This window comes from Myotis myotis, unplaced genomic scaffold (assembly GCF_014108235.1).
Source record: "Myotis myotis isolate mMyoMyo1 unplaced genomic scaffold, mMyoMyo1.p scaffold_m19_p_14, whole genome shotgun sequence".
NCBI classification, from domain to species: Eukaryota; Metazoa; Chordata; class Mammalia; order Chiroptera; family Vespertilionidae; genus Myotis; species Myotis myotis.
The window spans coordinates 50,897,582-50,958,529 of record NW_023416318.1 but is presented as its reverse complement, the minus strand read 5'-3'; the positions used below and the strand labels follow the sequence as shown (position 1 = coordinate 50,958,529).

The following is a 60,948-nucleotide window of genomic DNA, read 5'->3' as shown; positions in this document are numbered from 1 at the left end:
GCCGGATGTTGGGGCTGGAAAAGAAGAGGCAGAAAAGCGATCAAGGTTCAACAGGAAGGTTTCAGGCAGGCTGCGTGGCTGAAGTCCAACTGCTAGCTGGTCTTACTTACACTGACTGTACAGGTAGAGTGAGTTGTCCAAACTGAGAAACTTTTGAGAGTGAAAAAGATGATTTTAATAATGAAAACATACCCATTTTCACAAGAAGTCATCTCATTTTTATAAGCCTTTGATGAGGGGAAGGAAAAAAAAACGGAAAAATGTTCCCATTTTTTTCTATTCTCATAGCATACCAAGTATGCCTCAACGGAACTAAATTTCTACCTGATTATTTCTAATACCTGACATCTTTAAAGATCTTTGTGTGTTTTTTTTTCTCCTGACTCTTGCTCATGGTGGCTTGTTTCTTTATGAGAGAGAGAGAGAGAGAGAGAGAGAGAGAGAGAGAGAATGTGTGTGTGTGTGTACCTTGTTTGCTCATAAGCTTTAAAATCCAACCTGTGAGCATTTTTCAAGCCAAGGGGTTAGAGGGTCCCTTCCCCCCGGAAAACTTGCCTTCACTTTCACAAGTACCTGTGAGACTTGGGTCCACTAAGATTCTAAATTATTTCAAAAGTTACAAATGGTGCTGCGCTAAGTATGGCCCGGGGTGAACCTGAGGGGGCGCAGTGAAGGATTAAAGAATACAAGAGAATAAAGCCTGGGCTAGATGGGACCCTGCTCTCTGATGGAGAGACAGTGCCACCACCTGCAAGCCGAGTCTTTATTTTATAGCCAGATTCCACGAGGCAAAGTAAGGGCGAGATCAAGATCTTTACAATGTTCTTGCGGGTTTCGAATCTACTCAATTACCTGCACCTGATCAAGCTTTGTTTTGGCAGCACTTGCTGCACCTCCCGCAGCCCATATCACTCAGCCACGTGGGACCACAGGTTCAGACCATAAGGTCAAGCTTACAGCCATAGCCTTTGGCCATAATTGTGCTGGGAGGGCTTTGCCTTCCAAGCTGGGACTTGCACGTGGCTTTGCCACGAGAGGACTGTGCCCTCTCATTAGTCCGAGGCTTGAACCTGTCCAAACGCTATAGCCACTCTCCACAACAAATAATGTAAATTCAGGCCCCAAACTTGCAAAAGGACCAGACTGTTTTCACAAATCTTCACAGACTTTTACATCCACTTGGATCCCAGGCTGAGTGGACAAGTCTGGTTGCTGTCTGACTCGGTTTTATGAGGTTTTCTTTTCACTGTGTAGCTCTTCTCAGGCCCGACCTTTATGTGGGGCGGTCAGTGACCCAACACCCTTCCCTTCACAGATCCCTGGCTTTGACCTGGCCTCCCCCTCCCACCCTACCTCAGCCCTGAGATCAAATCTCCACCCCCCTCCCCCAAGCAACTGATGATGTCACTGCTTGCTTCTATGGACTCTTCTGCCTATTGCCTGGAATCAGGGTTTCCTTTACTTTCTGACAAATTCATCCATTCATTTTTTAATATATTTTTCATATATTTTTATTGATTTCAGAGAGGAAGGGAGAGGGAGAGAGAGATAGAAACATCAATGATGAGAGAGAATCGTAGATTGGCTGCCTCTTGCACACCCCCCACTGGGGATTGAGCCCTCAACCTGGACTGTGCTCTGACCAGGAATTGAACTGCGACATCCTGATTCATAGGTCGACACTCAAAACCACTGAGTGTCCACCAGCTGGGCTCATGGGTTCATTTTTAAGGTTGTGGTTTTGTTTTTACGGGTTAGCGAGTCCTCTGGGCGTTTGTGGGAGTCTTTCAGGATGTCCTGTCTGACAGATTTCCAGAAGTGAAACACCCTGAACCTCAGAGAGGGAAGCCCAAGGGGGAAGGCTTTCTTGGAATTTGGCCACAAACAGCCCTGCAGCTCCCAGGTGCGCAGGCCACACCGGCAGGTCCACGAGGCACCACAGCGGCTCCAAAGGGGCGGACTGGCAGCGCCCAGGAGGAATGCACGTGTTTGCCAACACGCACAAGACGCCTCCGGGCTCCCCAGCAGGGTCTGGTAGGGGAGTTTACAAAAGACTGAGGCTCCCGTGTCACCACCTGGAGCAGGACCAGTGACATGACAGTGTTTCCCGTTACAGCGATGACTACCATTCATGTCCACAGTCTGGGGTCGCCTGGGGAGTCTCAGATAACACTGATCCTTCAAAAATCCCATAGGCAGCTACAAAACCAAAATACTGTAATTCTTTGCAGACAGGGACAATGGCTTTTTAAAGCCAGGTTGCAGGTAGGCCCTGAGTACTACAATTGTATTGACTGCATGAATTATTCATGGTTATGTTGAGGCTATTCCAGATTAACCCTTTTGGCTTAAAAAAGAGAGACTGCAGCTTTAAAAAATCATTTATTTCCTCCAGCAAAATAATCGAGATTCAAGAAAATGTTCTCCCCATAAGTGGATCATTCGTGAGCTCTGATTTTTTTCTCCGGTGGTAATGAAATTATGGCCAAGTCCTTCACTTTATCCTTGAGCTTCCTCTAATAAAAAACGACAGGGGAAACATTAACCAACAGAACAAGGACTCAGTGAAGCCGATGAGGAATTAATAATGTGTTTTGATAAGGCCAAGTACTAACTGAACATGTAGAAGCTATTAAAACATTAGGACCCGACCTCTCTGGCAAAGCTAAATTAAACACCAAGGATTACGGACCATTGGCGGTGGAATTATGAAATGTCTCTCCACTTTAATGATGTTCGCTCCTCGGTGGAATTTCATGCCGCAAACTGTTTCCCGTTGAAGTCCTCATCATTTTCGGTTTCTGTCCAGATAAAAATGAATGCCCAATATCAAATTCTTACAGTTTTTAAAGTCTACCTTGTTATTTAAATGCAATTTTAACCCAGGAAAGACATACATTAATGATTTAAAAGGACGCCTGGCAGCCAAATTAAGCCCTGAAGGAATTAACTAACTAAATAAATAAATAAAAGTTAAAGGCATTTAGGGAGAGACAAAAGTCTTTACCAGTCTTAAGTAACCAAGTAAGGCAGTGGTTCTCAACCTTGGCTGCACATTAGAGTCACCTGGGAATCTTTTTAAGATCCTGATTTCTGGGCCTCATCCTCTGGAAATTCCGTTTCTTTGTGATGGGGTGGGGCCACAACATTAGTAACAAAGAAATAACAATTTCCGGAGGATGAGGCCCAGAAATCAGGATTTTAAAAAGATTCCCAGGTGACTCTAATGTGCAGCCAAGGTTGAGAACCACTGAAATAAGAGAAAAGTATGTTGAAGTTAAATGTACCACCGTGCTAGAAATTTCTCTAGAACTGACATTGAACCTCAGGGGTAAAACTCAACAGTGTGGCCATAAGCACACAGGTGTGGAATGTCATTTCTTCTCCCCCCTGATCTTGACCTGTGCAGTCTTCCAGGTCCTCCTCCTGCCTCCGGCGTAGACTCTCGGAAAGGCGTGAACAGACCTTGTTCTGAACCATAGCTCTGTGACGGACTCTTCGATGGCCTGGCACAGATCAATCCGTCTGCGCTTTGGTTCCCTAATCCGCGGAGTTGGGGGGACGTAAGATTCTCTCCCTAACCGAACTCCAGCCAGGCTCCTCCGAGCCCCCTTCTCCCCGAGGTCTCGGTCTGGGCCCATTAGAAACTACAGATTCTCAGCACAAATGATTTTGTCCGCTCCCTGCCCCCTACATGTAAAAGATTTACATCCTGGTTTCTGACAGCTCAGGATGTTAGGCTGGTCCTAACCACAGCCCCCCTCCCCTCCTCCAAGTCCCTGCCTGGGAAGGTTCAAGGCTCCCAAAAGAACTGACTGTTCTTCCTACCCAACACCTGACATAGGCCCCTGAGACCCTTTCTTGGAGCTGTCAATAAAAGGAGCTTACAGTTGTGAATTCTTCTTCCATCCCTTTGAGATGGCTATGGGTCTCCCACACTCAGGAGTGTCTTCCTTGAGGGCCTGGAAGCCATCCCTCTGAATGCCAAGCTCTGGAGAACTCTCAAGCACGGCCACGCCCACGCCCACGTATACCCTGTCCCACCGGCTTTCCTTCCAATGACATATGGACACTCCCCCTTCGGGTGGTGGGATCGATGATCCCCTTGAACCTGAGCAGGGCTCTGTAACTGCCTCGGGAAGAACACGGGAGGAAGTGACACCGCTGGACGTCTGAAGCTTGGTCACATGGAGTACAACCGCCATGCTGTGGGGAAGCCCAGGCCACATGGAGGCGCCCCAGCTAGGGTCTCGGCACAGGATCAGCCATCATCTGAGTGAAGAGACCGTCAAATGAGCCCAACCCCTCGCCTGGGAGTCTTTCAGTTGAGGTGCTAGGAATTGAGGAACAGACATAAGCCATTCCTGCTGTGCCAGGTCCACCCGCCTCCCTCCTCCCCCCACCGACAGAATCTATGAGCATGACACATGGATGGTTTATGCCACTGACATTTGGGGGTAATTTGTTATGTAGCCATAGTAACCGGAACATCGTTGTTCAGAGCTACCCTTGCAGTGCAGCAGCTTTCCCACGTTCCCAGTCTTATTGTAACATCATCGGTACCTAAGCCCAGGCAGTATAAATTTCCATATGGAAATTAGTTTCTCTGGGCATTTTTTAAAATTCTTGACCTGCCCGGCTGGCGTGGCTCAGTGGTTGAGTGTCGACCTATGAACCAGGAGGTCATGGTTTGATTCCTGGTCAGGGCACATGCCCTGGCTGTGGGCTTGATCCCCAGTGTGGGACATGCAGGAGGCAGCAGATCAATCATTCTCTCTCATCATGGATGTTTCTCTCTCTCTCTCTCTCCCTTCCTCTCTGAAATCCACAAAAAATATATGTTTTTTAAATCTTGACCATCTTTACCCCCTCCTCCCATTTTTAAAGTATATCACGTTGTCTTGTTTCGGTCTGCATTAAATAAAAACCCAAGCCTCTGCTAACAGGAAAAGCTGTGATCAGTCTTCACAGACGGGAAGGAGGGAGGGTGAAGCAAGGACGCTGGGCGGAGGCTGAGAAGACAGGCCCGCGGCCTGTGTGTGATGCACAGCGAGTCTCTCCTGCAGGTCACGGGACTCGAGGGTCCTGGCAGAGCTGGGGCGGCTGCATTCAGACCACTTATTCGTCTGGAGCACAGTCTGTTCTTAAACACCGACCACCTCCAGGCCAAGTTCTCCTGTTCAGACTCCGAAGGCAGTACCATTTCCCCAAGAGCCATCAGCATCAGTCACAGGGGCTGAGGAGCGCGCAGGGTGGCGGGGGTGGGACAGGGAGTGACATTCAGGCCCGCCCGCCAGTCAGCACCCCACCGTCAATCACGTCCCTGCCCGGCTGGCTTCTAATGAGCCCGCCACCGTGAGTGAGGTCTCTCTTTCTGTTTTACGGCCCCGCTGAAACTCATCGCGGGCTGTCCTTTGTCTCTCTCTCCCCATATATCTGGAGTGATGGGCTTTATGGCCACTTCTTCGGGGAGAGAGAATTATAGAGCTCCGGATTTATGTCTGTTTGCCGGGCCCCCTCCGGCCCACGCACTGCAAGGTGAAAGCTGGGGCAGCGCAAACAATGGCGCCCTCTCATAGATCTGGCCCAGTTGCTGACAGCTTATTTTGACAAAGGCATAAAATTCAATGACTCTGGCTCAGCCGAGAAGCTGGAGGAAATTCAGAGGGGAAAAAGAGGATGTTTAAACGTGAGCCATCTCCAAACTGCTCTCTGAATCAGGTAAATTGTGAAAAATAGGCTAAGTAAGCTGAGCCAACAAATTTAATGGCAACAATAGCTGGGGTAGAAGGGACGTGATTTATCCCCGAGGCCACTGTACAAAATACCTTTCCCTGATATGGAGGGATTATCACCGGCTACATGAACAGATACCGAGTCGTCAGGGAAGACGTGGGGCGTGGGGGCCTCCAATGAGCCTTGTCTACCTGCCCTCACACCTCTGTGTATTTCCACGCTGAATGGGCACCTGTGACCAATAATATATTGCAGAAGTGACAGTGGGTGGCTTTGATGGCTAGGTCATAAAAGATATCCCTCACTCGGCTTTATTCTCAAGCTCACTTGTTTTGGTGGCCAGGGGGTAGGGCAGGGGTGCCAGCAGCCATCTCCTGAGAACCTTCCAGCAGCCCAGGATGAGGTCCCTGCTGGACGGTCACGAGGGCCAGCTGCCTTTACCAGCTGAGCCGCCCTCAGCAGCCTCAGATGCTTGCAGTCCCGGCCAGGAGCCCAGCCAAGCGGCTCCTGCACTCCCTCGCCATGCAAGTGGCAAGGGATCATGAGTGTTTGCACTCTGAGTCACTAGATTTTGAGGCGATTTGTCCTGTAGCAAGAGATAACTAATGCGGGCATGTAATGAGGATTACCTTCAGCCAAGTGGGGCAGAAACACAGGTAAGAACCCGAAAGCCACAGTTTCGGCTAGCACGGCACTCCTGGGTGCCAGGGACTCAAGACCCTTCTCTTGTTTCGTTCCGCTGTCCTCAGTACATGGGTCTCTTCTCATGGTCCAATATGGCTGCTCCGGCACCAGCCGTCACATCCCTATTCCAGCCAACAGGACGGAGGAAGAGCAAGGAGGACATGCCCTCTCCCTTAAGGACACTTCTGTTTACAGGCCACAGGCAAGAACGCAGGGGGATGGCCGTGCTGAGCTATCAGGGGAGGCTGGGAAAGGAAGTCTTTATTCTGGGCAGCCGTATATCCAGCTGAAAGCCAGAAATTTAAGGAAAAGGAGAAATAATTATTGGGGCAAACTAGCAGTTTGGAGATTGACATTAATCAGGATTTGCTGCAAGGTGCTAGCTGAGCTGAATAGGAATGAGACAGCAAGGGGGAAGGGGACTGTGTGCCTTTGGGATGACTGGGCCACAGAGCCCTTCCCAGGGCCTATCCTCCTTCACTGCCCTGGGCAACTGAAGGGCATATTTCTGAAGTCTGTCCTCAGAGTAGCAAAACCACATGTTCAGCAGCGAGCTATCGATAGCTTACTTGAAAATACAGAGCACAATCTTCTGGGTCCATGGATAACATAGTGAAATTACTGTGATATCCTGGGGTCCAAAAGATCCAACGTGTAAGATGTGGGGTGATTGTGCAGTTACAGAAATACGCTGGGGGAGGGGGTACCAGAGAAGTCCCAAGCTGGGAGTTTTAACACAGGTTCAAATGTCACCTGGCTCAGCTGCACTGTGGCGCCACCTAGTGGCAGTTGTCTTCCCACCTAGCTATGTAGCTGCGTTTCTGGGACCAGGTAAGGGGATTGATTCCAGGCCTGTCTCCAGGTTAGCAGGTGCCCATTTAATCAGCCTGCTCTGGGGAGAGTGGACCAGAAAGATACTGGACTGGGGGTACCCATACTTTATGGTTTGGTGAAAGGGTTGCCTGCTACTTCTCTGCTTGGTCTTGTCCTACCTGCCAAGGAGGATAGCCAATCACATTTTGTCCCAATTCACATTATTGAGGGCGTTAGCACTCTCTCTCTCAATCTCTCTCTCTCTCTCTCTCTCTCTCTCTCTCTCTCATTTATATGTATTAAAGCAGTATATTAAATGAGTTAAACTTGATACATCATAAGCAGAAAACATTTCCCATTACCCTGAAACCCTCTCTCTGGGCTATTTCTTTCCCTGGCCTAGATGGAGCCTCTATGTTCCAGGGCTTTTCTGGTCACTCTCAGATAGTGAAAAGTTGTCTGGTTACACTCACCACCAGTATAGCCACATATCTGCACTTAAACAGTGCAGTGATACAAATCCACAACTTTAACCAAAACTATAGCCTCTCCCCGTCCCTCCCGTCCCCCCCCCCCTCCCGCAGCTTGCAATGAGGTGGAGGGTGTGGTCAGGCTTTCTCTGCCCACCCCTCTCCCACTAGCTGCTGTTTCTGAGCCTGCCTGGGGCGGGGGCGGGGGACAGATGAGGTGGGGGAGATACCCACCTTCACTTGGTGCCATGGTGATGCGCTGCTGTGCTCTCTGGCTCCATCGCACTCAAGGCTGATTCTTCCACTCTGTGGGTACTTTTTGAGATTATCTTGGAGATTCTTCTGCTGGTCTTCTCCAAGGGCCACTTACACGAGGCAGGTGATAGATGCCTGTCCTCCAGTTATAAGATGCACACAGCTGGGTTCTTGGGGGGGGGCTGTCTGTGTGATGCATCATGGAGCTTCTCTAGGCAGCTCTCTTGGGCACATTCTGTGTGCAGAGAGCTGCAGGTCCACTCTCCAAGGCCCAGCTGGCCCTCAGAGGAGAAAGCCACGTGTTCGGAGACGTGGTCTGCTTCCCCAGCAGCCCTCCCCCCTCCCTCTGTCTCTTTTCCCGCCCAGCCACCTCGAAGCTCGCTAGCCATAGCCTCTCGTTGCATGGCTCTGCTTCCCAGACTCCGGACCAAAAGGCCCCTGAGCAGCCCCCTGGCAAACGCTTTCTCCTCTGAGGGAGGAAACACGCCCAGTGCTTCAACGACTCTCTTCAGAAAAGCTTTTCTCTAACTTGCACCTTCAAGCCTTTTATATGTTTAAGACGGGGATTGGCTCAAGGCACAAGAATCAGGTTTCCGATTCCCCTTTTGCCCGTCCCCCACAATCTGTGATCTGTGCCTGTCTTTGGAATGTGGGGTACATGGATCTTTTCAGAACAGATACATTGAATAATTTCAGGGGTTATCACTCATGTAAACTTATATGACATACAAGGAGGATATAAAACACAGTGTGAAGGTGGCCCTGGAGGTGGGAAGCTGCTGGCCTGATGTGTCATCCTCGGCTGTTGGAGTGTCAGGTGAATCCTGTTATATGTAACAAGAGGCCCGGTGCACGAAATTTGTGTGTGTGTGTGGGGGTGGCCTGTCCCTAAGCCTGGCCTGCACCCTCTCCAATCCAGGACCCCTCGGGGCATGTCCGACTGCCTCTCACAATCTGGGACTGCTGGCTCCTAACCACTCACCTATCAGCCTGCCTGATTGCCCCTAACCCCTCTGCCTGCCTTCCTGATCACCCCCTAACCACCTCTGACTGCCTGCCTGATCACCCCTAGATCACCCCTAACCGCCTCTGCCTCATCCCGCACCCAGGACCCAGGATTCCCTCCTCTGTACAGTCGCAGGCACCTGGGACCTGGGCCGGCTTCGCCCAGGCTGGCTGCAGCCACAGGGGACCATGGGCAGGTGGCTTATCCCTCTCCTGGGCCACAGGCGCAGCCACCGGCACCTGGGACCGCAGGGTGTGCAGCTTGTCCCTCTCCCGGGCAGCAGCCTGGCTGGTCCCCATTCCTCTCTCCCCAGCGTTGAGTGTCTGAGCTGTTATGGCCTGACTGCGCGAGGGCATGATGACCATTTGCATATTACTCTTTATTATATAGATTATATAGATAATAACTGTAGAGCTGACACTTACCTATTGTTGGCATGTGCTGCTATGCACTCTTTTAGGGGCTTTGCCTACTTTATTCCATCCACATAACAATCCTACCAGATCGGTACTACTTCTCAAGACTGTTTTACAGATGAGTCAGCTGAAGCCCAGGCACTAAGGTTACTCAGCCAGCGAATGGCAGAGCTGGAATGCAAACCCAGAAGACGGCTCCATCCGATGCCTGGTGCCCGAGGGTAGAACCCGTCTCCGTGCCTTCTGCAGCAGGTGACCGGTCGGTCACACGCAGGGACCTGCAGGCAGGCAGGCAGATGTGGCTCCCTCAGCAGCTGTGCGGCCTTCGCTAAGTCAGGCAACTTTGCTGAATCGCAGTATCCTCATCAAGATACTACCTGGCATAGATGTTGGGGCTGGTCAAACGTGCATGTATTTCTCCTCTCTTTCTGCAAAGGGAAAAGAGTCAAAACTTCCTGAACTTCAAGATTTCAATCAACTTTATCAAACACCCTGGCAAGGAGGCTGGGAGACCCCAGGCGTCCCTTGTTTGGGTGGAACACATGCAGGGAATGCCCGCGCTCAGTGGGACTGGATTTCTGGGTACTGAGTCAGTACCTTCTGGGGAGGCCATTCACTCCCGCAAAGCGACCCTCTTCTGCCCCCTTGTGCGTGGAAATGCGGCCCTGGGGACACGAGCACGCTCCGAGCACACGGTCATTACCAGCTCGGTCTCCTGATGACCGCTCCGGCCAAGGACCCCGGAACCGGTCCGCGCTCGGGCGTAAGGGGGGAGGGGGACTCAGGGGGAGGAGTCGGGGCTCCTTTCCTCCGCCGGAACCCTGGTCCGGGGGCTGGGTCCCCGCCCGGAACTGCAAAGCCGCAGGCCGGGCCGGAAGCGCGCGGCGCAGCGTGGCGGTGCGGAGGGAGGGAGCGCGGGCCGGGCCGCGGAGGACGCGCGAAGATGGCGGCCTTCTCGGGTGCGTGTGCGGCGGGCTGTGCGCGGGGGCCGGCGGGTGGGGGCGCCGGTGCCGGGAGCGCCGGGGGGAGCGGTCCGCGCGGCGCCTGCGGGCCACGGTGCAGCGAGGCGGCGCTGCGGCTCTGCGCGCTCGGGGCTGCGGGAGCGCCTGTGCGGGCGCCGGCTCCCCGGGCTCCCCGGGCCCCCCGGGCCCCCTCCGCCGCCTCCTCGCAGCCGCACCGGCTGCCCCGCCCGGGGACGGCGGCGGCGTGGCGCCAGCGGGTCCCGATCGCAGGCCTCCCGCCCGCGGACGTGGCAGCGGCGCTCGCGAGCCCGGGATGGGGCGGGGCGGGGAGGCTCCGCTGGGAAAGGACTCTCCGGCCTCTGTCCAGTTTTTTTTCCGGATCCTTCCGAAAAGTGAACGCCCCAGCGGGAACCTGTGATTTGTTAGTGTTTGTTTGAACGCTAGCACGTCGACACTAACGTTAGGTAGTAATCGAAGCTGGAAGGGAACGCGTTCATTCTCATACAGAGTCAGGCGTACAGTATTGGGAAATATTCATTCATTCGCTGTGTGACGCCCTCCTGTATTCCAAATAGGACTTAAAGGTCGTTTATCTAGCCTAACAGTTGCTATCTTTACCTCTTCCTTTATCATCATGCCTTTATGCACGAAGCTGCACTGAGCCTGCTATACACTTAAACGTGGAAATTTACATGCAGAAAGTGCAAGTTAGGCCTGTATTTTAATGTTCTTAATCTATAAAGGTGACTTCAGATGCTGTTGTTGTTGTTGTTTTAGTTTTCTCCTATAAACACATTAGGAACTGCAGGTTTTTAGTCCCGAGTCAGGACTTCAGGTGGCTGTAGTTACATCTTACAGCAGGAGGCAAGGGGAAGTCTACTCGGTGGCCGGTATTTTTGCCCCCAGTCCTCTCCTAACACGAGGGATTGGAGCCAGGCGTGTAGAGCCGTTCCAGGTTGTCATTCTACGGGTTCACTTCTTGGGGAGTCGTGCCCACCTTTCAGGGATGTCCGGGTAAAGGACTAGAAGAGTCTGTGATATGAAATAAGGACCTGTAGAGTTAAAGAACATGTTTTCCGTAAGTGTTAAAAATGTGATATGTAAAGAGAAGATGGCTTATAGCAAACATGCAGGGAACGTGACCACGCGGAACAAGGAGTCTGGGATTTGCTGAGTCTGTTGCTGCTCACAGTATAGCAGTTTCACTAGCGGCTCCAGCTGGCAGGATGCCGCATAGGGAAGACCATCACTCTCCTTTATCCAACCCGGTTGCTTTTCAGGAGAATCAGGTAGACGCTAATGGGGACAAGTCTTAGAAGGGTCTGCTTAGATACACAACTTGAACTCTTGGTTAGTTTTTCCATCTGTGCATTTTCCTGGGGAGATTGAGAATTAGGAGAGCCCTTATGAACAAGATTTTTATACTTGTCTGTGTCAGCTATGTTTATATCAACAAGTTTACAATGTAAAATTTCAGGGTTCTATCTATTGTGTTATTTGCTGGTATGGTTCTTCTAAGCTAATGCAAAGAAAAAGCTACCCCTGCAATGGATATAGTCAATTTGTAGATTTGTTTTATGTCTTTTCACAAATAATTGCAAGAACTACAGATTTTCCAGATTGGTTATTTGGAGGGCTTGGGAATATTTGAATATTGTTAATTTTTTTATAGGAATGTGTATTTTTGTAATTTATAATAATGAAAGCTTCATTTTTATAAATGCAGTCTTAAAATAAAAAGCACTTCCTATTTGGGGAGGAGTCGTAAGTAATCCAGCTCACTACCCTCCGCATTTCACTGAGAAATGATAAAATGAGAAAAATCTAATCAGAAGTAATCCCATCTATTCACTTGGGACTGGCTTCGAAGTAGAATTATTAAATATGTGAACAGTGAACAATGTGGTTCTGCACCTGACGTTTCCCATTACCCACGTTTTCTCCCCGGTCCTGCCTTTCCTGTTAGGCCGAGCTTTCATTCTGGCTGCCAGTGAGTGTGGGCTCTGAGGGTGTTCACGTGGTCCTAAGGTAGCCAGGGTGCATGCACGATTCCACATGGTCTCCAGATGAAGCGACCAAGATGCTGGTCGACCCTCTAACTCCGGCAGATGGGTCATTAGCTATGGGAACGCTGGGGGTTACTGTGTATTCTGTGGCAATTGTGCACCAGATACCATACATATTACCTGTAATCTTCCTGTATCCCTACAGGGTAGGTAACACCACCCCATTGTGTGTGGGGAAAGCAGGCCATAGCTTGCCCGAGGTTGCACTGCTAGTGAGAGCTTGGATTTGAACTCGGGTCTTTCTCCAAAGCTTCCCCTCTCTCATCAGTGCCACACTCAGGAGGGGCTGTGGTACTGAGCTGTGCTTCAAAGCCTTTTCTCCTCAGACAGTAACTTTAAGAGCCACATGATTTAAGTTTATGTGGTTTTTAAAATTAATTTTTATTTTCAGAGATGGGTGTTATGCCTGAAATCGCACAAGCTGTGGAAGAGATGGATTGGCTGTAAGTACACGAAGCTTAAATGTACCTGCAACAGCATTGCTTTGTCATTTACTAGTAACCAGTTGGTCATGATTTTATCAGATCTTTTTGGGTGTAGTTGGGTAAGTGAAATTAAGTTTTATTGTGATTCTCTTATAGGGCATTTCCTTTTTAAACTTTCATATATTTCTAGCTGAAAAGGATTAGTAGTATTTACCAAATAACATTTTCTTAGGCTTATAATTTAGCATGCCTACATGCCTCAATTAGCTTAGGTGATTTATTTTTATAACTAAAATTTTTCAAAATATGATTCTTTTAGTCTCCCAACTGATATCCAGGCAGAATCCATCCCACTGATCCTGGGAGGCGGCGATGTGCTTATGGTATGTTCCACAGGGTGAGGGGCTGGGAGCCGGGACACACAATCGGGGGGCTGATTGTGAACCACTGTAAGAACTCCATAGGCTTCAAGATGATATTTTCACCCAATTAATTTTATATATTTACATGCATTTAGGACACATACACTGCATTCACAGTATTAGGTAGAGTTGTGGGGAAAATGAAGGTAAGATGCAGCTTTTGCCCTTGAGAAGCTTAACCCCAGTAGCACAGTAACACATGCACACAGGTAATTGTCATAAAAGAGAACCATGGCACCTGGGTCAGCTTGCAAAGTTCTAAAGGATTTGAGTGGGGCCAGCTGTCCTCCTGGATGAGGGGACCATGGGGACTCTTCTGGGGGCAGTAGATTTAGGACAAGGGAGGATGAAAGAGGCATGAACTCTACGTAGAGAAGAGAATGCAGGTGTGATCCCAGAGCAGTTCAGTTAGAGCAGCGGTTCTCAACCTGTGGGTCGCGACCCCTTTGGCGGTCGAACGACCCTTTCACAGGGGTCGCCTAAGACCATCCTGCATATCAGATATTTACATGACGATTCATAACAGTAGCAACAACACAGAAGTAGCAACGAAAATAATTTTATGGTTGGGTCACAACACGAGGAACTGTATTTAAAGGGCCAGAAGGTTGAGAACCACTGAGATAGAGGGAAGCATAAGATAAGTGTGTCTGGTGGGGCGGAACTTGAGATAAGACGGGAAATACACAGTGGCTCCGATGACCGGGGCTCTTTCTCAGGTGTCACTTAAAAGAATTCGGTATTTGTTGGCAGTGGGGGTCATTGGACATTTTAAGGGGGAGTGTGTGACAAGGTTAGGCTTGTGTTTTATGAGGACTAATTTGGTAATAGAGTTGTGAGAGATTAGATACTGTTAGGACACTTTTGTAACCTAGGTTAGAATGCTGAGGCCTTAGGTTTGAGTGGTAGCAATGGGAAGAGAAAGGGGGAGTGATTCTTGAGGGAATGGCAAGGCTGGCAGCAGTCGCAGTGGACTGAGGAACCCTGAGAGACCTGGAGGCACCTGAAAGGCAAGGCAGCTGGTCAGGTGGCGACGTCTCATCCGTTAAGTTGACTTCTGTAATTGACAACGTTTTTTCCATTTAGGCTGCAGAAACAGGAAGTGGAAAAACTGGTGTAAGTAATAAAAACTTAAATTGACTTTGTAAGAGTTGATTTTTAAAGCAACTTTGTCCAGTAATTCTGACTTTGAAATATTTAATAAGGCAACCTCCTGCAGAATGTGACGAAACGGTTGCTTGCCACTGAGAGTGGTAGTCTTATTGCCAGCTAATTCTGGAATAACTCTGTAAGGTGTGGCTTTAAGAATATAGTTTTAAACTGGTCTTGGAGACATAGTGACATTACCTTTAGTATTTACAGTCACTTCTGAATTTTACTGCAGTGGCTCTAGTAATAGAGAGATTGCAAGTAGAGGCCGATTTCACATTGGCCCAGACTGGAGAAACAGGTCGTCAGTGTGGGTGGTATTTCTCCTCTTTAGTTTAGTTCGTTCTGCAGGTTCCCGTTCTTTGTTTTTGGAGCTGTCAGCTGGCTCCTGTTACCTTCGTTCAGTCAGCTGTCTGTGAGTCTTCCTGGAATTTGAGGTTTGGGCAAATGGGATGGCAGTCTAAAATATGTGTAATTATTTAATGTACATGTGTAACTTCTGTAATTTATGCTGATTAGTAAATTGGCATTGATATCTGAATGCTGATATATGGAACTGTTGTTTCTTTGCTAGGCTTTCAGCATTCCAGTTATCCAGATAGTTTATGAAACTCTGAAAGACCAACAGGAAGGCAAAAAGGGGAAAACAACAATTAAAACTGGTGCTTCAGGTAATGTTTGCGTAGCAGTATTGCCCTTTTGTATAAATTAGTTATTCTCCTCCCTGGCATGTGCAGATGTGAGGTTTGGGTGTGCATTTTTATTGTCAGTGTCTGCGTGGTGGTGTTGGCATTCGGTGCTGGAAGCAGGGATGCCAAGTGTCATTTGGAGCATAACTCATTTGTAAGTGAATTGTGAGGCAGATAGGATATGAACTATTTAGACCAGCCGTGGGCAAACTACGGCCCGCGGGCCAGATCCGGCCCGTTCGGCTGTTCTATCCGGCCCGCGGAGCCGAAAGAGCGGAGGGTTCTCTTGCTCTCCCCTCCGCTCCTTCACCAGCAGCGGTGTTAGCATGGCAACGTCGGGAAACACGGCCGCAGCTCCTTCTTCTGAGTCCAGTTTAAGAACCCATTGTGGCCCTCGAGTCAAAAAGTTTGCCCACCCCTGATTTAGACCATTGGCCTATTTAAAAATAATTTTGAGACTTGTAACAACTTTAAACCGGTGTTTATAAGAGATGGTTATAAATGAGAATGCTTCCAGAGGGTAACCAGAATGGTAATAGTTCTAATCATGTCCTATGAGGAAAAGAAACTGCATGTTTAAGCACGGAGACACAAGTAAAAGAGGTAATTGTTAAACCATTGAAAGGATCTGGAGAGAAAACAGTTCCTCTATAAAGTAGGACCAGGACTAAGAGAAATAATCTGTATGAAGCTCCTGTTTAACTTCTGAGGCACTAGATTGAGCCAGCAATTGCAGTTCTCTTGAGAACCTCAAAAGAAAGTTACTTCTCCGTTATTCAAGGGGCTTAAGCAAATGATGGATATAGTTTGATCAGAAATTAAGAAAAGTTGGGCTGAATACACAGTGTTATCTATAGCTGTTATGGTCCTTTGAATATCCATATACTATGAAGGTGTTTTAGAAAAGGAAAATGCTGATCCCATTTAAGTAAGGAAAAATTTTGTGACTTTTGAATATGGCACTGAATTATTTAAGATGAAGAACTTGCTTTTTAAAAATTAATGATGAAATGATAATTAGATCTTGATATGTTAGTCAATTATTTTTATTTTGATTGAAGTCAGCTTGTTCAGTTACCAAAACTTCATTGTATCAGTGCCCTCAGTTACGACAAAGATCGATGCCATCAAATGCAAAGTGCACTGAAGCAGTGAGGAGGAAAGTTTTATCCCCAGATAGGCCAGTGATTATTATTGTGTTTCAGTGTTTAATTTCAGTGTTGCTGCTAATAAAAACAATAGTAATTTTTACTTGTACATTTAAAATGATATGTAAAGTTGAATCTAGAGGGATTAAATTATATAAAATATATGCTTTATTTTTGACAAAGTTTTATTTTTAATTTCATACATTTGTGGTAACTGTTGTTATATTAATTCATTTAGTGCTCAACAAATGGCAAATGAACCCATATGACAGAGGATCTGCTTTTGGTAAGTGGATAGATTTTAGCAACTCATTTATAAATCAGAAACTTGCTTGTAATAATACCTGAGAATATCAAAATTATGACATCTAGTAAATAAAGATTTAATTCACCAAGCTTTAGAATATAGTTACTACAGTTTCACAATTTAGTATTGACATAGGAATAGACAGATAAATCAATGGAATATAATGGAAATGCATCCTACTATATATAAAATGTTAATATGTAGAAAAAATATTTAATTTCAGTGGAAAAGGGTGATTTATTCAGTAAGGGTTTCAGCACAAATGATCCATGTAGAGTAATGTGAAATTGACTTATCTCCTATTTAGGGAAAGACTTAATATATATGTGTACATATACTACATGTACAACTTAGGGGTGGGGAAATTCTCCTAACCCAAATAAGGAACTTAGAAATCATAAAAGAAAAGATATAGGTCTGTTTGCTTAAAATTCTAAAAAATACATGTGGAAAAGATATTACAGGAAAAAGTCAAGAGACAAAATTAAATATGGAAAGAATACTTGCAATATTGATGAAAGATAAACAGTCCTTACAATTTTTGGTAAGAAAGAGATAAACAACCAATAAGGACAGTGGGCACAGAATAGGAATAGGCAGTTCATAGTGGAGCCAGTCCAAATGGCAATAAACATGCCAGGATCAAGTTTACAGGATATAGGGAAATGGAAATTAAAGTTACCTGTCTGATTGGCAGTAATCCAGAAGAGTGATAACCGATATGGATTATTGCCTTTGGGAAAGCAGTTTAGCCTTGCCTATTTAAAACACAAAACTATATGTATATATACACATACACACACACACACACACACATATACATTATATATATTTATTTATTCCTGGAAGGTCTAACTCTTTGGAATGAAAGTGGCAGTATGTAGGATATACATACAATACTGTTTGGTGGAGCATTATAAGGGTTAAAACTGCCAACAAAGTGAATGCTATTGCTAAGGGATGGTTAACAAAGCCTCGGGTGTATGGAAGGACTGTTGTGAAGCCATTATGAAGAATGAGTCAGCACTGTGGGGTTCTCATAAGTGATCAGTGTCAAGAATAGGGTGACTTAGTTGAATTTTCACCAGGTGCTGCTAAGAAAGGCAGGATGCAGAAAAATATAGAGTGGGCATGAGAAAACATGCCAAAGCAACCAACCAAAACACCCTAACTGCTACTCTCCACCATGATATCTAATTTATATTAAAGTTTGTATATATGCATACAGAATTTTACATATAAAAATATTAAGGATTTGCTATTGCTAAAGAACTTTAACCCTTTTCAGTCCAACCTCGAGGCTGACTCGACAGACCAGGCGCTAGGAGCAGGTCCAACGTCGAGCAATAAGAACATTAAAAAGTTCAACATTCAATCCCGTCAATTAATTTGGACCAGACTGTTTGAATTCCAAAAATAACATTGGACCGCAAAGAGTTAAAGTTCAGTTTTACATAATGTAGTACCCATTGAATAAGAATGTATATTTTGGGTAATTCAATTTCTGATATGTGAAGTAAAATGTACTTTTTAAAAGTTTGTTCTATATACATTCAGGTGCTGAGTATGAGTCTCAAAGAAACATGAGTTATTGTTTCTTTGTGGTACACACAAAAGCCAATTTACTTAAAGCTGTTAAGCACCAATAAGCACTGTGACTGACGGTGATGTATGATACAGAACTTCATCTTTTAGAGTTCTAATATTAAGAAATACCAACTACAGGTTTGTTTATTGGAGCTTTTCCCTGCCCTCCCTTATTATGTTTGGTGAGTTAATGGATTGGGGAGCGAGCCAGACGCAGTTCCTGTTGTCCTTTTAGCACGGTATTCCCTCAGGCTCTAATTTAAGCATAACATCAAAGCAACAGGTATTTATGAGTGGGTGCTGTGTCATCCTTAGGAGCCCATTTCTTTAAGGAATTGGAGAGAACAGTTGTCTAAACACATTTGTGTTGGCGATACAGGTGCTCTTAGTGCAAGTCAGTTTAGGTGCTGCTTTGATTCCTTTCTGACTGTTGCAGTAAAATCCTGTCCTGGGGAAAATGACTGTAGAGGAACCAGCCCCCAACATGGCCAAGGCCCTCCAGGGGATGAACAGGGCCAGGTACTCGAGGGGAAGAGGTTGCTGTCACTCAGGAATCGGCACGCCTCATTCTCTGGACCGTTGCACCAAGCGAAGGCATTGCCTCATTAGTGAGATGAATGAGACTGTCTCAGAGTACATGATTCACATCATCTGTACTGACATGGTGTCCTGTGCTTTTCTCAATCCAGCAATTGGCTCCGATGGTCTTTGCTGTCAAAGCCGAGAAGTGAAGGAGTGGCATGGATGTAGAGCTACTAAAGGACTCACGAAAGGTATTAAACTGCATTTGTACACCTGTACACTTTAGAGGTAATTATTAATAAATTAACTTTCTTACCATAGCTTTATGGCAGGGATACAAAAGACTTTTAATGTGACAGAGAGACCTACAGTTCTTCATTTGGGTCATACAAATTATAATTGAGAAACGGTGGGAAAGTGGCCACATGGAAAATGGCCACGTGTGTAACTGATAAAACCCTAAAGCGTTTTCCCTTGTAGGGAAGCACTACTACGAAGTGTCCTGTCATGACCAGGGGCTGTGCAGAGTCGGGTGGTCCTCCATGCAGGCGTCCTTAGACCTAGGTAAGTGCTTCCAGAGGAAACTGTGTTTATTCATTATTTGAGTTGTTAACACGTGACCATACAAAGTATATGTTTTAGAGACATGGAAATAATATTTATCTGTCCCTCAAACCATTTCAAAAAAGATTTGAAGTACTAAAAAATACCCCATATAATAAAAGGCTAATATGCAAATTGTCCCCTTGACTGAGAGTTCAATCAGGGGGTGGGGCCAGCTGGCCAACTGCCCTCGGCCCCTCCCCCCAACCGGCCCCGCCCCTGATTGCCCCGATTAGGGATGGGCTGGCTGGACCCCACCCATGCACAAATTTGTGCACCGGGCCTCTAGTATAGTAAAATTCTTCATTTTATATTCTTCATTTAACAGTGTAAAATGAAGAATAGGTTAAGAATATGAGTGAAGTCAGAATAAAGTTTAGTGTATATAAATACATACCACAGTTATTGTAAATTTGTCAATCTCATTTGCAGGGCTTTTAATTTTATATCTCACCTCGTAAGTAAAGTGTTTTTTTAAACCTAGGTACTGACAAGTTTGGATTTGGCTTTGGTGGAACAGGAAAGAAATCCCATAATAAACAGTTCGATAACTATGGAGAGGTAAGTTGTTTTATTGGCTTGATCAGAGCATTAGTAAGTTTTCTTGTGTGTACTTAGTAGTAGTTGGTCACTCATGATATGACTGAGGGTATAGAAATGATTCTCAAATTCAGCTGGATTATATGAGTAAAGGGGTAGACAAGGTAGGTTAATATCATAAGCAATATAATAATAATACAAGAATAAACTCACGTACTCACAACTGTAAGCCTTTTGCCTACCCTGTATTTCCCAGAGGTGGCTCAGATTTGGACTACAGGGAAGGAACGTTACAAAATTCACCTAGCCCCTCCAAGGCACATTACTTCGTCTTCTGTTTTTACCCCATCCTGATTTGGGCTTTGACTTACACGTTATTCTCATTTCTTAGTTGCCATCATGGTCATCTAATACACTTGCTCTGAACAGTTTAGTCATGTTGGTTCTAAAAAGCCTGTCAGATGCTTCTGTTCTGTATGAAATGCTATAATAGGCCTTTTAACAACGACATTCAGGCTTCAAGGAGTTATTTTGAAACATACTTTTGATGCAGGTATAGTTGAACTTTATTCATCGATTTGCTTTATTAAAAGCACTTTCTGGTTTCCTAGGAATTCACTATGCATGATACCATTGGGTGTTACCTAGATATAGATAAAGGACACGTCAAATTCTCCAAAAATGGTAAGCTCTCTATGGGTTGTTGTGTTAGAGAAGGTATATTTGTGGTATTTTAAGTTCCCTCACCCTCTTCTTCAATCCTCTCTCCCTCCCTCCCTGCCTTTTCTTTCCTTCTTTCTTTTAACAAATACTTGTTGAGCATTTGGTATGTGCCAGGCACCCTGGTAGGTGCTAGAGATTCAGCAGAAAATGAAGTAGGAGTAGGCAAACATGTTCATGTTTGTGGGCTTGCCTGTGTGGGGCGAGACGGACAGATACCCAGTATGTCCAGGAGGCGCTGCCTCTTTTCCTCTTCCTCCCTCCTCCCCAGAGGCGAGGGCGCAGGAGGAGAGGCCAACTCCGTCTAAGGCAGGGGTCCTCAAGCTTTTTAAACGGGGCCAGTTCACCGTCCCTCAGACCGTTGGAGGGCCGGACTATAGTTTACAAAAAAACTATGAACAAATTCCTATGCACACTGCACGTATCTTATTTTGAAGTAAAAAAACAAAACGGGAACAAATACAATATTTGTATTTGCATGTGGCCCGCGGGCAGTAGTTTGAGGACTCCTGATCTAAGGGAAAGCAGAGTGATAGCAGTCGGGGCAGGGGTGCTGTTTTACACAGGGTGGTCAGAGAAGGCGTCTCTAATAAGCCGACATTTGGGTAGGAATCTGAATGACCAGATAGATTCCTCGGGAGAGTATTTCAGGCAGAGGGAAAAGTAAATGCAAAGGCCCTGAGATGATCGTGTGCTTGGGTGTCTGAGGGGCCAGTGGGTCTGGAGCCCGCTGAGCCTGGGGTAGGTGATAGACGTTAAACCAGTGAGGTAGTGAGGCCGGCAGCCAGGGCCTTATTGGTCATCATACAGACTTTTTATTTTGAGTGAGATGGAAGCCGCTAGGGTTTTGAGTAGAGAATTGGCATCGTTTGATTTGGTTAACAGTGTCACTATATTGCTGTGTTTGATACAGACTGGTCTGTTAAGTGGGTGGGTTTTGGCAGTAGGCGGGAGCCAGTTGGATGAGAGCAGTGCGATTTGGGACATTGTAAGTTTGAGATACTTATCATCTGAATGGTGAAATTAAGTAAGTAGTTGCGTGTGCAATTTCAGGATTAAGTAAGAGTGAAGAGGGTGGCATTAGGCAGCACAGCTCATCCACGTAGCCTGAGGGGAAGCAGGGATGCAGGTGGGATGGTGGATGGATGGTGTGAGCACGTGGGAGAGGGGGTGCTATTTTACACAGGGCGGTCAGAGAAGGCGTTTCGATTTCTTTCCTTTTTGGTTTTTAAATTATCAATTATATTTATTTAAGTTTATCTGAATTGTTCCGAGCATTACGTAAGTCCCCCTCCATGACCGTCCACCACAAGGCCTACCACACTGTTGTCTGTGCCCATGGGTTATGCATATAAGCGTATAAGTTCTCTGGAAGTTTTAATTTCTTTCTTTCTTTCTTTTTTTTTTTTAAGGAAAAGACCTTGGTTTGGCATTTGAAATACCACCACATATGAAGAACCAAGCCCTCTTTCCTGCCTGTGTTTTGAAGGTAAGTGAGAATCCACTTAGAAAATTTTGCTGGGACCACAGCTACTTTGATCGGCATTATTGTGTATTAGCTAATTTGCTGTTAGATTAAGAATTGTCATTTTCTCCTTTATTCCCTGCTAGAACGCTGAACTAAAATTCAACTTTGGTGAAGAAGAATTTAAGTTTCCACCAAAAGACGGTTTTGTAGGTCTGTCCAAGGCGCCGGACAGCTGCGTTGTCAAATCACAGCACACAGGTATTGCACCTGGTGGAGGGGTGGGGGAGTATTTCAGGATGGGCGGCAGGTGAAAACTCCAGTAGGTAAGGCTTCTCTTAGCAAGTGAGTTACGTATGCCCCCCGGCTGGTGTAGGCACACATCTTTAACACATGAGTAAAATTAAATTTCAAAACCAAATTCATAAACTTAAGTATTTGGTTTCAGTTTAGACATTGTGGGGATCCTGATGATGATGACGCTAGTATTTGTAATGTGTGCACAGTAAATGCCACAGCACCGAGCTTGTTCTTCACACTGATTACTCGGTCTCCCTGCAGCCCGTGAGGTAGGGCCCTCCCATTTCAGACAAAGAATTTGAGGAGTAGGGTCGTGAAGCGACCTGCCTCAGGTCTCAGAATAAGTAAGAGGTAGAACTGAATTCAGACGTGAGCAGTTGCCTCCAAAGCTCAGACTCTTACCCGTGGTACTGCCTACGCTGCTTCAGTTATTCAGAGTAAGTCCATTTCATAACTTAGTTTATCATAAAGCATATCAGCAGTGGCAGTTCTGCAAGTAGATTTAGAGAAACCGTAGTTCATTTAGGCCATCTTAGCTTTATTGTGTTTTGTTTGACTACCTCCTATACTTCGGACAGTTGTTATTTAACATTTTGATACTGGACTGTTTGCACGCATGTTTTACAAATAAAGGCACTTCAGTGCGGTTTGGATGTGTTCTGATCCTTTTATTCTCTTCAGGTAACGCACAGGTGGCACAGACCAAGTTCCTCCCCAACGCGCCCAAAGCTCTCATCGTCGAACCCTCCCGAGAGTTAGCTGAACAAACTCTGAACAACGTCAAGCAGTTTAAGAAATATGTTGATAATCCTAAATTAAGGTAAAGCTTCCCTTTGTGTTCAAAACCTACTGTCTTTAGGTTTGAAGTGTTTGGGAAGAAAAGTAAGGTAGAAAAATTGAGGTAGAAATTCAGTGTGTATACATACACACCTAAATGTGAGTATATTTAACTTTGATGTAAAATAGCAGTTTCTGTATAAAACCGCTTAAGTGATAAGTTTGATTTAAAAGAAAAGTAGATTGAGATTTTTTTCTGTGTCTCTTACATGAAGAGTCATGGTTTGCCAATTAGTATCGGAGCAAAAATTAGTCCTTTAAAGGGAGCATTTCGTTTGCATAGGAAATACACTGCTGTCTTTCTAGCGTGGTGGTGACGGCGCAGTGAGGTCATTGTCGCTGTCTCACAGTGGCGACCTCCTTCCCTTTGGGTGCTCACACTGGTCACTGGCCAGTTAGAGGGCTCTTTCTACCAAGGGGAGTGACCTTGTGGCACTTCTTGCTCAATAGTAGATCCCTTTTAATTTGGGGAAGGAAGGTCATGCCATATAAGTAGTTGATTTGCCACTTGATTTTTGTTCATTTTACTCTGAATTATTTTTTTATTGGAACACAATTCACTATAAAATACATCCTCTAAAGTGTACAGTTGCAATGGTTTTTAGTAAAGCCATAGCACTGTGCAACCACCCCTATCTGATTTCAGAGACTTTGAACTATTGGCATCATGCAGGCCCATCTCTTTAATATTGCTCTTACTTACAAGTAAAACTCATTCAGGGATAAAGGAAACTTAATAAAACTTTTTGGTAAAATAATTCCTAATTTTGTTTTCAGGATTCATGCTTTTTACTTATCCAGTTACTATTTGAATATCTACTGTGTGTGGGGTCTTGGGCTGGGGTCAGGGATACAACAATGAGAATTAGTCATTGTTTTTATAGAATTAGGTGTGGGAGTGGGGTTAGTGGGGAGGGGTGAGAGACAGCAGGACAAGTGTGGTGAGTGCCTGGAGGTGGGATAGGCAAAGCCCCGGAGGAGCTTGTAATAAGCAGACCTCTGTGTAATGAGAGACTCGGAACTCTTCGTACTAGTGTTTTGGAAGAATGGGAAGTGCTAATATGAGTTGGTTCTTATGCTATAATCATGTGTAAAGGTTGATATGCCTGTGGTCAAAGGCTGGAGGGGAACATGAATAGTAAAATTAATGTACTTGTTAAGATGGTAAAATTGTGGGTTATTGATTTCGTATTGAGTACAAATGAGCCTCTCCTTTGAAAACCCAGCTCAAGTCCTGGTCTTTCTGTGAAGCTAACAGAGCTGTACCAGCCCGTCCTGTCTCCCCCGGGTACACTTCCTGTGTATGCCTCGCCTTCATCCTCCGCGCTGTCCGTGCTGGTGTTCCTTGTTTCAAATATGTAGCGTCACTCGTCCCCTTCAGACGTACACTCCCTCAGACGGGCTGTTCTTTTGTATTCCTCAACCTACAGTGGAACCACTGATTTATTTTCTGTCTGTCGATTTGCCTGTTTGGGACGTTTTATGTAAATGGACTTGGACAGCATGTGCTCTTTCGTGACTGGCTTCTCTGACTTGGCCTAATGCTTTTGAGGTTTATCAGCGCGGTAGCGTGGATCTATACTTACTTCCTTTAAGTTGCTGAAAAGTGTTCCGTTTGATGCATGTACCACCTTTTTGTTTATTCATACATTAGTTGATGGGCACTTGGGTTGTTTCCACTTTTTGCTATCGTGCTGTGAACATGAGTGGACGAGTTTTGGTGGACATTTCCATTTCTCTTGGACATAAGCCTGGGGGTCTAATTGCTGGACCATTCAGTAGCTACATGTTTAACATTTTCAGGAACTGCCCAACTGTTTGCCAAGGTGACAACACCATTTGACATCGCTGTTAGTAATGTATGAAGGTTCATTTCTCTGTGTCTTCACCAAACTCATATCTGTCTTTTGACTATAGTTTCCCTAATGGGTGGAAGATGGTATCTTATTGTGGTTTTGATTTGCATTCCTGTGTAGCTAATGATGTTCAGCATCTCTCATGTGCTTATTGGCCATTTGTAATGTTTGTTCAGATTCCCTGCCTATTTTTCAGTTTGGTTATTTGTGTTTTTATTGTTGAGTTTGAAGAGTTTGTACACACACACAAGCACACACACACGCACACTGTATTAGTTAAGCTCTGTCTGATTTGCAAATATTTTCTCCCATTCTGTGGGCTGTCTTTTCATGCTATTGTTAGTGTCCTTTGAAATACAAAAGTTTTAAATTTTTGTGATGTCCAGTGTATGTATTTTTTTCATTTGTTGCTTTTGTTTTTGGTGTGGGATATAAGGAGACTGCCTAACCCAGGGTCATGAAAGTTTACGCCTGTGTTTTCTGTAAGAGTTTATAGTGTCAGGTCTTACCTTAGGCCTGTGGTTCGTTTTGAGTTAATGTTTGTGTGTGACATAAAGAGGTTTAGCTTCACTCTTTTGCAAATATCCATTTGTCTAGCGCCGTTTGAAAAGACTTCTTTCCCTCCATTGAATTGTCTTGACATAAGACAATATTTTAAACCTGAACTTTGTTTTTGAAGTATTTTGAATGAGAAAAATTGAAACAACTAAAGGATATTCTGTGAAAAGTAAATCTCCTTCCGCCTCATCCCCCAGTTTTTAGTTATTCTGCCTGGCGGCAACTTTTAAAACTTGATGTTTACATATTATTTCAGAGCTGTTCTGAGCACATACAACCATTACACGTGAGAGGTGATTGAAACGAGGCCCGGAGCCCCTGGAGGGTGTGTGATGAGGGCTCATGGTTGTGTGCTCCGCGCTTGCACGCTCTGCTCGCTTTCCCGCACTTGCGCATTTCATAGGCCCTGGGTATGGAGCGCTTCGTGTCCCTCCTACTTCCGACTTTCCTGTGGATTCTCCCTTAGTTACTTACTCAGCTTTCAATTCCACTGAAAAGAGATGGGTGCAGATCATACAGTAAAGCCTGCTTTAACCTTTTTCTACATTATTATTCTGCTATTTATTTCAGGGAGCTTCTGATCATTGGAGGTGTTGCAGCCCGGGATCAGCTCTCTGTTTTAGATAACGGGGTAAGTTGTACTTCTGATTTTTAAAAAGTCACATCATGGGTGGCCATTTTGGCAATATAGTTGTGTTGTGTTTCAAGAGATGAAAACAAGGTCAAAAAGTATAAATTTGTTCAAAGACATGTTGCAGCAGGTAAGCCATTTTTCCAGAAACATACATCAATCTGTTTGTTTACCTTTTGAGCACCTGAGAATTCCCCCCTCACTTTCATGAATCAAGTATCCTTTGGGGGAGGGGGTGCAGTAATTGAAAAAGAAGAGGCTGGAATTAAGACTAGAAATGGAGGGAGAGTGGATTGCAGAGAAGGAAGCAGTTTTGGCAGAGAGATCCTTGGGATAGGTGAAGATGCTAAGACCTGGCCCCAATAGGAGGGAGATAAGGTCAGATACGTGGAAGGGCTGTGCTTAGCCATGCGTTTATAGACAAAGCTAAGCTGGGATCTTCATTAGAGAAATTGTTAGCTGTGCTCATCAATTCGGTGAAGCTAAATATGGTAGGACCTTATAAAACATTTTATATGTATGAAATAACCTCTTCCGTACAAATTTCTCTTCCACTTCCTTCCTTAACATTTACTCATTCGGTCTAAGCCACCTGGCACTGAGTCATGAGGTGCAAACATGCCCTCCCCCCATTACAAAGGAAATCTCATACTGAATGGTTTAGATTTGACCTGGTTGGCATGTGAAGAGCAAGGAATCATATTATGTACTGGACTTGTTAAGATAGTAATAGTCTAAGATGGTAATATTGCTTTAGTATGTTCTCATTTAGTGTGTTACATTTTAGTGGTTGAAGAGATATTTAATATGTTCCTTCCCATCCATCTTGGTTCCCTATTCCCAAATCTATTTTTTCATAAGTTATTAAATTTCTTACCTCCTGTTTTGCAGCTACGGAGCTTAGGGAGTTAGGTCTGCCTTCGTCAGTCCGCCTAAGCTGTGCTGCTGGCTGGGGCGATGGCAGTCAGGGCAGTGCTGCTCCGAGCTCTCGCGTAGGAGTGTTTCCTTCTGCTCGGGATCTACGCTGTTCTCTTCTGTCCTTTCCTCTCACCTTCTCTCCTGTTGTTCTCCACCACCCTCTGGCTCTGCCTTAGCCTTGTGTGTGTCTGCAGCAGAAATCAGCTTTGGAGCGACAGAGTAGAGCTATTCAATTTTTAAAAATCTTTTAAAGTTGCAGCATTATGCACATGTGCGATCGAGACCTGGTGGAGTAGTTGGTATCATTACACAAGTCAGGTTAATATATTTCTCAGGCTTTTCTAACTTAACCGAGTTATTTTCTCATTTTCAACGATGCTTCTTTGATGTTTTCCAGGTGGATATAGTCGTCGGCACTCCGGGGAGACTGGATGACCTGGTGTCCACTGGGAAGCTGAACTTGTCCCAAGTTAGGTTCCTGGTCCTGGACGAAGCCGTATGTTGAAATATGTTACGCTTTTTAAAAGTGTTTGCTTTTATTTTTGAAGCTAAAATATGTAAAATAAATTAAAAATATAATTCAGTCATGATTCAGATACCTAGAGATAATCATTGTTACCAGGTTGGTATATTTTCTTCCACTTCTGTATTTATGTATTTGTTATTTTATGTAGTTGAAATCAAGCTTTGAGGAATCTAGGAAAGCTTTTTTTTTAACGTAGTATCGTTAAGTTTTCATGTTATTCATAAAAGATTTTTAAAGGCTGTCTAATGGTCTGTTATACGGATACTTCATTGTTTATTTTACTGCTCCTGTTAATAGATGTATAGGTTTGTTTTTCTTTCTAAAGAGTTATTTTTGTGTGTACATAATTTTTTTACACATTGCAAATTATTCCTCTTTGTCACAGTTGCAAATGGGAACTGTATGAAAAGACATTAATGTGTTCGAGCTCTTGCAACATACTTCCAGATTAATTTCAGGAGGGTGCAGTAGTTTTCAGCGCAGGTTTTTGGTTTTTGTTTTGTTTTGGTTTGGTTTTGCTTTTTTTCATATTAAATCACATGCTTAGGACATGTGTTAGGAGCTGTTAATTCTCCTATTCATTCATGAATACTAGAGTGTGGTGTTTGCGTTGTGTATCACCAGCTTTTTCATATTTTAGTCACATGGGGTTTAAAGTTGAATTTATAACTTGTCTTTAAGTATCCAAGAGAAAATAATCACTTAAAAAATACGTGGATATATAGCCGTATGAATTAGTTTCTGTATCTTACATTTTATGCGCGTTTCAGAAAAGAAAGGTTTAGATCCTGATTTAAAACTGACGCTTTTCTTTGCTTCTCACACAGGATGGGCTTCTCTCTCAAGGCTACTCGGATTTTATAAATAGGATGCACAGTCAGATCCCTCAGATCACCTCTGATGGAAAAAGGCTGCAGGTAAAGGACTAACGAATCTCAGAGACATGAACATATTCATTACGTATCAGTGCTTCATTTTTTATCTGAAGTTCACATCTTTTAGTGCAGTGGTTCTCAACCTTCCTAATGCCGCGACCCTTTAATACAGTTCTTCATGTTGTGGTGACCCCCAATTTCATTGTTACAAATTGAGCATCATTAAAGCATAGTGATTAGTCACAAAAACAATATGAAATTATATAGGTATTTTCCGATGGTCTTAGGCGACCCCTGTGAAAGGGTCGTTCGATTTCCCCCCAAAAGGGTTGCGACCCACAGGTTGAGAACCGCTGTTTTAGTGTTTTCTGATTAACTGCTCTATGAATGTTTTCTTTAGTACTTGATTATGTAATACACACAAAGGAAAAGGTCTAGTTTAGAGAAGTTTGTAAGTTTTTGGGTAAGTCTAAACCTTACAATTTTAGATCTTCAAAACCTTTTCATTTTACTTAGTTTTTGTTGTGCCCTGAGGAATAGAGGTCGTGATTTCTGAGGCAGTAGAGGGTCTGAGCGCAGAGAGATGAACTTGCCCAAAGCCACACCACTAATTGTACCGAACTTGTCTTCAGATTCCAGGCGTAGTGTACGTTGTGGCCCACATCAATATCATAGGTGGAGTTGCTATAAAATAAAAGTTTATCTAAACTTTGATTTTTCTATTCGTAGGTGATTGTTTGCTCTGCTACTTTGCATTCTTTTGATGTAAAGAAACTGTCTGAGAAGATAATGCATTTTCCCACGTGGGTTGATTTAAAAGGCGAAGATTCCGTCCCAGAAACCGTGCACCACGTGGTTGTCCCCGTGAATCCCAAAGCTGACAGACTGTGGGAAAGGCTGGGGAAAAACCACATCAGAGTAAGTCTTTATAACGTTAACACTTGCACAGAGTAAAGCAGTCGGAAACTAGCTTTACCTCGGGCTCTTAGTGATGCTTAACACAACCAGAGAGTTGACCTCAGTAAAGAGAAGTCAAGCAAAAGCTTAGGAAAACGTTAGGCCTCTGGGGCATGGAATAAGTGATGGACTCATCTTTTATTTTTTCTGTCTCTATGTAGTTGCTTTTGATAAAATTTTTGTCAATAAATAGGATTACCTGTATATATAGACCTGATTTCAGATGCAGTGATTTCCATTTTCAGTAGTTAGTGTTTTATTGATGTGCCTTATTTAAAAAAAAAAAATTAATTTCATGTGTCAATCATGTCATTTTCCACCACTGTTCTGGATTTAGCATTATATAAGGGTATGTTTATTATGAATACACAAAGTTCTAAAAACCATCTTTGTATTTCTATTATTACATTTAAAATTGGTTAGCCTTAGACCTGTAGTTCATAAAGGGTTTTTCTGAATCTGAAGAACACTTGCCTACAGATTATAGAAATATATGTCTGAAGTGCAGTCTAAAGATAAATACAGTTCTCTTCTTTTAAAAAATGATGCCTGTTCTGAATTTTTGCTTAAACCACTCCCCACCCCTTTTGTATCCTTGCCGTTTGGTAGACGGATGAAGTACATGCAAAAGATAACACAAGACCTGGTGCTAACAGTCCAGGTAAGTGAAAAATGTCAGTGAAATGAGCTGAAAGATTGTGAAAACAAATTGGTGTATTTTATAGTGTTTATGCCCTGTCTCATGGGATCTATAAAAGTAGAATAGGAAATCTGAAAATAAAAGCAACAAAAATAAGAAAGAAATGGGAGGAAAGCTGATACTAGGCAACTTAGAGGAATATTAGTGACTGAATTTAAGATATTAGCCTCCTGGCATCTAAATCACATACACTTTAAATTATAGAATGCTCACTGATCAGAGGAAACATTTCTCTGGTGGCAGAGATTATATTGGCCCTGAATTCCAGAGGTTCTTCATTTCAGGAATCTAGATAACAAAGAAAAGGTCTTTAGCTACAACTCTGTGAGAGATAGAGATATGACCTAGAAATGGTTTATTGATTCTTCTTGAATCAATATCTGTAACATAACATTTACCATTTTAACCTTTTGGGATATTTTTCATGGAAAGCAGTGGAACTAGGGATTAGAAAGTCCACAGAAGTTAGCGTGCTAGAGGAGCTGTATGATGTAAACCTGGAAACCTATCTGGCAATCATATTCCCTGGGAGGGCCCCGAGGACACACCATTGACCAAGGTAGAGCCATGCTGGTGAAAGGGGTACCAGACTCAGTTCAGCAGCGGCTCTCTAAGGACAGATTACTAGTGGGAGATGCTGTTTCAGAACTGGGCTCCCAGGTTGCATTGGGGATGCTACGATGGCCTCACTCTCCTACACACAGAGGCCAGGTGACATAGCAGTCATAAGAAGCCAGATAGGTGCTGTGGTGAGCTGCAAGATGAGCGAGGAAGGCGGCATTTATAGAGATACAGAGAGGGCTGGTCTCCATTCCCTGCAGAGGTTGAGCGCATGCTGCGTGACCCGAGGCCCCACCATGAATCGCATTTTAGCAGAGGCTGTAGCACAGGCCAGGCCCCCAGGTACACAAGGACAGGCGGGACGTTTCAGGGGCTCAGGGGTCACCTCCCAGACCTTTTTGGACAAGGTCCGTTCTTACTATTCATTTTCTCACCAGCGCCTTCCTTTCACCTGCGTATGCCTCTGTCCTGTCACACCCACTTCAGGTCAAGTTGGCTTTTACCATTTTTAAGTGGATAGCTCAGTGGCATTAAGTACAGCCCTGTGTAACCACCACCACCCACCTCAGAACTTTCTCATCTTCCCAAACTGAAACTGCATATCATTAAGTATTTCTCAGTTTTTAAAAAGCCTTACATGAAATTCCGATTTCATCAAGGTATTTGTATGCAGAGCTCAGACAGTTTGTCTCATGTACACAATGCTTTAAAAGTTTATGAAGATACATCGTGATACAAGGGCAGCGCTTCGAGAACCTGGGATGCATCTTCGATCCATTAGGCTGCTTGGCCAATACCAGGCGTCTCAAGGGAATGGTGGCCTGGGTGAGGCTGCCTGGCTCGGGGATGTCTGCAGTCTTGATGGAAGAGGGTTCCTTTGAACCATTTGACCTGCAGCTCCGCTGCTGTGTGCTCAGCTGGCCTCTGTTGGAGAGGAGGAAAGGCTCTGCTCGTTCACAGTATCGTGCCCTCCTGTGTGGGCTGCAGCCTGTAAAGTCAGTGTTTGCTGCTTCGTTTACTTTTCCTTGTACAACTTCCGCTGCGTTTTATATAATTAGAGATGACCACAGAGACCTTAGAGATATTCTGGGTTATACAGTAAAATGTGCATTAGGTAGTTATGAGACTATAGCCCAGCTTCCCATTGAAAAAGAAAGATTTGGAGGTTGGTGCCTAAGAAATTACTAACTAGGTTTGATGTATGGTTTTTACTCCATAGAGGGAAGTATGAACTTTTTGGTGCTTAGGTTAACTTAGAAAGTATATCACTTGTTTTTAAATGGGGTTAAACCAGCCGTGGGCAAACTACGGCCCGCGGGCCGGATCCGGCCCGTTTGAAATGAATAAAACGAAAAAAAAAAAGACCGTACCCTTTTATGTAATGATGTTTACTTTGAATTTATATTAGTTCACACAAACACTCCATCCATGCTTTTGTTCCGGCCCTCCGGTCCAGTTTAAGAACCCATTGTGGCCCTCGAGTCAAAAAGTTTGCCCACCCCTGGGTTAAACATTTATGGCACATTTAGGGAAGTTAATGTGAGGCACAATAGAATGAATTCTCCATAAAGGGTGTGGTTGTGTTTTTCTGTGTGTGTGTGTGTGTGTGTGTGTGTGTGTTTCCCTCATAGGAGGATGGGTAGAGGTAGGTTATTCTTTGAAGAATAACCTCTTTTACCTACTTTTTGGTACCCCACAAACTGGCATCACGTTAAAGCAGAGTTTAAGTGAGTTAAGCAGCAAGTCTGTGACTAATTATTTGTGTTCATGACAGAGTCAGATTGAGATTCTGTGTTTTGTTTTTCTCTGGTGATATTTCAGAGATGTGGTCTGAAGCCATTAAAATCCTGAAGGGGGAGTATGCTGTGCGGGCCATCAGGGAGCACAAGATGGACCAGGCAATTATTTTCTGTAGAACCAAAATCGACTGTGACAACTTGGAGCAGTATTTTATGCAACAAGGAGGAGGTAAGGTTTCCTTACTTGAAGTAAATTGTGCTTATTCCCTCATTCAGTCGGTTATTAATCTCCGGTTGATGCAGTCTAGAATGCGCACAGAATGGAAAGCAGTGATGGTGCGCTGTGTGTGTGCTGATTCAGTGATTTTCTGTAAGATGAGCCTGGGAAAAGCAATGAGACCATGTCCACAGAGGTCGTTTCATTACAGTGAGCATGAGTCACAGTGTTTTAAGGACCTATGTCATTTGGAAGGAGGGTGAAGTTACCGAGTGATGTTAAAATTTCAAGTGTATTTCCTAAGTAATAGAATGTATGTCTTTTAAATTGGTATATGAGGAAAAAACCTTAATCTAAATAAGGCTAAATAAGAAAAGAAGGGGGAAATGAGAAAAAGCAGAACAGTTAGAAATTACAGAATAAGAGATGGCTGGTGGGAAAATCTGAATATATGCGTGAACACTGTAATATATACCAGTGGACTAAGGTCTGTTCAAAGGCAGAGGTTGGCCCAGCCACTGTGGCTCAATAACTGAGTTGTGTAGAACAGCGGTCGCCAACCGGTGGTCTGTGTGGTCCGAAAGGTTGGCGACCACTGGTGTAGAACACCTTCAGGAGGGCAGGCTGTGGGCGTGGCCTGTTAGTAAGGGCATGGACTTCGGAGTGCCTGTTCTGATTCTTCCAAGAATAACCTCCTTTACCTACTTTTTGTTTTTCGCTTTGTATGGTAAGGGGAAGTTCCTGGTGTCCACATGTATTTTCCGCTTATTAATGCCTTTCATTGGCATGCTGCTTTATTTACTCCTGCAGACAGGGAAGGTGGCTTAAAATGGCCTTCAAAGCAAAATCAGATTTAACGCCAGGGAGTTGTTTTAGTGGCACTTTGCCTAATTGTGTTAACCCTGGTTTGTGACATAGATTCCATAGAATTCTATGGTACCATTATAGCCTGACTTCCATTGTTTTTTTTTTTACATAATCTGAGGCTAGTGTTTTCCAAGGTTAACTCTTAATCTGCCTTCCACTAGGGCCTGATAAGAAGGGACACCAGTTCTCCTGTGTTTGTCTGCATGGCGACAGAAAGCCTCATGAGAGAAAGCAGAACTTGGAAAGATTTAAGGTATTGGCATTGAAATAGTTTACATTTCCTTCATATAAAAGAGGAGAGTTGTATCTGGTTTTAATCAGTTCCAGTTAATATTCATAAAGCAGTTCTTGTCCTAGAAATTTCAAAATATTTCTGTCCTCGCTGGTGTATCCCATTCATGGCTGGGGTTAGTCATCTTTAAGGTCAGATGGTAAATTACACATTCTCTGTCAGCACAACACTACTGTAACAAGAATTTTTAATTTGAGAATGTTTTAGCTAAATTCTTTCAGGTAGATATTTTTAGAAGCATCGTTAGGTAGGTAAACCATGTCTGTGAGCCTTTAACAAAAGTCTTACAGTAATGCCCATAGAAAACTTACTGTGTAGATTATTTTCAGACAGGTATCAAAATAGGGTTTTGTAGAATTAAGTAGAGTTTTAATTGTTTGGGGCAGACCATCCCAGCTACAGCACATGAATAGGTTAGAAGGTGGGTGGGGCTTGAGCCTTTTAAGACTCAAGGTCAGTAGCTTCCACCAACAGTATCCTTATTGTTTATCACAGTGTGTTCATTTCAGTGCATAATGCATTCTCTCAGGCGCATCATGAAAAAGGTGAGAGTGCTGGGCGAGGGAACTTTGGATTATGTTCCCATGCTCTGGATTGATGTGGATGGCAAAACATACGGAATGGCCTGGTACTCAGGGTGCCGCCCCTCGGTATCCGGGCATTCTACTGGACAAAACCCATGTGCCCTTCCCTCTCCCCCAGAGCTCTCACTTTGCTGTGCCTCAGGCCAGACCCGTCCCAGGCTGATGTGTATTTCCTTAGTGAGCACCAGGGGGCACTCTCTGCCCCTTCTCTTGAGCCTTTTCCTCACAAACGTCGAGGTAAAATACCTAGTATTCTGAATTTATTTTAATGCAAGGGTAAAAATAATGCTTCCGTTTTTATAGTTTGTTCTATTTTATCTTTCTCTTGAATTACCTATCAAGATTTCTGAAGATAAAGCCAAATTTTAGCAAAGGTTTAACATCTTTGATATAAGAGAAAAGCAAAGCAAAATAAATCTAGTCATTGATTTATTCACCTTAAATGTTGTATTTAGTGAATCATAACTTAAGAATTCAAGAGTTGGCCCAGAGAATTAAGACTATCTGGATCTCTAATCTGAAAGTAACACAGTAGTTAATAGAGTTCTCAGTGAGTGGAAAGACTGTTGTGTTTATTTTTTTGTATATGTGCTGATAAATGCCTTGCTGTCCTCTGTTCCCTGTAGAAAGGAGACGTAAGATTCTTGATTTGCACAGATGTGGCTGCCAGAGGAATTGATATCCATGGTGTTCCTTATGGTAAAAAGACACTTTTTATACCTGCAGATGGAATTTTATGGAATTTAAAGTAGTAAACTAATATTTTCAAAATATTTAGAAACTCATGGCAGTTGGTAATGACCGATTTCATTTACAGTCATTAATGTCACCCTGCCTGACGAGAAGCAGAACTATGTCCACCGGATCGGCCGCGTCGGCAGAGCTGAGAGGTACCGCGGCCCTTCCCTCCTCTCCGAGCCTCTGTGCTGGGGTGCGGGGCCTAATGAGACTGTTCACCTCTTTCAGGATGGGCCTGGCCATTTCCCTGGTGGCGACAGAAAAAGAGAAGGTACTCCGCTCCGTGCTGTGTCGCATTCACTGTTGATGTTGGAAAGAAAAGCAGTGGGATTTTCCCATTTCCCTTGACTTTGGTTGCACATAGAATATAAGTGACCTCTTTGTGGCTTTTTAATTTTTTTTTAATTTTTTTATTTTTGTGTCTTTGTTCACTAAATGGATAAATACGATGACGTTTGGAAGGGAAAAATGCAAAATGTTATCTGTCCTAATAGCTTTGAAATAATTGTTTTTACCAAAATCTATTTAAACTCTGGCATGATGCCATAGAAGACTTTTTATTGGGAGGGGGAGAAGTAACTTACTATTTTGATATACTTACAAATTTACAGAAAAGTTGCAAGAATAAGGAATTCCCATATACTCATTGCCCAAACCAGTTCATTTTGCTTCTTGCTTTATTTCCTTAGAGAAGAGATTTGAACTTATTTTTCATACTCATCTTGATATAGCATTCTCCAATATGTACTTTTTCATCCTTGTTTCTATGGGAGAATCCCTTTCTATAACTGACATCCATTTTAGAAAAACTATTGGATTATTTTCAAGAAGAGTTCTTCCGGGAAACCTGGTTAAAAAAGAGCTACTGAGCCGTGGTGGTAGAGCCGCACCTGCAGTCTGCCTTGAGGACAGACGATGTTAAAAACAAGGTGAAAATAGAGCATTCGAGCATGTTTCCGTCTCCGCGCATGCTCATTCCTTCTCCCTGTCTAGGTCTGGTACCATGTGTGTAGCAGCCGTGGAAAGGGGTGTTACAACACCAGGCTCAAGGAGGATGGCGGCTGCACCATATGGTACAATGAGATGCAGGTAAGATGCCAAAAGCTTATTACAGTTGGAAAATAGACTTCATTTGTTTGCAAAAGTCATATCAGCATTTATCTGTTGTCACTTAGGAGGAAAAGTATTGAGTAATTGATTATGATGTTAGCTTTAGTTAATAAATTATAACTGAATTCATCTCTTCAGAAATCTAACTTCCATTTATACTAAGTATTGTACAGCTTCCTTGTTTTATTTAACGCTACTGAAATGCAACTCTTGTCAAAATGAAATTTTCTCTCCCTTTCTTAGTTGCTCTCTGAGGTAGAAGAACACCTGAACTGTACCATTTCTCAGGTTGAGCCAGATATAAAGGTACCTGTGGATGAATTTGATGGGAAAGTTACCTATGGACAAAAAAGGGCAACTGGTGGTAAGCTTTGAATTACTTTTAATTCTATTTTAAATTAGAATGTTTCCTCTCTGAGCATCAGTGTAAGAAGCGAGTACTTTTATTTCATAACTAGAGGCCCGGTGCATGAAATTCTTACACTGGGGCGGTGGGGTTCCCCTCAGTCCGGCCTGCGCCATCTCGCAGTCCTGGAGCTCTCGGGAGATGTCCGACTGACAGACATCCTTAGCGCTGCTGCCATGGAGGTGGGAGAGGCTCCCGCCACCGCCACTGTGCTTGCCAGCCGTGAGCCTGGCTCAGGGCTTCTGGCTGACCGGTGCTCCCCCTGTGGAAGTGCACTGACCACCAGGGGGCAGCTCCTGCATTGAGCATCTGCCCCCTGGTGGTCAGTACATGTCATAGCAAACCAGTTCTGCATATTAGCCTTTTATTATATAGGATGTTAAGTGTATATTTTTAGAATGTTACTCCCTCTATATTATTACTCTCATAGCACTTGTCCATACCTGCCCATTGCATTTTTATTGTATGATGTATGTGAATGCAGAAGCAGCATAGCTGCTTCTCTCGAGGTGTTAATGTCATATGAGTAGTTGAACATTTATAGAATTATTAGGGAACGAGTATAGTGGTGATTTTGAATGAAGAATCAGAAACCTTTGACTTAGTTCAGTGGTAACCCAGTCTCCCCTTCCCTTTGCCTGGAATGCCCTTTGCTCATTCCTGAAATTTTGTTAAGATTCAGGCTAAACTCGTGCCTTCCCCAATCAAGGACGAGGACAGGGGAGGGAATGGATGGGGGTAGTGGGTCAGCTGTTAGTGAGGCCAAATCATGGATTTGTAACGATTTACCATTTTAGAACTCTGAGTTTTGGAAATAACTTGCCCGGCAGTACATTTTTATTGCTAGAAGCAACGTTTAAACTGATGCAGTTGAGCCCAAGTATTGCCGACAAGTTGTTTCAGGCAGGTGATTTACATTGCTTTGTGCTCTGTGTGCGATGCAGGTGGAAACTATAAAGGCCATGTGGATGTTTTGGCACCTACGGTTCACGAGTTGGCTGCCCTTGAAAAGGAGGCGCAGACGTCTTTTCTGCACCTTGGCTACCTTCCTAACCAGCTGTTCAGAACCTTCTGATTCTAACACCCGAGTAAGACTTGAGTGATGCGGCTGTCGTCCTAAAACTCTAAAACGGCTGTACTGCTTCCAGGCAGCAGCGTTTATAGTCACTTAAGCTATTAATGCTAACTCTTGCATGTCAAGAAACATGGAACATTAGTCATAGGAATTCTTCATGTAATGGCAACCTAATGAAAGTAATAAATGTGATGACTCTATTTTCAGGAAGGCCTGTGTCTTATGTTAACGGGACTTGATAGTATTCTTCAGGAACGCTGTGGTTTTATGCAGTGCAGGTCACGGGCATGTGAACTTGGCAGTCCCTCTGTGGAGCCACTGTGAGTATCGGAGCGAGCTTCTCCCCAGGCAGCGGCCCTCAGTGGAGACGGGCTTTCGATGGTGACGGTGCCTGTGTGTGTCCGTAGCCGGAGAGGACCGATGGTCTCGCGGTAGGACAGCTCGGCCAGTCTGAAGCGGGTGTTTTAGGAGCTGGAAGGTTCTGTGAGGACTGACGACAGAGTGGGTGGTGGCGACAGTGAAGATGTATCCCTGGAGGTTTGCCTTTGCTTTAAGACCCTTTCTCTCCAGGTTATGCCCACAGAGAGAAAACGCTCCCACTGTCCCCCTGGGCCTTACACTTAAACACAGTCCTTTGGCATATATGTCCTCAGACCCTCCTGCCTTGCACCAGAAGGAAAAATTGAAATATAATTGAACTGCTCTTTTGTGCCATTTGACTCTAGTTTATAGTTTCTTGGGGAGTTTTTTTTTTACCTTAGAGATTTCTTAAGAGCACAAGTTACAGTGTCTTGTACGATGGTTTTAAACCTTTGAGCACTGAAATATTTCTTCAAACACAATCTTGAGTGAAACTAAATGTATAAACAGTGGGAAACGCATTACCATTGACTCACTTCCCAGTGCTGAGTCCTGGTGCGTGTGGCAGGGTGAGAATTTCATTCTTTCACCCACGTCTGGACACTGTCCTTGGAGGGGTCCTCGCACGCCATGGCCGACCTCACAGCTGGGACAACAGCTGGCCGTGACCACGCACACCAGTCACTGCTTCAGAAGTGAGTGTTTCATCGACGTGGCGGCCAAGGGCAGACTGACCCTCTGACCGCTCAGCAGTGGAGCGGGAAGAGGTCGGCCCGGGCTGCTCACACCCTGGTTTGTGGTGCAGGAGCGAGTCGGGCGGGTTCACATCCACAGGGCCCATCTGGTCGAACTGGGACCAGACCCTGGTCCGGGGGCAGCTTTTCCTCTCTGGTCTCCCTGTGGACGAGGATTCCCCGGGCGCAGGGGTCGGCCAGAGAGGAGTGCGGGGCAGAGCTGGGAGGCCGTGGGAGGGTTTATTCGTGTTTTTCCCTTCCAAATGCCATCCAACGGGAATTATCCAGGGAACAGAGTTCTTAACAGAAGAAGCTCCGTGTAACAGGCCAGAGGGGGCTGCCTGGACTTCCGACCGACCGTCTCTTCTCATCATTATCCTTCTCTTCATCTCAGTCCCCGCGTCCAGATGCTATTCCTCCAGCCTCTGGTCCATGCTCAGGATGTGAATAATCGCTCAGTCCTGGTTAAGAAGTGCTCGCTGAGCCATGCGTGATGCTGATCGCCCTACTTTGAAGAAGTACTGTTGATATTTGGCTCTGTTGACTAATGAGTTTGCTGACCACTGGTCTAGCCAGTAGGCACTCCACTCCACCTTTTACAGTGCTTCCATGTTGACATCTCTCCTGTGCTACGTACGCATCACATTTCTCTGGGAATCTTTGATCTGCGCTTCAGATTGTTTCCTTCTATGACTTTAATTCCTGGATTGAGTTAAAGTGAATGAACCTAACGAACATTTTTCAGGGTCGTTACCAGGTTGCGTTGTTGCGCTAGTTGACATTCACACAAAGTCGGAACAATTCTGTACAATTTATTTTCCAAACTGAAACCCTACTCGTGTGCACTTAAAGCTCGTTTTCGTGCTGTCTCCCCACATGGTGTGCGAATGGTGCTGGCAAACAGAGATGGTCTGATGTCTTAATGCAGCTTTTTCTCACGGCTCCTTTCCTGGCCCTCACCCCTGCCCACCACCATCATACGACACCCAGACCCAGACCCAGACTTGTAAATAATGTGCAGCCTTCTGTATTTTCTTTAAGGTAGAAGTGCATTTGGCAATGACTAAAAACAGCCAGATTTTTTTTTTTAATTCTCAATCAATCCTAAATGGGCAAACACCATTAAGACACATTTTACCTTATTCTTCTGACTTAAAACATTTTATTGCAGTTTGAATGAGATATGAAAAATGTGTAGATAACCATAAAATGAGGTCTGGGGTAGGTCCCCCTGTATAGTAATTTATCATTTCCCTATAGGTTCTGACGGTTTCCAAAGTACTAGCAGGGACTTTTTTCCAAATGACCTTATTTGGGGGAAAAGGAATATTTGTTAGGAGGGAAAGAATGTAGTGGAACAGGAAGGAAAGGGAGGGTATTTTGCTGCTCCAAAGTAATTGATCGAGGATTCCTTTGGAGGGAGGAGGGCACGGGGAATTTTGGCTGTTTTCCGTTCTGCTGCTTTAAATAATTACCTCTCATTTAAAGCCATCCAGAACTGTAGTTTTCCTGACAGAGGTTTCAGTCTTACTGGTCAGAAGTTGAGGGGAATTGGAAAGGACCCAGGGTCAGATGGGCTTGGATCCCATCCTGGCAATAGTGACTTCTGGCTCGTCCAATCACACACAGAGATTGTTAGTTCTAAGGCGGGACCCTGGAACCTGCATTTTGACAGATTCCTCAGTCGGAGGTGCAGATGGGCCTTGAACCCACGACCCACTGTTACAGATAAATGGCTCTTAGAACTTGAACTCTCGCTGCAATCTTTCCCCCTAAGAGCCAGGCAAGATGATGCAAAAGAATAAGAGACAGATGCTGCTAGAATCATCTGCCTTCCGGGAATGGCCCACTGCCTCTCTACCAACGGGGAGCATCTCCGCTCCTTCCCTTAGTTAGTGCACTCGCTCTGGGATTAGCTTTTGTTTTTGTAATCCTCACCCGAGGGTATTTTTCCATTGATTTCTAGAGAGAGTGGAAGGGAGGGGGAGAGACAGAGAGGGAAACATCGATGTGAGAGAGACACATCAATTGGTTGCCTCCTGCACGCTCCCCAACCAGGGCCGGTGATTGAGCCTGCAACTGAGGTAGATGCCTTTGACCAGAATCGAACTTGGGATCCTTCAGTCTGCAGGCTGATGCTCTATCCACTGAACCAAACCAGTTAGGGCTCACCTAGGAAGCTTTAAAAGAAAATGCCAGTCCCTGTATCTTACCTCCAGGGATTCAGACTTCAGCATCTGGGGCTGGGCCCGGCTGCCCCGAGATGCTAATAGATTGCCAGGTTGAGAGCTGCTGCTCTAACCTGAGCCTGACTCGAGATGCTTCTTGTTCCTATGGCAAAGCATTGTGGCTCCCCTGCAAATGCCCAAGTGAATTCGTGTCCTAATTGGGTTCAAGCTGGAGCCCTGGCTCTCATACTGTGCAGTAGAGGTTATTGCAGAGAAAAACAGATGAAACAAATGGTACCATATATCATTTTTGAGAAACAAGGAAGACTATTTTAAAAATAAATGTAGCCAGATGAATGTAGTTTCCTCCCAATAGTCACTTTGGGGATTCAGACCAATCTTTTAAGGATGCTTCCAGTTTTCAAAACCCAGTTGGCCTTTTATTTTAGACACTAGTGGCGCAGTGCATGAAATTCATGCACGTTAAAAGGGAATTAATTAGAGGAAATATTTTAATATTGCTATTTGCCCTTTCTCTATAATAGAAGTGTCAGAAATGAAAGAAATTAGTAAAACGTGTATGAAAATCTCCTTCCTTTCAGAGTCTGGTGTGCACTGTGGGACCTAGAGTCAAGTCTCCGCCCACCACCTGCATGCGCTTCGAAAACACAGGAGACCCACCTGGCCGGCCCCACCCCCGTCAAGCCCCGTGGGGTGGGGGGTGCGTCCTGAGGTCCCTTGCCCCGGTCAGGCGCCATGCAGCCTCAGGTCCCTGCTGTTCGGTCGTGATGTTACGGTGTTCCAGCTAATTTGCATATTCCTCTATTATTAGATAGTCTAGTGGCCCAGTGCACGAAATTTGTGCATGGGGGGGTGTCCCTCAGCCCTGCCTGCGCCCTCCCCAACCTGAAACCCCTCGGGGGATGTCCGACTGCCAGTTTAGGCCCAATTCCTGTGGGATCGGGCCTAAACCAGCAGTTGGACATCCCTCTCACAATCTGGGACCGCTGGCTCCTAACTGCTCACATGCCTGCCTGCCTGATCGACCCTAACCACTGCATGCTGGCCTTCTCGCCCCCAACTGCTCCCCCCTTACCAGCCTGATCACCCCCAACTCCCCCCCTGCCTACCTGCTCGCCCCCAACTGCCCTGCCAGCCTAATTGCCCCCAACTGCCCTCCCCTCCTGGCCTGATTGCCCCTAACCGCCTCTGCCTCGGCCCCGCCACCATGGCTTGTCCGGAAGGACGTCCAGAAGGTCTCCTGGTCTAATTAGCATATTACCCTTTTATTAGTATAGATTGTCACTTTGTATTTATTTAAAACATTTCCATTCCCTTTAGAGGAAATTATTGGCTCCATCCACTGTTTCACCTTAAATCTTATTCTCCAGCTTAGTAACACCCTGTTCACCAGAAAGGACTCTCGTTGGCTCTTAGCTATTTGTTTCCTTCAATCAAATCCCCATCGAAGGACCAATATTTGCTGCTGCCAAGGTAGGACCAGAGATGGTGTCCCTGCTGGGCAACAATTGCAGGTCAAGGGCTTTCCAGTTTGAGGTCAGGGTCTTGGAAGAGAATCTAGCCTTGGGGGAAATCCGGATCCGATTAGGACTTGCCAGGATGGAGGGTGGAGGCAGAGAGAGGGCCAGCAGGGATGGGGTGAGCTCAGAGTGGGAGCAACACTGTCTGACAATGAGCTTTCCTTTTCTACACGGATCCCCTGGAAATCCTCAAATGTTTGCTACGTAGTGTTACCAACTAGGTACGTACAACTCGGGCGTTGAAGGGAGGGCCCTGAGTGTGTTTGAACACAGGATGTTAGGTGCGGGAGTTGGTTAGCACCCTGTCCTGTGGAAAATTGTTCCCTCGTGGCAGGAGGGGACAAGAAAACTCTCTGGAGCGGTCGCCTAACCAAAGCTTAGAAGGCGACAGGCTTAGCGGCACTCAGGTTTAGCGGGCACTTCGAAGAATTCTTAGACATTTGGGGAGAGAACGGGCTAACCTGCACCACAGAGGCTGGAAGTTTGGGGTATTTTGTTTGGCTCTTAACGGCTAGCGATTACCCATAGCATGAAATAATTGTTCCCTTAAAATACTGGTACTAGTTCTATTGGTTACAACGACAGACGCTGTCCTATCTTCTGTCCATAAATGGTTATACGTTTTCCCACTGATCGCTCACAGCCCAGCGCCAAGAGAATGGTTACCTCTGAAATGACATGCAGCAGGGCCTACCTGTGGTCCATGGTTTATCAGCTCCCAGCGAGGGCACCAGGTGGCGCTAACGTCACACTGTGAACACCCACAGCGACACCCTTCATGCTGGTGTATTTTTACCACTTGGGGTCACTTAAGGATTACCCGACTTCCTTTTTTCTGCTAAGCAAATCACAGACTCAAAGGAATTTTTCCCATTCCATCTGTCAGAGTCCAGGGGTCTCTTTCTCTGGATCCTGCAGGCCAAGAAATGTGCAGTAGGGTTTTCCCCCCCAAAATTGGTCCCATACAGCTTGTGCTCCTGTGGCTTCTCCTGTCACAAGGCACTTCTAGGGCCGTGGCACCCGTGCTCCCGTGGGCCCAGCACTGGGGAATTCTCTGTACGAGGAACTTGCCCGCGTGTCTAAGTGGCATGAATGCTCATTGCCACTCTCGTTAGCATGTCCAGAATGCGGAATGTTTTCTCCTCCGTCATGCCCTTGACTCTGCCTGTCTCTAGAAGCCCAGGTGGGCATGAAGGGAGGCGGGTATCACCCGCTCACCTTCCCACCACTTCCCCGTGGCCCCAGGACCTGTGCAGGGCCTTTGCAAGCTTGGTGGGGTTTGGGGGAGGATCCCGACTGCCTTTGCTCCCTGTGGGGGGTATGGAGGGGCGTGAGGCAGCACCTGTGGGCTCACACAGCCACCCCGGACCGTGAGCCTGGCCACTTCCCAAAGTCGCTCATGGCTGCTCGTGAAATGATGTCTGAACACCTCCCACCAGTCACCCTGCTGACCAAGCCACTCCGTGCGCCTATAAAGTGAGCGATAACCACCTGGACACGTGACCAGGTACATACTCTGTCCTGAGCCTTCTCCTTTTCTCCAGAGGATGCCACCTTGGGGTGGAAGCAGGAGGAGGCTGCCGGATGGCTCAGGAACAGCTTCTTCTGGTGCCATTCATGGTGCCACAGAAACTCACCCGCTCCCGCCATTTCCAATGTATAATTCATCCTGTCGGCCCCCATTCAAGAACCCGCCCTGGGCCTTCGGTGCCTTAATGAGGTCCAGGCTGAGGGGGCGCTGGAGGCCCTCTAACACTGGGCCCCAGCCTTCCCACTCTTCCTTCCTTTGTTGCTTCATATTGAACGCGAGCTCCCTCCTTCCATCACAACAGCAATAGCCAACATTGATGGACGCTTCACTCTGTACCAGGTATTCTAAGTGTTGACTCATCTTAACCCAATCCTCAGAACAACCCCCCCCCCCCGCCCCCAGGTCCTACTCCTGTTTCCATTTCACAGATGAGAAAACTGAGGCACCAGGTGATTTGTGAATTGCTGACAATTACCTGGTGAGAAACAGTGAAGCCAGAATTTGAATGCAGACGCTTTTCCACTGTGGCCTTTGAGTTCTTGCTGCCGGAAGGCCTTCGTACCTGCCCCTCCCCGGTCAGGACTCCACGCCTCCTTAGGGACCTGAGTTCCACCTCTTTCATGGGCAAGAGGACACCGCACTTTAAAATACCAACCATGACCCAGGTACTTTATATTCAGTGTCACATAAGAGCCAGTGTTCGTTCTCTCCCCCCCCCCCCCCCCTTCAGATAAGGAATCCCAAGGCCCAGTGAGGTTCAGTCCAATCCATCAGGTTGACTCTGTCGGGTCCCAGAGCTTGAGTTTTCCAAACTGTCTCTGACTGTTTTCCCCTGTTTCCAGGTGGATCAGAGTCCTTCCAGGGGAGGTTTCTGGGCTGTCGCTCTCTCCCTGCAGTGTCCCCGGTGGGTGTACAGCAGATACTACTGATCAGCTTATTTCCCTGCTACAGGGAAAGCGCCTACTTCGCTGGCGGCAACAAGATTTCTGTGGAGACCGAGCCCCAAAGCAGAGGCCCCTCAGGGCTTTTCCCCTGAGCAGGGCTCAGTCTGCTGTGGTCTTACCAGGACAGGACGGAAGACCAGCCGCTGTCAACGGGAAAAGAGTTTCATCGAGACAATCTTGACCAAAATCTGCACACGCTTTTGAACATATGGGGCTTCAAGCTCCAGTTTCCTAGGGCTGGGATTGCAGTGCGATGGGGGACGAGACTTGCACAGAAATCTATGAATTCATCATGGCTATTTCTGCAGCCCTGGGGTTGGCCCAGCTCCAAGCCAAGCACTTTCTGCGGTGCAGGTCCTGGTTATTTGAGGCTGGATGACTCACTTTGTGTAACATCCTCTTGTTTTCCTCCTTTTCCTCCCAGGGGCCCCCTCCTGCCTGAGAGGCCTGGCGGGGGCAGGGAGGGGTGTGAAACTCCAGCCTCTGTTGCCCCCTGCTTTGCAGCTCTGTTAGCATTTGCTGGGAAAGCCTTCAGGGTCTCCTCTTCTCTTCCCCCCAGGCAGGCCCCTCTTCCCCTCTGGCCCTCCACGCCCTTTGCTCCTTGCTCTCTCCCAGAGTGTATACCCTTGCGCTGTAGTTACCTGCTTACAGGTCCGTGTCTTCCTAGCTAAGGTGAGTCCTTTACCGCAGGTCTGGTTTTGAGATCCTCACTACCAGGCAGGGTCTGCCCGGAGAAGGTGCTTTGGCAAACATTGGTTGAATTGGCAGGAAGCAAGGAAGGAAGGAAAGAAGGAAGAGTAGACAGATGGATGGATGGATGGATGGACGGATGGATTATCACAAGAAGTGTCTACGAAGGAATTTTAGACATCAGCTAGCAAAATAAGGATGAGAAAGTAGGATTCCTGAATTAGTGTTTTTGTGTGTGTGTGTTTTTTTTTGCACCAGAGAGCTGCATATCCTCAATATAAGGCCATAGACGTAGATGGGCTCTGAGCCTCAGCCTTCGCTTTAAGAAGGGTTTGTTTCTCACACGGGAGCTGTGTCGGTTTAACCAAGAGCCCCCTGGTTACCTGAGGAGGAGGCCTTCCCCACCGCTGTTCCATCCTCTATCCAGTCGTCCTGAGACACAGCGGCGGCCTCAGGGGTGCCAGGCTATCCCGCCAGGCTTTGCCTCCTTTATTTCCACGCCTTGCAGGGCGGGAATAACAATTTTCATCTAAGGCAGCGGTTCTCAACCTGTGGGTCGCGACCCTTTGGTGGTCGAATGACCCTTTCACGGGTCGCCTAAGACCATCCTGCATATCAGATATTTACATTATGATTCATAACAGTAGCAACATCACAGTTATGAAGTAGCAACGAAAATAATTTTATGGTTGGGTCACAACATGAGGAACTGTATTTAAAGGGCCAGAAGGTTGAGAACCACTGCTCTAAGGAAACAGGTTCAAGGAGGTGAAGTATCGATTCAACAATAATAGTGGGAAAGCTCGATACCCCACTTGTGACAGTGGGTAGAACAACTAGACAAGGTGAGCGAGGAGACAGAGACCCGGACAGCCCGTGAACAGACCCCGCTGGGACGGACCCACACCAGCAGAACACACCTTCTTCTCAGGTGCGCCAGGAACGATCTCCAAGATGCACCGTACGCCAGGCCCTGGGATAAGCCTTGATACACTGGAAGAGATTAAAATCATATGCAGTATATTCTCCTGTCACAGTGGAGTGAAATTAAAGATCAATAACAAAAATACTGGGAAATTCACAAATAAGTGTAAATTAACACACTGCCCAACAAGCAATGAGTCAAATAAGACATCAAAGGGGAGGCTAGGAAATACTTTGAGTTGCATGAAAACGGTATACCACGTAGGGAATCTTAGGGATGAGGTAAAGCAGTGCGGCAAGGGGGAGGGTGGGGGGCGGGTTATAGCAGTGAGTGACTAGTAAAAAGGAAGATCTCAAATCAATAACCTTTCACTGTAAGGCACTGGTGGGCGGGGGGAGGGGGGAGGGGGAGAGTCAACTGAACCCAAAAGAAGCAGAAGAAAGGACATAATGAAGACCAGAGTGGGCATCCGTGAAATAGGAAAACAGTAGAGAAAATGAACAGAACTCAAAGTTGGCTTTTTGAAGAGATGAGCAAAGTTGACAAACCTCAGCTAGAAAGACGTGACATCATTTTCCCAGCGTGGCTCCCATAGTACATGGCGGGGCCAGGATTCCGAACTAGAACTGTCTGAGCCAAAGCTGGGGTGGGGGCCTGCCTCCCACCTAGACGGCGAGTGTCTCAGGACCAGGAGCTTGCCTTATGCGCCTGTGCTTACGTTCCCGGTGCTCTGTGCCCGGCACACACAGGGGCCCGGGAGATGTTTGCTGAACCGCAATGAAAAGCAAGCCTTCTCCCCGCCCTCAGCCAGCCATCTGTGCGAGATGATAAATTACGCTTCCAATGCAGATCGGGCTGAATTGCACTATTTCTGATGAGAAACGCTGAAAACAGCAAACGGCTTGTCCTTAAAAATAAACCCTTCAGCTTCAGGGATCTGGCCCAGAAATGAACCATGTGCAGCTCCAGCTCCAAGGCTGAGTGTATTACCCTGGAGCCCGCGGCGAGGGGTTCTGGCTGGAGTGAGAAGCCCTGTCACCTTGACCTGGCCCCTGGGTGGGGAGTGTGCACTGGGCCGCCCCTGGTTACACTCTCTGTGGGGCTGGCCCAGCTCCGAGGGAGCAGCTGGTCCCAGAGACCCCACGATGCTGGACCGTGTCCCCAGACGGACAGGCTAGGAGCCAGGGCTCAGGGATGGCACCCCAGCCGAGCCAGGCCGGGCTCCATGGGGAGTCTTCGCTTTCTGACATTTCATAAGGGGTGACATGTAAAGGCTGTTGACTTTAATGAACCAAAGTGCATGGAGTTTGTTTTGTTTTTTTAAATATCTTTTTCTTGATTTCAGAGAGGAAGGGAGAGGAAGAGATAGAAGCATCAATGATGAGAGAGAATCATTGATCGGCTGCCTCCTGCACGCCCCCCACTGGGGATTGCGGCCGCAACCCAGGCCTGTGCCCTGGCCAAGAATCGAACCGTGACCTGGTTCCTAGGACGACACTCAACCACTGAACCACACCGGCCGGGCCCAAGTGCGTGTTGGTATGTCCCGAAAGGCTGTGGGGAGAAGGTGGCACTCCTTCTGGGTGGGTTGTATGCCAGAACACTACCGCGCGCTCAGGCTGCAGTGACCAGGCCGCCTGCTCAGGGACAGGGGAGGAGGCACAGTGTCCTCCCTAATGGGACAGCATCCTGGCCAGACACCCCAGTCGCAGGAAGGCAGGGTGGGCGCCGGCCGTGTGCCCATTCATCCCGAGGACTAGACGAAGCCCCTAGATTTGTGCAAGGACTCACAGAAGGTGGAGAAGTGCATCTATTTCTCGGACTCCTGGGCCCAGGGGGGTCCCGCACCCGCCCCGCCTCCTAGGAGGCGCGTGGTGAACTCTGAGCCGCTTCCCATGGAGGCTGCGGGGGTGGGGGGGTGAGGGGGGGATGGGGGGCGGGCCGTGCACACTCCTGGGTGTCCTTTCCCTGGCTCCTGGGCTCCCCCTCCCTTTTCTCTTTTCTTAAGTTAAAGGTGCCTCTTCCGGAAGCCCCCATGTGGAATTGACCCTGCACTGAAAGGGAGGTCTTTTTAGGGCCGGAGCTTTGTTCTCGGGCATTTTCTGCCTCGCCGGCCCCGGGGAATGTGAGCTGGGAAGGTCTGTGTGCGATGGGCGCTGCGCATTCATGTCCAGGGGCCCAGGAGCTGTTTCGAGGAGAAAAGTCTCTCCATTCTCTGGCCTTTTGACCCCTCGGGCCCCAGGCAGGAGGATGTGGAGGAATGAGGCTGGGTCCCCCAGACCCCCCCACTGCTGCTGGGGGGGGGCTACATTACACATAAGGAAATATACACACTTTGATTCTGACTTCAAAATTGGCAACCTCTAATTTTCACACCATCAAATCGGCAAAACAATATCTTTTTTTTTCCCCCGAGAAAGAGATGAACTGGTACTTGCATTTTGTCCTCTTCCCTGGATCTGTGTCGCTTGCTGTTATGTCACTAGAATAGAGGACACACCTGCACTGTTCACGATGTGGACAGAGATTTTAAAATTCTGTTTTATAACGAGAATAACAGGAACACGGGGATCAATGAGTGGGATGATGACAACCTCAAGCTGCACAGTGGTGATGGCTGCACACCGTGGTGAATGGACTTGAATACCACTGACTTGTACGCTTACAAATGGTGAAAATAGCCTGGCCAGTGTGGCTCAGTGGTTGAGCCTTGACCTAGGAACCAGAAGGCCATGGTTCAATTCCTGGTCAGGGGCACATGCCTGGGTTTCAGGCTCGATTCCCAGTAGGGGGCATGCAGGAGGCAGCCGATCAATAATTCTCTCTCTTGATGTTGCTATCTCCCTCTCCCTTCCTCTCTGAAATCAATAAAAATTATTTAAAATAAATTTTAAAATGGTTAAAATAGTTAAAGAAAAAGTTCTCAGCATAGCATGGAAGTTTTAAAAAACAAAAAAGAGTGGACGGCTGTGACGGAAATGTTCTAAGTGAGCAGTGGGGACGGTTGCCCATATCGGAATGTGCTAGACACCACGGAACTGTCCGCTTCAGGGCAGCGGTGAGCCTCTGGAAAGGGGTTATTAGAGAACTGGCCAGGAGGGCTGGGGTCGGTGACAGACGGGCCGGCAGAGGTCCTCTCCGGGACGCTGGGCGGCTCTTCCTCAGGCTGTCCTCGGCGGCCTGGGCTCCCGCCCGATCCCCCAGCTGATGCGGCTCTGCCCGGCCCACCTCCTGCCAGGCTCCAGCGCCCCAGGCCCCACAGGATGCCCGGCCGGACCAGAAACAGGATGCCCGGCCGGGGACCCCTGAGAAGACCAGGGCCAGGAAGAGCCTCTTCCTGCTGCAGGGACAGCTCCGTGACCGGGAAAGGCGGGCCGGGATGCTCGCATTTCCACGGTGACATCACCCCTGCCGGGACCGAGCCTCGGCGCCTGGGACTTGGTGAGCCGCACAGTCCATATCGTCGCCAGGGAGACTCGGGCGGCCGGGGTTTGTCTGCATCCGGACAAGCACATCTTGCCTGGTACCTACGGCTTCGCTCCTGGAAGAAGGGACAGGACCACGAATCCCAGCTCCTAGGGCGGAGGAGAGAGGAGGACCCCACACCCCAGGCACGCACTCTCCTGCTCGGCCCAGTTGCATGCTTCCGGGCACGGGACGCTCACCCTGTGCGAGGCCACGGTTTCCCTGCGAGACCGAGTCTAACGCTGGGTTGAAGACGGATTCCTGTCATGCCCTCCACGTCTCTTCACTGCCCCAACCCAGACCAGACGGGTCTCTCCCTCTCCGCCGAGTCCTTCAGAAACACACCCGCTGGGCTTCCTTCTCCCGACCACAGGGCCACGCCCTTCCCACTCTGTCCCTTTAACACGCCGCCAAGGCCCTCCTCACTCCCGTCCCTGTGCTCTGAGAAGGTTCAAAACGGTAGGAGGTGAAACCCCGGACGGACGGACGGACGGACGGACGCAATACTCTACGTAGCGTGTGGCTGGTGGGGAACGAAGCAGGGTCCTCACCTCCTCCGAAGACAGCCGGGGGGCCGACTGGGAACCGAACTCACAACCTCTTGGTGCATGAGACGATGCTCAACCAACTGAGCCACCCCGGCCAGGGACTCTGAACTCATTATTATCCTTTTTCTGCCCCCAAATCGCTTCAAAGTAGCCACGCCACCTCCACTTTCTCAATAAAGAAACAGGCTCAGGAAATTACAGCAACGCCCATCTCACCCCGGGAGCAGGAGCCTGGGGGCAGGACGTGGCGTCCCCGACCGGGGGGGGGGGGGGGGGGGCCCTTTCCCCACCAGCTCTGCCGCCTGGAACACACAGCAGGGCGCCTCCCCTCCCCCTGCCCCTCCGGCTGCCCACGGCCCCGCCTGGCGACACCGGCTGTGGGCACGGGAGCCCTGTCATGGGAGCCCCGCGGTGGGGGCGGGTGGCCCACGCTGGCCCTCGGCCCTGGGCTGGAGATCAAACAGCCCCGCGGTGAGAACTGAGGGAGCGCAAATCACCCTGAAAGAGAACCTGTTCCAAATGACCGGCGAACGCAGGTTCCCAGACACCCAACACCCCGTGCTGCCCGCCCTGCTGGCCTGTGGGGGTGCCTCGCTCGCCCTGGGCACCCAGGCACCGCCCTCACGGGCCTCAGCTCCTGGTGTAGGCCTGAGCCTTGGGTCGGGGTTCCCAGGGTCATTGGCACGCCACTGCTGTGAAAGGGTGGGGAGCAATGAACCCCGATTCCAACCTGCTGCTCCTTCCTGGCTGTGCCATGTGAGCAGGTCCAATAGCCACCTCGAGCAGCTCTTCCACGTGGATGAGGGATGGGAGGTGGAGCTGGGATCGTCTGCCCCAAACCCAGATGGCGGTCGGCTCATCGAAGATGCTAGGCCCTTGCTCGCGCAGGCCTCCCCAGGAGGTTTGCACCCATCGTCTCATTTAAACCTCCCTCCCTCGGAATGGGCTTCTGCTCTCTGCCCCTGGAGGCATTGCAGAGGTGCCAGGATGAAGCCGGGACCACATGGCTGGACGCGTCAGCCCGGACTTGAACCTGGCTCTCCCTGACCCCAGATTCCCTCTTCTCTCCTGCTTCACAGGTTACCTTGGCTCCAAGAGGTTGATGCCTAAATGGTTAATAAACAGTGTGGGAGCTTGTCCTGGGCCCCCCGGGAAAGGGTGGGTGACTGTCCTGGGCCCCCCGGAAAGGGTGGGTGCCTGCCCTGGGTCCCCCGGGAAAGCGTGGGTGCCTGCCCTGGGTCCCCGGGAAAGGGTGGGTGCAGTCTGGAGTCGCAGCCCTCTCCTGGCTGCCGCCTCATGGTGACGCACAGATGACCCCTCCCCGGCCTTCACACCTCTCGCCCCGACTCGGCAGCTCTGAGCTCTGTGGGAACCGGAGCAGTGGCCCCTGGCCCGGGGAAGCGGGGGTCCCCAGCAGACCCCTTCCCACCCCCGGGGCCTGCTTCTCATCTCCCAGCGCCACAGGCAGTAACCCCTCGTCCCGTGAAAGCCGAGGAGGGAGGAATGTCACATGAAAGGTGCCCGAGGAGGCCTGGCCAGTGTCAGGCCACCAAATGGCAGGTGCCAGGTGGTTAGCATTAATGGCCCGGGGCGGGGCCTGCCTCCGAGGTGTGCGGGCGGCGCGGTGCTGGCTCCCACGGCCCCCTGGGCGCCAAGGAAGGCCCACGGATGCCTCTCCTCACCTCTCTTCTGAGTAGCACCCCCGCCTGCCCCTGCCCCTGCGCTGGCTTCCGTGACATCGCCTCTCCTGGCTCTGCCCTGAAAGCTCCCTTCCTGGGCTCCTGGCGCCAGGACTGTGGCCTCCACTCTGCCACCGTGCTCTCCCCAACGCAACCCGAGCGTGTCACTGTCCCCCCGTGTGGCTGCCCGTGGCCTCCAGGTGCCTTGATCGGTCACCCAGGGTCTGACTGGTAAGCCTGCCCCTCCCCTGGCTCCAGCACGAGTCACCCTTGAGCCCCCTGAGCTGCCGCGATGGGGGCTCCCAGCTCCCGTCTCTTCTGCACTCACGTTACATGATGAGGCGGAGGGAGCGTGTGCCCGGCCGGCCGTGCCATCTTGGCTGGGAGCCTCGAGGGCAGACGGTGGTCCCCACCCAGGTGAGGGGTGTGGCTCCCTCTGTCCTGCGTCAGGCAGAGGCCCGGGAAGGCCGAGTGAGGAGCGCGGGCAGCCGGAGGGAGGGCGGAGGGGCTGGACATCGGTTGCGATCATGGGCACCCAGCCTGCTCCCCGGTCCCCCCGTACATGAATGGCATGTTTCTGAAGCCATGAATTCCTAAGCATGTATGAGGAGTCGTCACGCTACTTTCTCTGCTCTGAAACGTTTCCGACATTTTCCAAAATAAGAAGTAAAAAAACAAATAAAAATAGCAACAGCCCTCCCCACCCCCGGGCTAGCTGTGCGCCCCTCAACGTGAAGTGCCTCTATTCACGTCACCCCGTTCCTACAGAAGAACCCCCCGCAGCCTCCCTCATGCCCTTCGTCCCGCTCGTGTCCCCCGGTGCCCACACGATGCCCGGGTGCCCCACGCCCCGGCTGCCCGGGGCCTCTGGCTGCTTCCAGCCCCAAGTCCCACTTCCCTCTCTCTCCGGCCAGAGGCTGCGGACGAGTGTTACCATCTGGCAGGGGCTGGACAGGCCCCATGGAGACATGGGGGTGCGCCCAGAAGGTGCACCATAACAGTCACCCCCAAAACCAGGGCCTGGGAAGGAGGGGAGAGGAGGCGGGTCCGGGTCCCTGGAGGCCAAGGCAGCCATGGTTCTCAGACAGGGAGACACGTTTCAGCTTCACATCTCAGAAAGCTGCTGAGCGCGCTGCGGAGCGTGGACGCAGAGGGGAGAAGAGGGACTGGGAGACAGGCTGGGACGGGTGCCGCCAGGTGTCAGGTGGCCAAGGGCGATGTAGGAGGTAGACCCAGCCGGACTCAGGGGTGTGGTTAAAGGGAGGGAGAGGGCCGCTGGCGGCTCCTTGTCCCCGGGGGAGTGACGGGGTCATGAGGAAGAGCTATGGGCGGACAGATGGTGCGTCCACTATGCTAAGTCCCCCGAACTGAATGAAAATATGCATCCTCAGGCCCTACCACGGACCCTGGAATCAGAATGTTTGGGGAGGAGAGACTGGAAAGCTGCATTTCAAAACGCACCTCAGGTGATTCTCAGGGTCAGGTGTTTGGGAGGCAATGCTCACCGACGGATGCTGGGTACACGGGGCCCTGTCCTTGGGCTGTGAGCGCCCGGAGCCAGAGCTGCCCCTGCTTCTGCTGTCTTTCCCGGGAACCTTGCTCCCAGCCTGCACGTGGCCATGGGTGGTGTGCGTTGAATGAATGAGTTGATCTCCAAACCAGGTAACCTGCAGTGGACGCCAGCCGTGCCTTTGACTGCTGGGGTTGGCTGGCTGGTCTTCTTGCCCAAGGTGACCACATTTTAAGCAAACCTTCTCATCGCATCCCTATTCACTTAGAAGGTTTCATTCCAGCATGGCCATCCCACCACGTTTTCTTTCTTTCTTTCTTTTTTTAAAAAATATATTTTTATTGATTTCAGAGAGGAAGGAAGAGGGAGAAAGAGAGAAACATCAATGATGAGAGAGGATCATTGATCGGCTGCCTCCTGCACATCCCACACTGGGGATCGAACATGCAACCCAGGCATGTGTCCTGACCAGGAATCGAACATGGGACCCTCCGTCTGTAGGCGGACGCTCTATCCATTGAGCCACACTGTCTGGGGCCCGCTTCATGTTTTCCAACAGGAACCACTAGGGGGCTTCTACCTTGCGGTGACGTTTTACAATAGTGAAAAATAATTGCACTTTTTTTTCCTTTTCTTTTTTTTTTAATAAGAGAGGAAATGTTACCAATGGTAAGGTCTTCAAAAGGCCACTTCGCAAACTCCAAATTTACTTGAAAGCACACCATCTTTTGCTGGAGGCCAGGCGTGGTATGTTTCTGATTACACCAGTGACCTTCACCCTGAAAACCCTTTGTAGATGGGCCTTTTTTCTCGACAACCTACTGATGAGCAAATGATCTAACAGATTTCACACCACATAAATTTAAGCCTAATAAATGCCTTCAAATTCAGAGCTCCTAATTCTGGGTTCGGGAGGTAGGCCCTTCACAAAAGCAATCATGTAGACAATTAATAAACCCACACACAGCTCTGGGAGAGAGTGGCTTCTGCCCCCGTTGCGGTGGCCCTCAGCAAGCTCCCAAGGGTGAGCCTCGGGGAATGCAGATTCGCCTTTAGCTCCTAGTTTGGCTGCCAGTGTCTTCTGCCCGGACCAGTACAGTAGCCACTGGCCACATGTGGCTACGGAAATGTACACGTATGTAAATTAAAATGTTAAGTCCCTGCTCTTTAGTTGCACTGCCCACATTTGGAATGCTCAGCTGCCGCATGTGGCCAGTAGCTAGTAAATTACAGCTCAGGACAGAATATTTCCATCATTGCCGAATGCTCCATTGGACAGGGCTGACCTATTATGCAGGCAAAACCTCTCAGGGCCCAGATTGCTTCTGTTTTGTCTCAATTATCAGTAATGGTACCTCCCCCGGGACTGTTTTATTGCATTGGTGTAGGTAAGCAAAATAAAACGAAGTTCATATGGAGGAAAAATATAGATTTTTTTTTTTTTAAAAAATCCTATTGTTTAATGAGAGAGAAAAAAAGGAACTTTGTTTTAAATCTGCTGATGAGCTTGCTCCTCCCCTCCCCCCCCCCCAACTCTTTGCTCATTTGGGCGGTGTAGCTACAGCCTTGGGGATGAACAATCTCGATTATTCAGAGTCAGAAAATAAAATCGGCTTTCTCGTCCGGTAAGAGAACTCTTCTGTCTGAATGAGGCAGGCAATTGCTCTGGCTGGTTGTCCTTGAGCTGTGAAGGGCAAGGGCACACCAGAGACTGCTAGGGGCGGGAAAGGCCTTGGACATCCCTGAGGCCCACGGCCTCGTGTAGGGGTGGCAAACGCAGGTGTGGGAGGGTGACGCCATGGCCACAGGGCCAGCTTGTGGCAGAGCCAGTCCCTGACTCCTCTCCCGAGTTCATTCTCCTCAGCAAACAACATGCAACCTCTCCTTTGGACCCTGAGCCTTGGTTTAATTGGCTATAAAATGGGGAAAGTCTTGCCCCGGTGTGGCAGAGGTGCTAATTCAAGGTCAAGGCCAAGGAGACATCCTGGGCGGTAGGGCCCTAGATCTAAACTGTTACAGGTCATCCCTAAAGCTGGTCTTTTCAGCTTCTTTAGTGGGAGGTGGGCTTTGCCTCATAGAGGAAGGGTTTTCCCAACATGAGAAGGAGGTTCAGATGGGGACAGCCCAAAAGAAGGACAAACGACAACTTCAAGACCTCTCCATCTTTTTGAGGGGTAGCTTGAAGGCTATAACTTAATATGTTCAAAAACTAAACTGCAGATCACCCTTCTCAAGTCTGACCCTCCCCAGGATCCACCAGGCCCGCGGGCAGCACCGTCAGCGTCTGGGTTACACAAGACAGAAGTCCTGGCATCACCTTCGCTCCCCGTGTCTTTCCACAGCCAAAACCCGTCACCAAGCTCTGTGACCCTCACTCCTAACGTTCTCCCCAGTCTGTTCACTTCTCTCCATGTCCTTGGCCCCAGCTACCGCCACCCCCACACCATTGCTATGGGCTCTGACAGGCGAACCAGGACCTACCTTTGCTCCCATCCCACCTCCGTGTATTCTCCCCTTGGAAAACCAGAGGGATTTCTTTGAAATAAAATTTAACCAGGTCATCTCCCTGTTTTCAATTCTTTAATGACTTCCATTGACTGTAGGAGGAAGTCAAAGCTCCTTCATTGACTTGAAACTCTTACATGGCTGCCTCTTCCTCTCTCTAGTCTGTCCTTGCACCCCATCTCCTCCCTTTCCTATTTCGGATGTGCCCTCCGGCATCTGTCAGTCTCTCTCACCCCATTCTTCTCACCATAGACTCTTGGCAGTTTCCTTTTTGTGACTCACTCCTCCCCACCCCCCCAGGCCTTGGCCATTAACTCCACTCACTCTTCCCACCTCAGCTCAAGCATTGCTTTGCCAAGGGTATCTCCCATGACGTCCCTCCCTGTGAAGGTCAAATTCCTAGCACAGGTCTCAGAGCACCATGGACCTCTTCTCCAGTGCCTGCATTACAGCTGCAATGTCACGCTTATCTGTGTGCTACCTGAACAAGCATCTTTCTCCCCCCACTGGAGTGTAAGCTCCACGCTGACCGGGGTTGTGCCTGTGTGATCGCCGGAGAACCCTGGTCTGGCCGAGAAGGAGCATCCGTAATATGAAAGGGATGAGTGAACGAATGAGCCACATTGTTGAATAGGTCACACCTGGGCTTGAATCTCGATTCCACTGCTTCTTTAGTTGTGTGGATTTGGGCAAATCCTTCAATCCTTCTTGGACTCGGTTTCCTAATATGTAGAAGGAGAAGAACATCATGTGAACTTCACAGGAATTTATGAGGACAAATGAAACGAAGGCGGTTGGGAGCCTGAAGTGGCCACTGTGTGCGGAGCATAGTAGGTGCTCAAGAAACGGTTGTGGTGATCGTCTAAGTGTCTTTCCCGCTAGAAGACTCGGTTCTTACTCAGCATCCTTTACAGTTATATGTTTTTTTCTTTAAATTGGCCTGTGTGTCTGTTGTTTGCAACCCAAAACCCTATATGAAATGCAGCTTTAGTTCAGACTAACAGAATAAAAGCATCCATGTCTAAGAAGATTGGAAATAATTTCTTCTAGTTAGCAATTTAAATATATATATATTTAAATATATTTTTATGGATTTCAGGAAGGAAGGGAGAAGGAGAGAGAGATAGGAATATCAATGATAAGAGAGAATCTCTGATCAGCTGCCTCCTGCACGCCCCCTACTGGGGATGGAGCCTGCAACCCGGGCATGTGCCCTTGACCTGAATCCAACTTGGGACCCTTCAGCCTGCAGGCTGACGCTCTATCCGCTGAGCCACACCAGCCAGGGCCTAGCTAACATTTTTTAGTGCAGACCTTAATTCCTTCAAGTCTATGAGCATGTCAGCCCTCCAAGGTGTGTACTATTATTGTCCCTGTCTTTCCCAGAAGAACGGAGGCACAGCCAAGTAAAGTAACTTGTCTCAGGTCCCACAGTTAATCAGTGCCAGTGCAGGACTCAAACCCAAGCTGTCCTTCGAACCCTTGCACACTGCTTTATCTGTCTTTTGAAGAATTAACCCCAAAGCAATTAAAAGGTAAACAAACTGATGTTACACAAGCCACCCACCCACCAACACCAAGACCAGGATCCAAATTATGTAAAAGAAAGGGAAAAAATCATACCTATGCTTCTCACATGCATAGAAACAAAGACACAAAAGGAACATAGCACACCAATGATCTCTGAGCGGTAGAACTCTAATACATAGCTGAAAAGTGGTTTTGTTCTTTTGTTTTTCACTCATTTCCCACGTTCTCAATACGATGAGATGCATTACTGTTATAATGTAAAGAAACATAAACTTTTCTGAAAATAAAAGTAAGTACATTGCTTATTAGTTAGAGAGAGAGAGAGAGAGGGAGGGAGAGAAAGAAAAAGAAAAGCCCCATTGATTGTAGTCTACAGCCAAACAGGAAAGGAAGAGCAGGGAGTGTGAGATCGCTGGTGGACCTATAGCTTGATTGGATGGGGCCCTACTTTGTGGACCTCATTCTCAGGCAAGACTCTCCTAGAATTTTCAGGGGTTAATAGCCTTGAACTGCAGCTCGCCCGTTCAATGTTGAGTAGGAATGGGTAGTCAGTGAGCGTGAATTTGGTGCCTGAAAAAGCCCTGACTGTGTGGAGAGGACGTCTGGGCCCCCTCACCACGGGCCTTGGGAAATCTCTCCCCCTTTCCACCTGCCACGTGGGAGTGGCTGTATCAGCTCGATCACCTTTTGAAATCTGCTGTGAGCGCAAGAATGACAGCAAACCCTTACTGTCGGAAGTCTTCACATAGATGAACTCCCTAAAGCTTCAAGACACCCCTGCGAGTTAGCGGTGATTGTCAGCCCATCGAGCAGATGGGGAAAGTGAGTCCGGGGCAGTGAAAGAGCAGCTCACATGCGGTTCAGCAGATAATCAGACTGCCTGGATTGGAGGCCAGGCTCTCCCCTCAGCAGTCAGATGAGCCTGGCATGTTCCTTAACTGCTCTGCCACCCCTTTCCCAGGCCAAAGGGACACAGCTCCGCATTGAATGAGGTACAGCATAGGAAGAGCTTGGAAAAGCTCTAAACACTAAAAAAAAAAAAAAAAAAAAAAAGAATAAAAAAATGCAAGCTGTTCGTTTGGAGCATTTTAAAGGAAATGGCTTCTTGGTTTGGGGCAATGTTTTGGAATGGTTAGTGATTAGGAAATAGGTATAAGCCTAGGAAAGGCCGCTCATAAATAAAACATTTCCACCTCTCACTGGGAAAGAAAAAAGTTTCCAGCAAGAACACAGGCGAGCCAAGCAGGAATGGATGCTCTTTAGGCAATGAAGTGCTGGCTTTGCGTCTGTATGTCCTGCGCCAGGAGCCTGCCTCCCAGACAGAAGGTATGTCATGTAATTAGGTTTATGACCATCGCTTGGCCAAGCAACCTTCAACCTCCCTTCCTCCCTCCAAGCATCTATCTATCCACCAATGCATTGATTGAACTGAAATTTGGCGCAAGTCCTATACTCTCCCCACCCTCCAAAGCTGACCGGGTTGCCTTTGATGGGCGTCTACTATTGTCCCCAAGACGCCTTGGTGAGAAAGAACAAAAAAGGTCGCCTGGTTCACCCCTGTCCCCACTTATCCTCAAACCGCCGCCAGCAGAGGAGGTGAGTTTCTGTTTGCAGGGACCTCCAGGGAAGAGGCGTACCCGCCCCTCCCCCGCCCCCCGGGAAGCCCTCATCAGTCCGTAATCAAAATGTTTGGGGTCCGTGGGAGAGCTGCGGCCCAGGCCAGCTTATCAAGGTGGAATTTATTTACTTACTGTCCACATCATTTCACATCAGATTGGCTTGTTGCTCTCTCCGATCACCGGCTGGAGAGCGGAGGTGACAGATCACTCCATTGCTTATTTAACCAACCATAAACAGGACTTGAAAGAGGGAGTTCGCTGCACACAGCTCCTCTTTGGAGAATCTGACATGTATCAAGTTGATGGCAAACTTCTGCTCATTATCTCAAAACCCCTCTTCTACCCTCCCCCCCCAAACACACACACTCTGTTCCCAAAGAAAAACAGTTACCTAGAAAACACACCAGGTTTACTACGAGGAGAGCAGCAGAATGATGTGGCTCTCAGCCAGCAAGTTGCGTCCCGTCCACATGCTGGGGGCTGGGGAAGGTCTATCCCACCCACGTGGCCCTAAGAGCAGGAGGTCGGTCACCGAATTTGGTGGCACTTTCCGTGTATTCCGTTTGTCAAAACCCCTTCAACGGGCTGTTTAGCAGTGACTTTTGAATCATCTACAATTTGGACTGTAAGTGGATTAAGTTGTAATGAAGGCATACTATCCTCATAATGTGTGATATCAATAATTTTTGGGGTTTCCTCTGCTATGGGCTTCCTGGGGTGCAAAGCCGACAGATGCTGACCAGGTCCTCGGCTCCCCTGCTGTGGATTGTTTAGGGTGTCGTTTAACAAGTCATGGAGACCTTCTTGGGTCCCCTGAAACTCCTGCCCTTTCTTCGATGTCCTCAAGTCATTGGGGTGATGGAGGGAGCACCCATGATCTCACGGTCTGCAGGGCCAGGTCTGACACCTCTGAAGCGCCTACTCAGGGGTGACCATAAATCCCCGCCGCTCCCTGATCTATGAGATGAGGACATCACCCCCACCTGGGGGAGAGGCGGCTGAGGGAATTCAGTGCCTGAGGCATGGCACAGCTTCATCAAATAAGAGCCTTCTCTCTTCTCTGAAAATGTCAAAGTCAGCATCTTATCAGAACTTGAGATGTTGAATGAAAGTGTCTTCCCACCAGGCAGGGAGGGCAACGTGAACAGCTTGGCAGTTCCTCAATCAGTTAGACGGAGAGGGACTGCTCCTGGGTCCGCCCAAGAGGAGCTGAGAGCAGGTGTTCAAACACTGTGCAAGGTCACCGCAGCGCACCACTGAGAGGTAGAAACAGCCCGAACGTCCAGCGGTAGCTGAATGACTATGCACGGGGCTGGGAGGCGGGGGGTGGCCACGGAATGGAACATTAATCAGCCATAAAGCAGAATGAAGGACTGATACACGCGCAACACGGGTGAACCCCGACAACAGTATGCAGGCAAAAGACGAAGACACGGAAGGTCGCAGGGTGTATGATTCTATTGGAAT

At 47.6% G+C, this 60,948-nt stretch overlaps 1 protein-coding gene and 1 long non-coding RNA gene across 4 annotated transcripts; one reads left to right on the top strand and one right to left on the bottom strand.

Annotated features, from left to right (window-relative positions):
- Nucleotides 1-1,897: 1,897 nt before the first annotated feature.
- LOC118669264 lies at nucleotides 1,898-10,711 on the bottom strand. Of its 2 annotated transcripts, XR_004971935.1 has the most exons (5): nucleotides 9,978-10,711; nucleotides 9,390-9,808; nucleotides 7,938-8,239; nucleotides 2,693-2,801; nucleotides 1,898-2,516 (listed from the first exon to the last, which is right to left on the bottom strand). It is a non-coding gene; the product is annotated as an uncharacterized LOC118669264 (long non-coding RNA). The 2 variants fall into 2 exon arrangements; XR_004971934.1 differs by having other exon boundaries at nucleotides 1,898-2,801.
- DDX1 (DEAD-box helicase 1) lies at nucleotides 10,234-37,938 on the top strand. Of its 2 annotated transcripts, XM_036335296.1 has the most exons (26): nucleotides 10,234-10,339; nucleotides 12,800-12,851; nucleotides 13,153-13,216; nucleotides 14,342-14,371; nucleotides 14,979-15,075; nucleotides 16,480-16,527; nucleotides 18,825-18,908; nucleotides 19,138-19,221; nucleotides 19,745-19,821; nucleotides 20,412-20,484; nucleotides 21,933-22,009; nucleotides 22,132-22,246; nucleotides 22,967-23,105; nucleotides 26,107-26,167; nucleotides 27,483-27,581; nucleotides 28,439-28,528; nucleotides 29,216-29,404; nucleotides 30,053-30,104; nucleotides 32,526-32,672; nucleotides 33,689-33,780; nucleotides 35,030-35,102; nucleotides 35,221-35,293; nucleotides 35,370-35,412; nucleotides 36,135-36,230; nucleotides 36,495-36,615; nucleotides 37,602-37,938. In XM_036335296.1, the coding sequence occupies exons 1-26, from the start codon at nucleotides 10,324-10,326 to the stop codon at nucleotides 37,730-37,732; spliced, it is 2,223 nt and encodes a 740-aa protein (XP_036191189.1). In that variant the 5' UTR covers nucleotides 10,234-10,323; the 3' UTR covers nucleotides 37,733-37,938. The 2 variants fall into 2 exon arrangements, with proteins under 2 accessions (XP_036191189.1, XP_036191190.1); XM_036335297.1 differs by lacking the exons at nucleotides 10,234-10,339; nucleotides 13,153-13,216; nucleotides 14,342-14,371 and having other exon boundaries at nucleotides 12,811-12,851.
- The last annotated feature ends 23,010 nt before the right edge of the window (nucleotides 37,939-60,948 follow it).

Excerpts from the sequence above, each read along its gene's own strand:
- DDX1 (XM_036335296.1), top strand. Across the intron at positions 16,528-18,824 it reads TGACAGAGGATCTGCTTTTG|CAATTGGCTCCGATGGTCTT; the intron begins GTAAGTGGATAG and ends TTCTCAATCCAG. Across the intron at positions 32,673-33,688 it reads TTTTATGCAACAAGGAGGAG|GGCCTGATAAGAAGGGACAC; the intron begins GTAAGGTTTCCT and ends GCCTTCCACTAG.